The sequence below is a fragment of the Tenrec ecaudatus genome, chromosome 18, assembly GCF_050624435.1.
Source record: "Tenrec ecaudatus isolate mTenEca1 chromosome 18, mTenEca1.hap1, whole genome shotgun sequence".
NCBI classification, from domain to species: Eukaryota; Metazoa; Chordata; class Mammalia; order Afrosoricida; family Tenrecidae; genus Tenrec; species Tenrec ecaudatus.
Window position 1 is genome coordinate 608,113 of NC_134547.1, and position 70,659 is coordinate 678,771.

A 70,659-nucleotide genomic window follows, 5' to 3' on the forward strand; every position below is an offset into this window, starting at 1 on the left:
AGCTGGTGTTTTGAACTGTTGACCTTGTGACTAGCAGCCCAATGAGTAACCACCAGGGCTTGGCAGTCATGATACTTTCAATATTCTTCACCAGCAACATAATTTGGTTTAGACCACTGCAATAAAGCAAACATGGCAATAAAGTGAATCACCCCAACTTTGGCTTCCCAGTCCTTAAAAAATTATGTTTACACTCTTCAGTGGTCTGTTATACTGTGGTTCTCGTGAGTGCACTAGCGTGAACGTGACTGAAACGCTGTAGGAGAGGCCAGTGTGACACACAGACATGAGGGCAGCACATGCTGCTTAAAAAGTGGCCCCTTGGACCCGCTCAAACCAGTTGAAAAGTGGCCCCTTGGACCCGCTCAACCCAGTTGCCACCAACCCTCAATTTGTAAAAGGAACTATCTATGAAGGTTAATAAATCCAAGTGCAATAAAATGATACAAGTATGTCTGTGATTCCAAAACACTTTTGTCTCATCGCAAAAAGAGAAACCCTATAGCAATTGGTTGTCACTCCCCATCCCCTCTACCCCCTGCCAAATCCTGGCAACCACTGAACTATACAAGTAAGCTGTGTTCAACATCACAACAGATTCTGTGACATTTTTCCAGAGCAGGAAGCAAAATTTCACAGCTGCACGCTGTTCTCTGAACTCGACCACCCCACAAGCAAAACTGTTTTCAAGCAAAACTGTTTTCACAAAAAAATTCACTGTGACTAGAGAGAACCTTCCCAGGGGACACCACTGGGTGCATAAACTAGCAGGGAGTTGCTCAATGCTCTCCTAGCAAGGCGGGTGGGGTGGATTACAATGAGGTGGAGCTTTATTTCCTTTTGGCGGGGTAGGGTACCCACTTGTATCTACACAATGAAATACCCAGCATAATGATGAAGCACTCGTAAGTGTCAGTCTGGGTTGAGTAGAGAAATTCATAGACATTCATGTGTGTGAGAAGAGCTTTCTTTTTTAAAATTTATTTTATTTGTCTCATTGTGCAACCCGCTTCAGTGCCTTAAGCTCACCGGGTAAAGCCAGGCTATGGTTCAGGGTGACAGTTTGCTTTGGCATGGGACACTGAGAGAGGCCCATGGGATAGGATGAAAAAGAGCTTTCTATCAAAGAGTAGTTGTGTATTAAGAAAAATCCCAACCTAGTCCAGATCAAGTCCGTAAGTCTGCTATTAGCCCATATGTCTGATATAGTCTATAAATTCCTCTTCAGACTCACACCACACACGCAATGTTTCTGAAAGCAGGAAGATCCCAGGCCAGTGGGTGGAAAGTCTTGTGGATCCAGTGATGGTGGAAGCATCTCAGCATTGGCATGGGTCTCCACGTGGCTTCTCCAGCTCCAGGGCTTGCCAGCAGGAAGATGAAGCAGAGAGAGTGTATCTGTCCTGCCTTCAGGGAGGAAGACAGGAGTTTCCAGAATCCTCCAGAGAAGGCCATGCTCACACAGAGGCATCATTGGCTATGACCTGATTGACAGGCTAGACTCCACCCCTTCACTCAAGTTGACAGGAGACTATGTAACTGCCACACCATACATGCTACATCATAGATAAACTTTAACTAAAAACTAAGTGGAGGGAACCAGCCACAGACCTTGTGTGAGTCCATCCATCTGTAATGACAGAGCAGACAAATCTATGGAGACAAAAGTTGTATCCCCTACGTACTTATCCATTCATCAGCTGTGCTTCGCTGTCCAAGTTCTGGCATGGATGCCATTTTCATTTCTCTTCAGGATAGACCCAGAAGTGCAAGTGTGTTTAGCCTTCTGAGGAACTGGGCAATGTATGGGGACTTGAAAAATGAGAACGCCAAGACTCAAGGCTTACAGGTTTCTCACTGTGTGAGAAAGAAGACACAGGTAACCAAGTCAACTCAACCAGGTGGGTCTTCTCCACCTGAGCCCTCTCTGCATGGTGGCTTCCTGCCCACGGTGTGTGTTGGAGTCACGCCTTACCATGTCACTCCACAGACTGCCGCCCTGAACTGCCAGGGCCAGGGTTATGTTGGGGAGCAGGGGGACCCTCAGGAGGCAGTTCTCTTGGCTCTGGGTAGCACCAGGATGTGGCTGTGAGGAGGGGCAGGGTCATCTGTCTTCCCCCTTCCCAGGTGTGCTAGTCAGGGTTGACTAGAGAAACAAATCCAGGGAGACAGTCATATGGGTGTAAGAGAGAACTTTATATTCAAGAGTAATTGTATATTAGGAAAACATCCCACCCCAGCCCAGTCCAGATCAAGTCCATAAGTCCAATATTAGCCCATATGTCCAATACCAATCCATAAATTCCTCTTCAGACTCACGCAACACATGAAGTGATGCTGAATGCAGGAAGCTCACAGGTCAGTGGGTAGAAAGTCTTGTGGATCCAGGGTGGTGGAAGCATCTCAGGGCTGGCGTGGGTCTCCACGTGGCTCCTCCAGCTCCAAGGCTCTGGCTCCATCAGTGTAATTCCATATGTCTTCTCAATAGGAATGTCTCACAAGGAGTGAGAGTAACTATCTCCATAGCACTTCCAAATGAGGTCATCAAGCGACGGCTTGATTGGCAGACTAAACTCCACTCCTTCACTCAAGTTGGCACCAGATAATGTAACTACCACATTAGGGCACTAGCCTATGGGGGTCAGTTGTAGGGTCAGTTTTGCCTCAGATCACTCCTCCTCTCGTCTGGCAATAACTAACGTAGTCATTTCTCCCCTGCTTTTCCAGATCAGCAACCAGGACCCCGAATCAGCCAGACTGTGCAGCAGGGAGCAGCCCTGGGCCCCAGGAGAGGCCCCTCTGGGAGGACAGGGCAGGGCCACCCCTCGCAGGAGGAAAGTGTATATGGAGGGCAGTGTTATAAATGGATGAGTTCAACCACACCACTATATGAATAATTAAAGTCTTTATTAAGCAGCTGGCCTGAGACTAGGGTAGCACTTAGAAACCTCTTGTTTCAGAACCAAGAAATTCCAAAATTCGTATAGTTCAAAATAGGGGGCTGGCTCCAGAGGAGGGATGTTCTAGCCCTTACATTTTCATCAGATTGGCCGGGTAACGGGGTTGAGGGGAACAGTACTGCTGCAGGAGCTAATTCAAGGTCTTACAGAACAGTGTACATTTTTGCTAACTGGGCCAGCAGGGCTTTGAGATGTCTCCGAAGAGGGGAGGGAAGAGGAGAAAGGGACTAGTTGCTAGCAGGGGTTAAAGACACTTTGAAACAAGATGGCGTTCCTCCTGTGAAGCTCAGTCACTACAGCAGCGATGACAACCCTATGACTCACTCTGAAGCTGGACTGCTGGTGTGGACCTGTTGGCTCTGCCTCTTCTTAGGACTCTATCTGCCCCCTTTCCCCTGCACCCTGGGGACAGCCCCTGTTGTCCGGCTGGAGTCAGGGCCTGCAGCCTGAAACCCTCCCTGACGAGGCCTGCGGAGCTCCCTGGCAGGGACAGGCCTCCTATAAGTGACCACTGCGGCGGCCAGAGGTTATCTGGTGTCGGCCAGTTGGGGTGCTCACAGGGCAACAGGCTGGGCACCCAGGTTGTCCCCAGGCCCCTGCAGTGGAGTCCCTCTGGGGCAGCCCCAGGCCTGCAGACCACCTGGGCCAGGAGGGGCCAGGACAGTCCCGAGGCTGTGCGCTATACAGTGACTTTATACAGTTATCATTAGTATCAGTAATGATGTAATTACTGCCCCCTCCCTTACCCTCAGGGAATCACTGCTCCCCTTATGATTTCTGATGGCTTTATCTATCTTGGATTTCATGCATCAAACGATCTGAATTATACAAATGAACATACGCAAGTCTATGGAGACAGTTTAAAATAATGCAGTCCAGCCTATTATTAAGTGCCTAATGTGGGCCAGACTGGCCCTGGGCTCTCTCCCGTATCCTCTGATGCTCAAGGTGCTGTGGAGATGAGTGTCAGCCCATACCCCAGGTGTGCCAGGTGGCCCAGCCAGGTTCACACCAGGTTTCCCCTTCAGCAAATGTTTGGTCCAGTTGCAAACACCTCTACAACCTAGTGGCTTCTAGTAACTGGAGAAACACTTCAAGTCCTCACTGTACGCGGGGCAGGAATTCGGGAAGCGCTGAACTGGGTTGCTACAGTTCACTGTGTCCCATAGGCTGTGGTCAAGCTCTAGCCAGGTGGCCAGGACAGCGGTCCTTTGAAGCTGTGGCTGGAGCTGGAGGGGCCACTTCCAAGACGGCTGGCTCGCACCCTCCTTCCACAGATGCACCTTGTCTCCTCGTGTGAGTTTATATGGTAAAGAGTTTGTAGCAAGCCTATCTCTGGGTGCCAGGTTTCTTCTAATGGCATGTGCCCCTTCATGCCTCTGTGTCACACTTTGGTCACTTTCGCGGCACCTCTGACCTGCCCACGTGCTGTTGCTCGTACGACAGGCCACAGTAGCATGTGAGCACGGCTTCCACATGTATGGGGAAACCAAGAACCCAGTGTGACGTGCTGCATTCAGATGCGTCACTCTGCTGCGGTGATCTGGATCCAAGCTCTTCCCATCTCCTACGCACAGGCATGCCTGAATTGGGGTGTTCAACCCATGCCAGGTGTAGCACCAGCCAGCCTGACGTGTGCGGTGACTGTACAGGAAGGTGTTGGCAAACAGCTTGTCCTTCATCAAGCCCTTCCAGAGGGACCAGGAAGTGGCTCTGCAGGGGCAGAGACGGCTGTCAGACTTCCATGGGGAGCAGGGCCCCTTTCTGGCCGCAGAGTCTGCCTTGACGAAAGACTGTCGGATTGGCTGACCATGGCTGGTTATAAATTAGCTCAGAACGTAGTGGCTTGAAGCAACCATAAACCCCGTTGATCCCTCCCAGTTGTGTGTGTGTTAAAGAACAGCTTTATTGGCAGATCTATCATAGTGTATATCATTCAACAATAATCATACTTAGAAGAGCTGGAGAGTCATCACCACAGTCAATCTTCATCCCACAGTTCTTCTTTTAATTTTTCATTTTATGATTATTTTTCTCCCGTCGCAGTTCTTGTGGGTGAGGAATTCAGGAGCCACTCGGCCGAGAGGTTGTACTCCTCCAGGACTGGCATGAGGTTGTACCGGAGACGGGGTCGGGCAGGGTCACCTGCACTTGTTAACAGAGGCCAAATTGGTCAACACCCACTGGGTAGTCGGAACGAGCCGCCGCAGGCAACGTTCGTGTGCTTTTTGACAGGTCAGGGCGTTCTGCCTCACTCTCAGAGTTTTGTGACGACAGAGGCGATAGAGGCGAAGACTAGCTCCAAATCTACACGCTCGCTCGGTAACTCACAAGGGGGAGCCCTCGACTCCCCTTTGCCATTTCAACTCTTGCACAATTTCCCCTGACGCTGCCCTGACTCATGCAGTCTCCACTGGGCTGGGTCTCCAGGGAAGAACGCAGGAGGCAGCCCTCGGACGACACTCCTCACGGCCTTTGCCTCCTGATAATTGCATCCTTGTGACTCCTGCCCCTCGGATGCCGGCTGGACTGGGTGAGTGCTTTGCTTCAGTGGAGGAGGAGAATGCGATGGAGGTGATGGATGTCCGTCTGTGAGGAAGCATCTAATCTCAGAAAGGGAGAGAACTGACAGCAGCCTCAGCTCTAAGCCGATTCCCATGAGGTCAGACACCTCCACATGCCAACCATGTTTTGTGTGGAACCAATCTTGACGCTAGTCATTCCTCCCACAACACTCTCTACTACTCTGCCGGGTTCAAAAATTCACAGCCGTGGCCACACAGGGTGCTTAGACCACACTCACTAGTGTGGGACTAACCAGAGAAGTCATAAGTTTACAGTCTCGAAGACCCAGAGGGGCAGATCTGCCCCGTCCTGTAGGGTCCCTCTGAGCGGAAGAGACCCAAGATCATCGGACTTCCTCTCTCTCAAACACTCACCGCCATTGGGTCAGTGCTGACTCATAGCGACCCGGGGGTTTCTGAGGCTGTAACTCTCAATGGGTGTGGGAACCTAGTCTTTCTCCTGAGGAGCTGCTAGTGGGTTCAAACGGCCAACCATGCTCATCAACACGTAACCACGACACTACCAGGGCTCCTGGGCTTCCTCTGATGACGAGTCCATTCTCAAAAAAGGTACAGGCACAAGTTGCTAAGCTCTGCTCCCATAGTAGCACAGCGACAACACCAGAAAATGGACGGTCGGCAACTCTGAAAGCACCAGCTGCAAGGAAAAGCCGTGCAAACCTTGCTGGACAAAACCATTCGGTTCCAAGTGTCCTGGCACTTGGGTCTGACCAGCGAGCAGAAGGCTCAAAACGAAAATTACCCGGGACCTCTAGCCCTGGGAGGATGCTGACACCCAAAATCTTGCATAAGAAAAGCGTCTTCTGGTTTCAACAAACAAAGCAATTGAAAGCAAAACTCACTGCCATCTGGTCCATACTGACTCACAGCAACAACTGCCCGTGAGTGTTTCGAGACTGTATCTGCTGACGGGAGTAGAAAGCTTGTCTTTCTTCCACAGGGCTGCTGGTGGTTTCCAACTGCCGACCTGTGAATTGAAGTCAAATGTGTAACCACTATGCCCTACCCCCCACCCCCCGTAACTAAGGAATAGTTATATTTTTAAAACCACATTTCTGCTGAAATACTGCACATTTTATAGACAATTGTTTGGTGTCAGGCCTTCTGACAGTGTCCCCCCCCCCACGCCGTGTGGGCTGCAAGGCCCGCCCCGCCCCACCCCGCCCTTGATGGCACTGGTTCTGAGCCAGACACAGGGCCAGCTTGCTGAGCTGCGGGGGTCAGGGTTCCCTGGGATGCAGGCTGAGGCCAGCAACAGTGTGCAGGGCCAACAGCGACAGCTGGCCAGAGGATGTGGCATGTCAGGACCTGTGGGCTTCAGCAGGCATGGGGGTCTCAACCTCAAAGAAAAAAATAAAAAACAAAAGACTGAGACGGAAGTCACTTTGAGCTGAGATGACGCTGGATGGGAGCTCCCTCCCCTCCCTGCCTGCCCCATCCCCACCCCCCATGCTCCAAGTTGCACAAGAACTTCCCTTCCTGGAAGGGCAGAGGTCTGGTTCTGGGGGAAGGAAGCAGTCCAAAGGGCTGTGTTGGGGTGGCCCTGCCATGTCAGCTCTCAGCTGTTTTCACCCACCCCATCCTCCCTGTTCTGCCTCCATGCTCCCCCACACTGTGGCAGTCCAGAGTCTTTTTATTTTATTTGGGTTTGGTGGGGGTGGGGGAAGGTGGCTGTGGTGATGGCAGTCATGGTGATGGGGTGGTAGTGGTCAGTCATGGTGATGGTGGTGATGGGGGGGTGGTAGTGGTTAGTCATGGTGATGGGGGGTGGGAGTGGTCAGTCATGGTGATAGCGGTGATGGGGGGTGGTAGTGGTCAGTGATGATAGTGGTGGTGGTGTGTGGAGTAGGGTAGATGGGTGATGAGATGGAGGTGATATGGCAAGTGGGGGTGATGGGCTGGTGGTAGTGGTCAGTCATGGTGATGGTGGTGGGGGTGGGGTAGGGTAGATGGGTGATGAGGCAGAGGTGACAGGGTGAGTGGGGGTGATAGGGGTGGTAGTAGTCAGTGATGGTGATGGTGGTGGCATGGAGTTAAAAGTTAGGGTAGTTGGTGGGAGTGAGAGTGGAGGGAGGGAGGGGGTGGGAGTGGATAGAAGTCTATTTTACAAAGATAAATACTTGGAACCCTGCCACCTCCTCATGGATCCAGTATCTCGCCCACGTGCCAGGCTGGCTCAGTCCACAGCAGGGAGCAATACTTAGGACCCTATCCTGGCACCACTGTTGTTCTCATGGGCCAGGACATAGGAAAGAGGATCCATGGGTACATAGGTGGTTCCCAGGGAAGCTGCCTGCATGGAGCAGAACTGGACCAGAGAGGGGCTCTGCAGGCCAGGGACTTTTGCAGCTCTAAATCCCAGGAATTGGCATTTGGGTGACAAGAAGAGACAGGCTAGAGAGAAAATGAACTTTGCTACAACATGCACTTACATGCCCAGAGGCAGGCCACACCCCCAATGAAATGCCCATTCAACTGACTTCCCATGAGATCTGGCTGTGGAATGTGATTACATTCTATTACATGATGTCAGCACCTACGGAAGCAGCAGTCAAGGAACCGAGCCCTTACTGCATTGGACCAATGGGCTGATAAAGACCTCTTTGGAGTGTTGAAAAACAAAGATGTTACCTTATGTGATAGGAGGTTTATTGTGCCAACCTGGCCAGTAGGAACATGTGGGCGGAGATTAATTAGGTCACAATTTGGTTGGAGGGTAAAGAGATAAATGGCTCTCTTGCTCCCTGGTGATTGGACTAGTGTGCTGCTGCTTTAACTAGTTCTCTGCCTCAACTTGTGTGCTATATACTTGCGGGCCAAGCCAACCCATGGAGCGTTGCCAGAGCTTGAGGCTCCTTGGAGACCTGCTTAGCCATGCTCTTAGATGCCAGCACAGCTGGACTTCTCCTTCCACACTGAGGACATGTTCTCAGAAGGACATCAAGCTTGGTAAAGAGAGGCTCAGCAGCAATAAGGCTGGTCCTCAAGGTCATATGCTGACCCCATGGCTCCTGCAACATGCTCAAGCACAGGGCTGGCTGTGAGGAGGGGGCGGGAGCGGGCAGGGTTTTGTGCTATTGTGGGTCAGGGTCCCCGTGAGTCAGCCTCTACTCAACAGTGCCTCATGACAACAAGGTTATGGAAGAGCAAAGCCCTCTACACGTCACACTACTGAGAAGGCACACCCTAACCAATTGGACACAGAACTACCACCCCCCAGCTCCCCGTCCCACTCAGTGGCAGTCCCCACATGGCCTCACTAGGCCCAGCATGAGGGGCCCCAGCATGTCTCAGCTCTCCCCCCACCAGCCCCACTCTGCCCCTGGCTCCTCCTCCACTCCCATTATGCTAGCCCTGTGCTGGCTGGCCGCTCCCCTCCGCTGACCTAATTCTCCCTTAAAAGCCTTGCCAACCCCTCCAGTTCCACGAGGTCCCTTTGCACCCAGTGCCCACTGCACCACTGGGGCCCATGCCCGTACACCAGCTACTCCCTGGCCTTCTCTGCTCCCCATCCAGCCTGGCCTCCAGGAGGGCCTGATCCAGGAAACATGTGCCGTGCACAGATGAAGACAGGGCGGGGAGGGTGCACTTGAAGAGGCGGCTCACGGGTCCTGTCCTAGCAGGAATCCCTGGTTGCACAGGGCTGAAGCGCTCGGCTGCTCCTGGAAAGGGCGCTGGTTTGAGCCAGTCAGCTGTAGCGCTGTGGGAGAAGGGACCCGCCATGTGCTGTGGTCAAGGTGACAGCCAGGGCACTGTGGGGGGCCGGGCTGAGGGCTCTGCCTACAGTGAGTGCCTTCTTTGGGGGTTCCTCCCCACTGTGGCTCAGCCAGGACTGAGGGCCGTGGGGTGCCCAGACTGAACTCAGTGACCACAGAGACCAGCTGGGAGGGCCTCTGGGCCCACAAGGGTCTTGACTTTGGGGGTCGGTATGACCAAACTTGGGTCTGAAGTGGTCGGGGTGGGGGGGCCTGCTGGTCCCCAACAACATCCACTGCCTTTGATGAGGGCTCTTCTGCTCACCTGCCCACGGCCATCATCCTGGCCCTATGATCCCTGTCATCTACTGCCCAGGCCACTGCAGGAGCCAGCCTGCCCACTAGGGTAATCCAGGGGTCTAGAGATGGGGAGATAACCCAGACAGCACACCTTCCAAGGGGCCTGGTGGTAGCACAGGTAAGCCCTCAGGTACTAACAGCCCCCCGGGGTCTCCACAGGGAAAGACCGCTGACCTGCTCCCCGTAGAGCTTACAGCTAAGTGTGGGAGAGGCACACAGGGAACCATCTCTGGATGTCCCTCCATTTGTGGAGGGCTGGTCACACAAACAGAGAGCATTGGGGAGACGCCCACAGACCATCAAGAGGAGAAACCTGACTGGAGCAGTTACAACTTTGTCGCTTGATTCCCATCGGATGCACATTGGGCCCAACTGGGTTTTCAACACTTTCTGTGTTGTTTTCTTCCCTTCTTTTTCATATTGGGGTTTAGCTCGATGTAGTTTGTTATTGGGGGTTGCCCTCTTGAATTTTTGTTACATGGTTCTTTCTTTCTTTATCGGTAGATGAACCCCAGGATTGATGAACCTATAGAGACAGCAAGTAGAACAAGGGTTCTTGGGGGCACAGTGGGGAAAGTGGGGGTGGGGTGTCAAAGGAGCTGATCTCAAGGAGCTCAAGAAGAAAGAGACGGTTTGGAAACGGGCTGTGGTAGCAGTTGGACGAGACTGCGTGCTGTGGCTGCACTATGGAATGACATGATAGCTGTATTACCTTCCAATCAAAAGGCTTCAGGAACAAAGAAAAAAAGATCACAGCCAAGTAAACAGGGTAGTTCTGCCTTGTCATGGGGTGGCTTTGAGGAGGCAACTCGAGGGCACATGCCATGCATCAGCTATGTGTCAGCCTGGGTGCGCCGAGATCCCCAGAACTGCGTGGAGGTCTCCACATCATGAGGTGTTGGAAATATTGGCCTTGAGGCACAGTGGTTCGGTTCGGGATTGATTTGTCCCTTCTGTTCCTGAGGCAGGATTAGGGTGTGCGAATGAGGGTTAGGTTAGGTTTGCTCAGGATCAGTGCGGGATGTATGACCTTGGCTTGAGCCACGCCATTTCTCCTACAACAGATCAAAGGGGAGAGAAGGCAGCTGAGAGAGGGGCCTGGTGACCATCCAGAAAGACAAGCTGGGAGCCAGCAGGACTTTGGAAGGGGAAGACTGGCGCTGAAGCACAGGGAGCTCTTCAAGGAACAGCAAGACCACAGATGTCAACAAGAGACCACGACCTTCCTTCCCCAGGGCTGATAGAGAGAAGGCCTTCCACCATAGCTGGTGTCCTCAGTTCTAACAGGGAGAGAAGGCCATGCACCCTGACGTCTCATTTCCAGCCTCGGAAACTGTAAGAGAGGAAATGCCTGCTTTTTGGAGTCACCGACTTGTGGCATTTGTGTTACAGGAACAGCACACTGCAAAACAACCTCGTTAATTCGTGTTGTGACTGTGAATCCCAAGGTGGCTCAGGTTGCTCTCCCCAGGGATACCCTTTGCCCTCCCCCGAGTCACCTCGGGGCTTCCTGGAAGCGCAAACAAGCTGCAGGTCAATGCTCCGCACACCCGCCCCAACACCCTTCTACTATATAACCCAGGTGCTCCTTCCAGATACTCCCGGGCCTTGCATGGAGACTGGGCATCATGTCTGTGCTGCTGGCCTCCCTGCTGATTTGGGGTGAGGCACATCTCAGCCAGGGCCCCTCTGCGGGAGGGCACGGGAAGGGAGTAGCAGAGTCCTCACGGGTGTTGTCTCCACAGGCCTTGCCCTGAGTCCGGCCACCATGGCAGCCATCTGTGAGTACTAGAGGTGGGGGCTGGGAGCCCTTGGTCCTGGCTGCACCCCCACGCTGACCCTGGCCTCCCCATGCAGTTATTGATACCCGACCCACGCTGTGGATGGAGGCTGAGTCCCTGCTGGAGCCCTGGGCCAACGTGACCCTGACATGCCGGGCCTACACCGGCAGCCTGGGCTTCCAGTTCTTCAAGGATGGGGTCGCCCAGGAGCCCGTGGATGTGTTGGCCTTGGAGTACCGCTTTGTCCTAGGAGCAGTGACCAGTGAAACCCGGGGACTCTACAGGTGCCGGACGAGCATGGGCGACAGGTGGACAGAGCTGAGCCAGCTGGTGGAGGTGTCTGGGGCAGGTAAGCAGAGGCCCTGACGGGTGACCAAGAGGCAGGGACCTGGGAAGGAACCTGCAGGGACCTCTCTTTCCCCACCCCTAGCCCTCCCTCTCTGGCCTTCCATCGACCTCCTCTTTGAGCTGAGTGGACCTGGCTATGCCAAGAGTTGGCTCCCCATGTGTAAGAAGGGGTGATATTCTTCTGACCCCAGAGATTGTGAGGCGCCAATACGCAGAGCCCACTGGCGGCGTAAAGCAGGCCTGGCCCACAGTAGGGGCCTTACGCAAGCAGGCCTCAGATATGCTATGCAAATGAGAGCGGCAACAGTGGGAGAGCAGGCGCCGCGCAGGTTTGGGCAGTTTCTCAGCGCACAGAAAAGCAGTGACGCGGTGCGCACACTAGATCTGATGCCCGTGGGCTGCACTCAGTCACCCGATGAGATGAGGAGGTTGCACATAGTGTGTGACTGACCCAGAGACACAGAGACAGCATATATTGTTGGGAAAAGAGTGCCCTTGAGACTGGTTTACGGAACCCTGGCTGGCAGGTGGTTACATGCTGGGCTGCTAACCTAAGGTCAGCAGTTCGAAACCACCAGCCCCTCCGTGGGAGAAAGCGGAGGCTTTCTGCTCCCGCACAGTTACAGGGGCAGTTCTACTCTGTCCTAGAGGATTGCCATGAGTCTGCATTGACTCGGTCTCAGTGAATGTGTTTGCTTTTGGTGACAGACTTGCTTGTCTGCTGCACACCTTCAATTTGTGAGAGTGCAATAAAGGAAAGCACCACAGATGGCGGGAGGCTCTGCCTGCTTTCTGCTCCTCTTTCAGCCGGCCCCTGTCTCCCTTCTCCCTATGACTGTCCCCCACTGCCCTAGTTTCCTGACCTGCTTTTCCCCCAACAGTTTCACTGGCCTATGATGTACATATCAGACAGTCCACTAGTTCAACCTCATCATGAAGAGCTGGGTAATCATCACCACAATCGTTTTTGGAACATTTTCTTCATTCTTGTCCTCATCGTTATTAGCTCCCCATTCCTCCGCCCCAACTTTCTCTGCCGTACCACCAAGAAACCATTAACCTAGTTACTGTTTTAATAGATTTGTCCACCCTGGATTTCATACGCAGAAAAATATAATACAAACAAACCCAGCAACAAAAACAAAGTAACACAGGTTAAAACCTCCATTGAAAAGAAAGTAGATCACCAGCCTGTGTGATCACAAGGTGTTGATGGGATGAGGCATCAGGCATCAAAGAACAAAAAAATCATAATCATTGTGAACGAGGGTGAGTGCAGAGTGGGGACCCAAAGCCCATCTGTAGGCAACTGGACATCTTCTTACAGAAGGGTCAAGGTGAGGAGACGAGCCAGTCAGGGTGCAGTGTAGCAACGATGAAACATACAACTTTTTTCTAGTTCCTAAATGCTTCCTCCCCACCCCACTATCATGAACCCAATTCTACCTTACAAATCCCGCTAGACCAGAGGATGTACACTGGTACAGATAGGAACTGGGAACACAGGAAATCCAGGACAGATGAACCCCTCAGGACCAGTGGTGAGAGTGGCAATACTGGGAGGGTAGAAGGAAGGTGGGGTAGAAAGGGGGAACTGATTACAAGGATCTACATATAACTCCCACCCTGGGGGATGGACAACAGATAAGTGGGTGAAGGTCTCGTCAGACAGTGTAAGACATGAAAAAATACAATAGTAATTTATAAATTATCAAGGGTTCATAAGGTAGGGGAGGTGGGGAAGGAGGGGAAAATGAGGAGCTAGTACCAAGGGCTCAAGTAGAAAGCAAATGTTTTGAAAATGAAGAAGACAACAAATGTACAAATGTGGTTGACATAGTGGACTGATGGATGGATTGTGATAAGAGTTGTACGAGCCCCCAATAAAATGATTTAAAACAAAAAAAGAAAAGAAAGTAGAGAATATTCAAAACTAGAACAAACTTAAAATGGCTCAAAACGAAGATCAAAAGCTAGGACACTAAATTTTAACTGCATCTGCAACAATCCACTGTTCAAAGCATTCTGCATGCTACCAAGACTGTTCACATTCCTGACCTGGTTTTCTTGAGAGGAGGACCCAAGTCCAGTCTGAAAACTCTCCTTACCCCATTCTCCAGACTCCCTGCCCCGACCCTCTCTCTCAGCGAAGCCAGTGTCCTGGATCACACCGCATCTGAACACCACCTTGGTGTGCAGTGGGGGACTACAGGGTGTGACCTTCCTCCTGAAGCGGGAGGGCGATGATGAGTTCCTGGAGGTGGCCGAGGCCCCAAAGGACGTGAAGGCCACATTTTTGGTCCACCGTGCTGGCAACTACAGCTGTAGCTACAGAACACATGCTTCAGGCCATCCCTCGGAGTCCAGCGCCACCGTGAGCATTGAAGGGCTGGGTAAGTGCAAGGACTGCTCTTGAGGGCTTCCTGGGGCAGAGACTCTGGGAGGGTGAGGCTGCTCTCTGCCATGCACGCTGAATACCCCTCCCAGGATACCTGTACAGTGGCCTGGCCTTGATAGTTGCATGGGAGTTGGCCAGGGAGGGCAAGGTATGGAGGCTGGGCGCACAGCAGTATCCTGGGGGGATGTGTCATTCCCACCTACCTTGCAGAGGTGCCACCCCCACCAACACTCAGCATCCAGAATGAGAACGCAGCTGTCCTGTTTCTGGGCACCAAAAAGGACTTGCTTTGTGTGGCGCCCCTGAGCGGCGTGCAATTCCAACTTTGGCGGGGAGATGTCCAAATGCTGGTAGGCATGCACAGCACTACCCCCGGTCAAGTGTACTTCAGTTCGGACACAATGGCCAGCGGCCTCTACACCTGCCGGTATAGCCTGTACAACTCTGACAGGGAATGGTCCAGGGACAGCGCGCCTGTGGAGCTGCTGCTGAGTGATGGTGAGCCAGTGAGGAGCGGGGGACAGGGTGTAGCCCAGAGGTCAGGGAGCTTGGTCCTGGTGGGCTGGGGTGGTGGATAGGAGTGGGGGCCTACAGGCAGCAGGGCTTAGATCCATCCACACTCATCTGCCAGCCTCATCCCGCAGCCCCCCCCTCACTGTTCCACAATGGGGTGGTAACCACAGTAACCACGAGGGCACATCACAAGGAAATGGGCAAATGGGAAGTCCTGGCCCAGGCTACACAGGTGTGCCTCCAGATCCCAGGCAGCACAGGTGGGCGCTGAGACCCGCCTGTAGGTGTTGTTAACACCAGGTGGCCATTAGGGCAGCTCCCGGCCAACTTGTTTCCTCGACTTCATGCCTGAGTGTGATCACCTTCGGTGAGCTCAGCCTGAGCGCTGGGAGGCCCGGGTGGCCCAAGTGCCCCCCACCCAATGCCTTGGCAGCGGGGAGCGGATGTTGGGACAGCATCCTTCACATTCACTGGAGTGACACACCAAGATGGAAGCTTGGGGCCAGGAGCCATGCTCAGACAGATCTCAAGCCCTCATGTGTTTTTAAGGACATGTTGAGGGTGTGAATGTGTGTGTGTGACTGTGAGTGTGTGAATGTGTGTGTGAGAGCCAAGAAGGGCCAGTTGGACTCTGGGTTGGGGTGGAGCTGTTAGCAGTGTGCAGGGACCAGGGCCCCTGGTTACCTGGACACCACCAGACTCAGCCTGGGGAGTGCATCTGGGGGTACTGGAGGGTGCATGGTGGGGGTTAGGGAAAGTGCAGGGTAGGGACTAGGGGAGGTACAGGGTGGGATTAAGGGAGGTGCAGGGTTCAGGACCCAGCACCCTCCTCTGCAGGTTCGCTGCCCCCACCTGAGCTGCAGGCGGAACCCTCTGCCACCCCGGAGCCCGGGGCGCTCACGAGGTTGCGGTGCAGGGGTCCGCGGGCCGGCCTGCGCTTCGCGCTGGAGCAGGAGTCTGCGGCGCGGGTACACCAGTGGCACGGCCTGCGGAGTCCCGAAGGAGCCGAGGCCCTCTGGGAGCTGCAGGACGTGTCGGCGCTGGACTCGGGCAACTACAGCTGTGTCTACTTGGACCCAGCGACGCCCCTCACAGGCTCGGCACGCAGCGCGGCTCTGGAGCTGCGGGTGGACGGTGAGCTCGCTTTCCCCCTGAGTGACAGGGAGGGGCTGGGAGCGCCCCTCTCCCTCCCCTCCCCGGGGTCCAGAGGGAGAGACTGGGGCGCCCCTCTTCTCCGGAGTCGGAGGGCGTGGCGCTTGGCTCTGTCCTTGGGGAACGCCTCGTTCTGGGAGTTTCCCCAGGGCTCTGAACCTTCCTGCCAGCGTTCCCGCCTTCCATGCCTCAGTTTCCCTGAGGCAAACACAGGCCCCATTGGACATCCCTATTGGACTATGAGGGAGCCCTGGTGGTGTAACGGTTACTCGTTGGGCTGCCATCTGCACGGTTAGAAACCACCAGCCTTTGGCGAAGGGTCAAGACTGGGCTGTCTACTGCCGTCAATGGGTCCAGTCTGGGAAACCCACGAGTCTGAGGGCAGCGCGTTTGGTGTTAGTGGACTAGGACCCCTCAGGCAGAGCGCTTTGTCTCCATTCCCTCTGGGCCAGCAACGCCTCAGACAGGAGGGGGGGTGGGGCAGAGGGGTGGGGGGTGGGGTCAGTCCCAGGTCGGCTGACACACCTTTGCTGGGTTGGCCCCTTCCCTCCATCATTTGATTTTATTACCTCAAGTGTCCGAAGCCTTGAGTCCCTGATGGGGGTGTCCCCAAGAAGTGTCTGAGCAGACTGCAGGCCACTGGCTGGGGTGGACACTGGCTGGACACAGATGGTTAGAGAACAGCATAGGCACCGGGGAGGTGACATCTCCGCTCAGAGTCCATGAGGGGTGGTGCCGGGCTTGTCTGCCTGGGGGAGGCTTTCATGCCGACCCCCTGGCTGATGGAAGTGATCCACCCAACTGAGGAGGCTGCTCCATCTGCTAGGTCCCCCTCCAAGGCCGAGGCTCCAGCCCCTGTGGCAGGGGGAGGTGACGCCAGGCCGGGACGCGGTCCTACGCTGTGTGGGCCCCGTGTCCAATTTGCGATTTGACCTGGTACGTGAGGGTGAGGAGGTGGAGGCTGTGCACATGGCTAGAGGGGAGCTTGTGCTGAACAACGTGGGGCCGCAGCATGCTGGCAACTACCGCTGCCGCTACCGTGTGGGGTGGCCCAAACCCTTGGTTTCTGGGCTCAGCGACCCCGTGGAACTCCGAGTGGCAGGTGAGAGCTCCCTTGGGTCTGGGTCTGGGGGGACCCACTCCCAGAAGTGCCCATGCCCTGTGTGTGTGTGTGTGTGTGTGCGTGTGCGTGTGTGTGCGTGTAGAGGGGTGGGTTACCAATTTGAAGGCAGGGGATCAGAGGCCCAGGAGCGGTAGGTAGTGTTTGGTCCTTGGAGGCCTAGGGTGAGGGTAGGGGGGTGGCAGTGGGGCAGCTGAAGGACCACAGAAAGCTCTGCCCTGAGAGGTAGGCACAGAATCCCCCACCAGACTTTCCCCAGAGAAGTAGGCACAGAATACCCCTCAAGTTGCCCCTGAGCTCACCCTAACCCTTATTTTCCTTTTGTCATATTTGTCAAAAAGGAAGTTGACCCTGCAGCGGACCTGCCACCAGCCACTGTGACCTCTGGGAAACACTCTGGTCTGGCTTCTATCCTTCCTGCTGCAGCTGGACTCGGGGACCCCTCTCCCCCTTTGCTCCCTAGAATTAATAAAGGAGGAACTCCTTGGTTTGAACTTGACTTTGGCTAATGGGTCCAAAGCAGGCCCGGGGAGGGACTCCCAGGGCTGGGGGCTGAGACTTGGGATTGAAGCTTGGATTCTGAAGGGCTAGCAGATGGGCCCAGGGGCTAGACTCTGGGCCCCAAGGGTGGGCAGGATGGAGGCTGGATCCAGGCCCTCCTGGCTCCTCTGCCCTGGTCCCCTACTGGCCATGACTCACTGGACACCAGTCTGCCCCTGCCCAGCAGGTGTGTGCAAGCCTTCCCTACAGTTGGGGTAGCTCCAGGTTCGAGACCCACCTCCACCCTAGTTGGCTGTATCTGTTCCTGCTGGGACAAAAACAAACAGAAAACCAACATGCCATTGCCTTCGAGTCCATTCTGAATCAACTTGCAATGACTCTACAGGCAGAGTAGAACTTAACCATCTACCAAGGCCGAGCACCACATCTTTCTCCCCAGAGGGAGGCGCTGGAAGGTTCCAACTGACCTTTTGGTGCCACCCGGAGGCCATTCAGAGGCTTTGTGGGCCCATCCAGCTGCTCCTGCAGCTTCCCAGTGCATTATGGACCATGTCCTGAGCCCGACCTGGCTGTGAGCGGGGGCCAGGCCCCTCCTCTATCCGAGCCCCTCCTGCCTCCCTAAGTTTCAGGGTTCCATTTCATCCAGGAGGAGGAATAGTGATATCAGAAGGGTAGGAAGAAGGGGGTGGGGGAGGAGAGGGAGGGAGAACTGATCGAACATAATGATGGACACACAACCACATACCCTCCTTCCAGGATAAGAACAACAGAAACCATGGGGAAAGGAGACAGCGGTCGGTGTGAGATATAAAAGCAATATAATTTATAATCTATCAAGGGGTCACGAGGGTGCAGGGGGAGGGGTAAAAAGAGGAGCGGATACCAAGGGCTCAATAGAAAGTAATTTTCTAGAAATGAATGATGGCAACATATGTACAAATATGCCTGATATAATCGATGCATGGATTGTGATAAGAGTTGTAAGAGCCCCCAATAAAATGATCTTTTAATAAATAAAAAAATTCAGGCTTATGGAGAAAATGACATTGGAGATATAGAAAATCTCCATGTACCCCTTTCCTGGTATCCCTGTTTATATTATTATTTTTTTAAGTTTGGTGGTTCCAAACCAGAAAATTCACTGCCATCAAGTCAATTTACTGCCCTTACAAGATAGGGAAGAACCACTCCTGGGAGTTCCCAAGACTGACTATTTCCGGGAGTAGAAAACCTCATCTTTCTTGTGTAGAACAGCTAGTGGTCTTTGAACTGCTGATCTTGCAGTTAGTAGTCTTACACGTACCCCACAATGCTAGCAGGGCTCAGTGGTGATTCCACTGAACCACCACTGATTTGGGATCAATTGGCATGACAGAGTTCAGTGACAATGTCTGCACCTACTGTGGTGTGTAGCAATTAGGGGTATTCTGAGCAGCATCAAAGGTATAACTATTGGTCTCCCTCCATCCAAAGCCAAAAAGGAAAATCAAAGATTCAGGGAACAGTTAGTCCACAGCACTAAGGGATCACACAAACCTCAACCTCTATGACCCTGAGACGGGCTAGCACTGATAACCCCTCTGTAAGACCTCACTATAGAGGGTCGTGGATAGTGTGGGAGAAATGGGAAACACACACAAAATCACAAAGACCAGGACTTTTATAGAGACTGGTGGTCTATAGTCACCCTTCAAACCTGGCACTGAACTCATCCCTGTGGCCAAACTTCCGGCCAAACAATAGGTCTGTGAGGGAGGCACACACTCTCTAGAACAATCAACCACACAATATGGAAAGGGCCGGATTTGCACGGAGATAAACGGCAGGACAGATGGGCGAATGGAAATGGTAAACAGAAGTAGGGAGAGTGGGACTGAAGTCAAAGTCTTGAATCAAAATGAGAATGAATTGTTGAATTGAAAACCCATTTGCTCGTAAACGTCCCCTCCAATGCCAATAGGAGTTAAAAATACAACAGAACTATTTCATTCATATTATTATTTTACTTTTTCTTGTCATTTGGGTGAAAGCATAAAGAGCACATTAGTTTTCCATTCAACACTTCACGGAGATTTTGTTTCGTGGCATTAGTTTCAGCACCCTTAATGAAGAGGCGCTCTGCCCACATCCCTGATTTCCCTTCCATCTGTCTGTCTCTCCTGCCCCTTCCTGTCTCTGAGCTGTTTCTGGGTAAATCCTTGTATAGTGATTCTCTTTAGTAGTTACATTACTTAACTCTTCTTCAGTATGTTTGATAGGTCATATTTTTTTCCAGAATATTTATCTGAAATTTTGAGGTGACTGGCATAAATACACTCACATGACTGCATCTGTCTTACCTGTCGTTGTATACCCTTTCAGTCCTGGCATTTGTGTCTTCTTGTGTAATTGCTGATCCAACATGATGGTTTGGGTTTTATTCTTTCCTCAGCCCTTCCTTGTACATTGCTGAACAACTCTGCAGGTGTAGTGGGTTACACATTGACCTGCTAAACACAAGGCCAGTGATTTGAATCCACCAGCTGCTCCCGGGAGAAAGATAAGGCTGTCTACTCCTGTATAGATTTTCAGTCTCAGAACCAAAGGGCAATTCTACCCTGTCCTATAGGGTCGCAATTGACTTGATGGGATTGACGATTCTACTTTCTTAAATTTTCTCTAATTAAGTTAAAACTTTGCCTAATCAATTTTTAAAAATGATTTCTTATTTCCACTACTGAATTTAAAACTAAAAGTCCCTCGAAGCTCTTCTCTAGAATTACCTCGTTTGTTATAAAGATTTTAATTATTGCTTTCATCTAGATATTTCCCAAACTCCGTATAAAAATCATGAAAAATTGCCATTTTATATCTGACCTATTAACCTACCAGTGTTTTATTGTTTCTTTTGTGGTTTATGCCTAACTTTATTGCCTTGGGTCAGGACACTGATTCGTTAACATAAATCAGGAATTGTTTTTTGAATCATTTTATTGGGGGCTCGTACAACTCTTATCACAACCCATACACACATACATTGTGCCTAGCACATTTGTTGCCATCATTTTCAAAACGTTTTCTGAAGTCAACTTGAGCCCTTGATAATTTATAAATTATTATTATTTTGTTATATCTTACACTTTCCAACATCCCCTTCACCCACTTTTCTGTTGTCCATCCCCAGGGAGGGAGTTATGTGTTGATCCTTGTGATTGTTTTCCCCTTCCTACCCCTTACCCTCCTGGTATCACTACTCTCACTATTGGTCCTGCGGGGTTTATCTGTCCTGGGTTCCCTGGGTTCCTAGTTCCTATCTGTACCAGTGTACATCCTCTGGTCTAGCCAGATTTGTGAGGTAGAATTGGGGTCATGATAGTGGGGGCGGGTAGGCATTAAAGAACTAGAGGAAAGTTGTATGCTTCATCTTTGCTATACTGCACCCTGACTGGCTCATCTCCTTCCCACAACCCTTCTGTAAGGGGATGTTCAGTTGTCTACAGATGGGCTTTGGGTCCCCAATCTGAAGTCCCCCTCCTTCACAATATTATTTGTTGTTCTTTGATGCCTGATATTGATCCCTTCAACACCTCGTGATCACACAGGCTGGTGTGCTTCTTCAATGTGGGCTTTGTTGTTTCTCAGCTAGATGGCCACTTGTTTATCTTGGGAATTGTTTAATCTCAAAAAAAAAAAAGACTGCTCTGTAGTTGCCATGTGCAGGACTCGGCACATACCTGTTGAGCTAAGCTTATGAATTTGTGCTAAAAAAAAATCCTCAGTATCTTTCCTGGTGTCTGACCTTCTTTATATGTCATCCTAAGAGTTGCCATGTTCAACTACACTTTGTAGTTTCATCAGTTATTTGTCCCTGAATAGCTATGGAATGATGTGTCCAGTTTTGAAATATTAAACCTTCCTGGTATGTTGTTCCTCTAACCTATGGTCACTATGTGCAAATGCTTAGGCATTCGACTACTAACTGTAAGGCTGGCAGTTCAAATCCATCCAGAGACACCTCATAAGAAACGCCTGATGATCTACTTCTAAGTAATCACAGCCACTGAAACCCCGAAGCAGTGGGTCTACGATGCCACGCGTGGAATCGCCATGAATCAGAACTGGCTAAGTATTGGCCTTTGGGCCTACTGGCCATCAGCTAAGCTTCCCTAATAATGCTTTTTGGAGCTTCAAGTCTATTTTGCCTGAAATTATAGAGCTCCATGATCTGTCTTCAGGCTCGTTGCCTGCCTTGGGTCTTTCCAGCCCCTTTACTTTAGACCAGCGGTTCTCAACCTGGGGGTTGAGATCCCTTTGAAGGTCGAACGACCCTTTCACAGGGGTCGCCCAATTCATAACAGCAGCAAATGACAGTGATGAAGTAGCAACGAAAAGAATGTTATGGTTGGGGGGTCACCGCAACAGGAGGAACTGTATGAAAGGGTCGGGGCATGAGGAAGGTTGAGAACCGCTGCCCTATAACTCCAACCTCACTGGAGTGGAGAGAAGCCCTATCAGCGTGAGGTCTGTCCAAAGGCTGTTGCTCAGAGCTCCTCGTTGCCACCCAATCAGCAGCCTGCTGCGGGATTCTGAGACTGTAACTGTTTACAGGAGTAGAAAGCCAGGTCTGGGTCCCGAGGAACTGGTGGTGGTTTCAAACTGCTGACCATGCGGATCGAAGCCCAATGCATACCCACTACACCACCAGGGCTCCCTTTGAGAGGGTCAGGGATGCCCAATTGTAAGAGGCAGTTAGGGAGAACAAAGACACAAAGTTGGAAACTACTAAGCCCTTGTCGCCAGGGAGCTCTGGAGAGGGCAGACTCAATGTAGTACCATTTTATTGAGGCCACAACATCCCAGGGGCCTCTGACTTTGGGGGGCTGGGAAATTCAGACTGCTTGTGCTCTGTAGGGCCATAGCCTGAAGAAGGGAGAGAGTCATGTGAACCTGTGTAAGAATGACGTGGCTCGGAGGGTATGACAGCTTCGTGGGAGGCACCAGGTACTGTACGTGCATTCCGCAGACATGGGTCAGGGCCCATTACAGCTTGTGTGCATGGGTACCAAGAGTAAGACGCCCTCACACTTGGCGTGCAGTCTCCACGGGAAACACACACGGCGAGCTGTACAGGAATGAATGCATGCAACACGGAAGACCTTGTGGGACAGATAGGCAGCACAGGGTGCCCTGGTAGCAGAAAGGGTGAGGCTGACTCTGCTTGGGGGATCCAGGGAAGATTCCCCTGGGGAAAACATTCACAGCATTGTGGGGGAGGAGAATTGTTGCCAGGCGGCTAGGAGGAGACAAGGAGGTTTCCAAGCACAGACACAAGGCACATAGGTTAGGCTAAAATATGGCTGCTTCTCAGGACCCACAAGCAGTTCATGGGACTGTTGTGTGGATGGCGGTGCCGTGGGAGGAGATGAGGGCGAGGAGCACAGAGGTTGGGTCACGGGGCTTTGTGAAGGCCAAGTAAGGGAGCCTGAAGTTTATCCTGTAGGGCAGCACTTTCCAATGCCTTTTACACCACGGCACACTCAGAAAAACAGCACTATTCGTCTGGCACACATGAGGGGAGCCAGAAAGGTTTCTCGAGGCCAAAGTGACCTATACCTTGGTGGCCCCGTAAGCGGTTCCAGGAGTTTTGCGGTGGTAGGTGACACAGTGCAGAACTGAGTGAGACCCAGTCAGATTTGTTTTGTAGAAAGAGCTCCCTGGGACAGTGGCCCAGAAAACAGCAGCAGGGGTCAGGGGGGGGAGGGGGGGAGGAGGAGGAGATCCCCTGCTGTAATCCAGGTAAGAAGTGATGAGGGCTGAGATAAGCGGGTAATGGTGGAAGAGAAGATGAATCACATGAATTAGGTAAGCCCTACAGAGCTGGGGGCTGGTGGGATAAGGGTGGAGAGGGGAAGAGAGTGTGATGATGGAGAAGTGTCAAGCAGGAACATCAATGAAGATGGGGGACAGGAGAGAGACTGAGCGGTGGGGAAGGTACTGTGGACCAGACAGCCTCACAAGTAGAGTTAGACAGGTACTAGGGAAACAGTTGGCTCCAGCCCCAGTTTGGCGGCTATCTGGCTCTGTGTCTGAGGGCAAGTCCTACCCTCTTTGGGGCCTCTTTCCCCACTTGGAAGACAGGAACCCTTAAAACTGCCTCCCTCACAGGGCTGCTGGGTGTTATCAGACTCTTGTCATGTGCTAGACTCCAATTGAGGTGTGCTGATTCAAGAACCTGATTGCATCCTCAAAAATCACCTTCAGAAAGGACTATGGCAGTGGCATTTCAGATGGAGAAACTGAGGCGTACACACACAGATGAGTAATTTGGGTAACATGTGCCTGCTAACACAGTTGGCCAGAGGCTATACCCCAGAGAATCTTCTCCTGGCCTCTGGTGCCCCCTCCTGGTCACCACCAGCCTTAAGTCTCCCGCTGGGCCCTCTCCAGGTGGCTTACATCACCTTTACCTGGAGAATTTGGTCTCTGTCTTTGGTTCCTGAGAGGAAAACTTTAAAACCATGGCTTTCCCCATGTGGCTGAGGTGCCTCTGTGGACTGAGAGGCATCCAGACCACACCTGACTTTACTCTAATGAGATGACGTTGGTGTGAGAGTGGGCCTGGCCACCAATGGGGTCTAGTATTAACTTACCCGAGGGGAAGTGGGAATGCAATCAAATCATGACTTTGTGAGGAGGCCCCATACATGTTTTATACAGAAGCTGGCACATGGGAAGACAGTGCCACCCTTTTGGGGACACGGGAGCCCAGGTTGGAACTCAGACCCCACCCTAGGTGTCTCTTCCCTGGTATCGTTTTTCTGAGAATAAAATGGTCATTGTTAAGGACAGCATTTTCCCTGAGTGCTGTGAGTTCCCGTGAATTCTCCAACTCCAGGGAGCAGTGGGAGCCAGCAAGTCAAAAGGAGAAGGGGACTGGGAGCCCCTTACCTTTTGCACATATTAGGTCAGAAGGGAGAGGGGCTAGAAACCCCCAAACTTGAAACCAGCAGGTTAGAGGTGAGCAAGTCTGAGAGGCCCAAGTGTGTGGCTGGCATCCGGAAGAGGCCCCAAGGATGGGACCAGCTGCTGTTCTGTTCACTTTGGATCCCAGACTCCAGCCCTGGGACGGCTATCAAATGTACCTCAGGGGAACTGATTCCATCAAGTGAGTGACTGGGGGTGGCACACAGAATCCTCTGATACCTGCTGCGAGCTTGCACAAACACATACACACATCACCACCACCACCACCACCCCCCGGAAACAGAGGCAAATGCCTCCTTGGGCCTACAGGGAAGCGGCTGGAGGGCACATGAGGTAGTTAGTTTATTGTGCCACCCTGGCTGATAAAAACACATGTGGGGTTAATTGAAAGGCGGAGGGATAAATGGCTCAGTGAGCCTCACCTTTCTAGTCCTCGGGTCTCTTGCTTTCTGATGGTCAGACCAGGGTGCAGCTGCCTCAGCCAGTTCTCTGCTTTAGCTTGCAAGACTCACTTCCTGCAAGACATCCCCAAGGAGAAGCCGCATGGACCTACCCCAATGCAGCCCTGGGTACTGGAGCACCTGTGTGGAGACCCCTGCCAGTGCTGAGATGTTTACACATTCACTGACTCGGCTTTCCTCCTGCAGTCGGCATCATTGCGTCGGTTTTGTGAGATGGAGGAGAACTTTGTGGATTGGTATTGGACATATGGGTCAATGTTGGACTTGTGGGCTTGGGAGCACTGGGTTGGGATGTTTTCTTGATGCACACTTAAACTTTTTATAACACTCTCTTACACATGAGTGTCTGTGGATTTGTTTCTTTAAAGTACCCAGACTCACACAGCACAGGAGGATGAATAAGTCCTGGGAGACCTGCTCTCTGCCTTTTCCCATTCAACAGCCAGAGGAGAGTCCTATGGCCTGAGGGACAATCCCGTCCTGGGACTAAGGAGGGGAGGTACCACTTTTGAGCCGGGCATTTGAATCCTGGCCACTCCAACTGCTGGCGGTATGAGGCTGAGCGAGTCTCCTCTCTGCACCTCAGTTTCTGTACTTGCAAAGTGGACCTGGGTCCTCCTTCACAGGGCTACTCTGAGGGCTACCATGGTACCCCCTCCTTCAGCCTACCAGTCCCTTCGTGGAGGCAGCTGGAGAACAAAGGGCTCTCTGCTCCTGGGCCCGTGGCTACGAGGAGCGGCAGCAGAGCCTCAACTCCACAGTGTGGGCTATCTCCAGGAACAGTTAAGAGGGGAAAGTCCAGGGGACCGGAAGCTTCTGCCAGCCTGCCATCCAGCTGTTAAAGTCGAGCTGGATGTAGCCTGCAGCATGGGGAGGGGCAGGATCGTGGGGCACAATGCTGGCAGGAGCAAACACCCACTTACCTAGGAACTGGGGTGCCCTGCTGCTGTCCAGCTCCCTGCTGTGGACTGAGGCTTCAAGATGAGGGTTCGGGTTGAGCCTCTGCTCATGGCCCAGCTTTGGTGAGGGTGTTCCCTGCCTATTACCCATGGAACTGTGTCTCCTACCAATGCGCACGGTAGCTTTTAACCCTTTTCCCTCCACTAATGCTAGCGATGAAGAAATTGAAGATTGTTACCAACGTCTGCAGTCTGAAATGGAGCAAACACACACTCAAGAAGCACTGGTCATTGCTAAGGATGAGAATTCGAAAGTTGGAAACAAAGAAAGACCAGTAAGTGGGAAAGAAGGTATTGGCGATAGAAACGAAGCCAGAGATCGCAGGAAGGAATTCTGCAAGGCGAACAACTTATTCATCACCAACACCTTTTTCAACAACCTAAGTGGCGACTACACATGTGGGCTTCACTGGATGGAACACACAGAGATCAAGTCGACTGCATCTGTGGAGAGAGATGACCAAGCAGCTCAGGAGCATCAGAACAAGGCTGGGGACCGACTGCAGAACAGACCATCAATTGTTCATATGCCAGTTCAAGTTCAAGCCGAAGAAAAGAAAAACAGCCCCTTGGTAGCCAAAGTGCAACCTTGAGTCTATCCCACCTTGAATTTAGGGGCCACTTCAAGAACTGGTTGGCTGCACATTCACAGTAATGACTGAAGACAAGTTGTGAGATGACATCAGGGACATCACACAGGAAGAGACCAAAGGGTCAGTAAAGACAGGAAAGGAAGAAAAGATCCAAACTGCACGAGAAGAGACTATCAAACTTGCTCCTGAATGCAGAATAACTAAAGGGAAAGGAAGACATTGACATACAGAGTGTTTCAAAAGGCAGCTGAGACAAGACAATGTGAGTTATTAAACTCGCTGTGCAAAGATCTGGAATTAGAAAACCCAAGGGGAAGAATACACCGCACATTTCTCAGGCTGAAAGAATGGAAGAACACCATTCAGGACCTGCATCGCACTGCTGAATGACTGCACGGGTGAAAGACTGAGGAACCATAAAAAGAAGATGAAGGGAACCCACAGACTCACTGTGCCAAAAGGAACAGACAGCTGTTCAACCACTTCCGAAGGCAGCGTATGAACAAGAATCGATGGTGTTATCAACGGGAGAAGTCCAAGTTGTCCTGGAGGTACCGACAGAAAAAGACAAGGCTCGGAGAATAGCAATGGAGCTGTTTCTGCACAGGGATGAGAAGCTGCAAGCACTCTCTCATCAATGCCCAGAAGGTAAGCCACCGAGCCAACTGAACAGAAGAAATCCATGCTGTGCCTATTCCAGAGAAAGGTGACTGGCAGCATATGGACAGTTTTAAAGACAAAAGTAAACATTTGCAGCAGATAGTTTTAAAATGGCATAGGAGTACACTGACAGGGAACTTTCAGAAACTCAAGCCAGATTCAAAAGAGGACGTAGAACAAGGGATGTCATTGCTGATATCAGATGATCTTGGCTGGAGGCAGAGAATACCAAAAAAAAAAGTTTACCAGGGTTTTATGGAGAGGAGCCTCGGGGCACAGTGGGTCATGTGTTGGGCTACTAACCACAAGGTTGGCAGTTCCGACCCGTCAGTCACTCCTCAGGAGAAAGATTCTGCTTCCTAGTCCCACAATGGTTCACAGCCTTGGCAACCCACGGGCAGTTCTGCTCTGTCCTCTATTAGTCAGAAGCAACTTGATGGCAGTGGGTTCAGCGTTTTACTGACTATACAAAGGCCTGGACTCTTAGGATCATAGGAATTGTGGATAACATTGCCAAGAATGGGAATTCTAGAACACTTCCTTGTGCTCATGCAAAACCTTAGCCAAACCAAGAGGCAAGCAATCGAACAGAACAAGGGGATACAGCGTGGTCTGAAATTTTAAAAAAGGTGTGTGTTGAGGTTGTATCCATTCACCATACTTATTCCATTTGCATGCTGAGCCAAAGCTCTAAGAAACTGGACTATATAAAGAAGAATGGGCATCAGGGTTGAGAAGGATTCATGAACAACCTGCAATAGGTAGATAGGTAGCTGACACAACTTTGCTGGCTGAAGCCAGGAAGAGTTAAAGCACTTACTGTGGAAGATCAAAGACTACACCCTTCAGTATGGCTTCTACTTCAACTTACAGAAAATACAAATCCTCACAAATGGACCAACAAACAACATCATAATAAATGGATCAGAGGTTGAAGTTGTCAAAGATTTCATTTTACTTGGATCCACAATCAATGGCCATGGAAGCAGCAATCAAGAAATCAAAACCTGACGTAGTGTATTGGGTAAATTGGCAGCAAAAGACCTCCTTCAAGATGAATAATGTAGGTATTTTCAATCACCTCATATGCCTGTGAACGTTGGAGAATGAATGAGGGAGACTAAAGAATTGATGCATTTGAATTATGGCGTTGATAAAGAAAGCTGAACATATCACAAACTTCCAGAAGAACGAGCCAATCTGTCAAGCAGGGAGTTACAGTCAGAATGCTCCTTAGAAGCAAGCATGGCGAGACTTTGTGTTACGTACTTTGGACATGTTAGTAGAAGTCTCCGGTCTCTGGAGAACGACGTCATGATTGGTACAGTAGAAGGTCAGTGAAAAAGAGGAAGACTTTCAATGAGATAGATAGACTGGCACAGTAGCTCAAACATGGCAAGACTGTGAGGGTGGCACAGGATCAGACAGTGTTTCATGCTGTCATACATACACAGGGCACTAGGAACCAGAGCCAACTCAGAGGCACCTCCCACCCTATCTATGGCGCTAATCCCATATAGGCATTGGCTGTCCTTTACACTAATGAGGCAATGTTAGCGAATGGTGTGTATTACACCAATCTCTCTGGAGGTAGAAGAGAATAGATTAAGCAAGGAGAGATAGGGAAAGAGAGACGCCGGGCCACTGAAGATCACCAAGCAGCCAGGGATAGTAGAAGCTGAAAAGAGACAAGGACCTTCTCCCAGAGTAGACAGAGAGAGAATGCCTTCTTCTAGAAGCAGTGGTTCTCAATCTTCCAAATGCCGCAACCCCAACCCTTTAATACAGTTCCTCATGTTGTGGGGACCCCCCATCATAAAATTATTTCCCTTGCTACTTCAGAACTATAATTTTGCTACTGTTATGAGTCAGGCGACTCCTGTGAAAGGGTCGTTTGCCTCCCAAAGGGGTCCCGACCCACAGGTTGAGAACTGCTACTCTAGAGCCTATGCCTCGACTCCGGAAGTCTCCCCTTCTAAACTGTGAACAAACAAAGCCACCACTCGCAGTGTCTCTATCATCGCAGCCCTGGGTAATTAGGAGCCCTTCTGAGATAGGGTCTTGGGAGTCAGGCAGCAGGTGGACGGGGCAGTGAAGGCGGGGGCCTCATTCTGATGGGGCTGTGGACTTGGTAGGAAAATCAGGCAATGGCTAGTAGACGCTCAGCCCTCAGCACTACCACCCACAGGGCCAGTTACCTGCACCTGCGCCTGTCATCGCCCCCTACCTGTATCCACCCGGCTACTCTTCTCCCTGTGCCTGTTGGCTCCTCCACCAGGGGGCACTGTTAGGGCGCAGAGTCAGTGCCAAGGGGAGAAATGCCAAGCAGAAGTCCACATGACTTTGGGTGGCCCAGTCGCTGTGGAAAACAGTCTAGAAGTTTCTTCAGTTTACATTTAGAGTTATCGTTGTTAGCTGGCTTTCAGACAGCTGGATTCATGGAGAAGTCACACATTAGAGAACAGGACTGTTTCCAAGAGGGGCTTTTTGGCCTTTGATTATGGAGGCAGTTTGCCAGGCTGGATGGATGGGCTCAAACCATTAATCTTCTAATTTGACAGCTGATTTCAAAACACTGCCCCGCCCAGACTCCTAGGGTTACCATATGACTCAGCAATTTCACTCCTATGTATTTATTACTGGAGAGAACCAAGAACATTTACGTACAGATATTCACAGCGGCATTGTTGTGACATCCCCAAAGTAGGAACAACCCAAAAGGCCAGGAATTGGTGGATAAATGAAATGGGAAGGGATAGATAAGCCAAATGAGTTATAAAGGATAAAGTACGGATGCAGGCATACTTCGGAGATATGGTGGGACTGGTCCCAGACCACTGCGATAAAGTGAATATTGCAATGAAGCAAGTCATACAACAAGATGGCACTTGCTTGACTCGGAGTTGACACGAACCTTCCATTTGTTAAAAAACAAAACAATCTTTGCAAAGTGTAATAAAGTAAAGCACAATAAAACAAGGTATTCCTGTACCTGTTACAACGTGGATATACATTGAAAACCTTATGCTGAGTCCGAGAAACCAGATACAAATGATCAGACATTGTGTTACGTGTTCAACTGTGTCCCCCCCAAAAAGATATGAGGTCCTACCTCCTGTCCCTGTGAATGTCACCCTGTTTGGAAACAGGGGTTTTCTTTTATGAGATCAAATTAGAGTAGGATGGGCCCTCAACCCACATACTTGTGAATGGTGCCTTATAAAAAGTGCCAAAGAGCTCCAGACACACAGGCCAATGCCATGTGAGGATCCCTCTAATCTACAAGTCAAGGAATTGCAAGAGCAAAAAGAAACAAGGAATGGCCTCCCCACTGGGAAGGCTTCCTGAGCCCACCTCCCATCTGTCCCCTCCAGGGCTCCCCGAGGCCTATGAGACTTAAGGGGTGCTGCCTTTGTCAGAGTCCCTCTCTCCTGCCAGTCAGGGCGGCACCAGAGCCGGGGCCAGCAGTGCGCATGCAGTGTGCTGGCTGAAGGGAGAGACACATGTCCACCAAAGGGCCCACATCGCACATTAAGGCTTGTGCTGGCCTGTTCCAGGTGGGGAGGATGCCTCCTTACCTGATATTTCACTGTCAGGGCCTCCATGCCTGCCCACCCGTCGCCAAAGTTCCCCACCAGGAGCAGATCCGAGTCCTCAGTGAACAGCACTGGAAAGGAGAGAGAAGCCATGAATGAGACCTGGGGTTCCCATTCCAAGAAGCCTTGAGGGGCACCTGGCCTGGCTGTCCAGAAAGATCTGTTTTTCAGAGAGCTGGCCAAATTGTTCTATCAGCTACATTTACCACATGCTTAGTATGCCGACCAGGCATGATCTTTTTTTGCATCTCTCAATGGCTTCAAGGTAGTAATCCCCAGAAGGTAAGAAGGTCCACAGCTCAAGGGAGGTTCTCCAGTATGGCATTCAGCTCCAGCTTTCCACCAGCTCCTGTCAGGCTCGGCCAGCATCACGTTGGAAGTAGTCTTCACTCCCTAATCTGGGTCCTCAGACCGTCCCACCCAATAGCTCTGACGTGATTCTCCTTGAGCCGCATGGCCCCTAGGCGAGGTTTAGAGAAGCCTTCAGGGGATACCTGGTATTTCTGCCTTCCTCCCTGCCCATTCAACACACAGCCGCATCTCTGGCATCAACAGCCTGCTTTCCTCAGGAGAATTCCCCTTTGCTTGCTATCAACCCCTGGCATCCAGCTGGCCAAGGTTAAGGCACGTGACCCAGGCTCAGCCTCGGCTCTCTCAACTTCTTCTTCCCTGAGAGTGTCTAGGTTGCTAGCACACATTGGGCAGAACTGGGCCATCTTTGCTCACTCCGGCTACCATCCCACCTCAGTGACAGAATATACTTAAGAATAGAGTTACTGAAAGAAGGCCCAGTGGGTGTGAGGGGCGATGCTGGGAGAGTGGAGGGTGAGTGGGTTGGAAAGGGGGAACTGATTACAAGGATCCACATGTGACCTCTTCCCTGGGAGAGGGACAGCAGAGAAGGGGGGGAGGGGAGACTCCGGATAGGGCAAGATATGACAAAATAACGATGTATAAATTACCAAGGGCACATGAGGGAGGGGGGAGAGAGGAGGAGGGGGAAAAAAAAGAGGACCTGATGCAAAGGGCTTAAGTGGAAAGCAAATGCTTTGAGAATGATTGGGGCAGGGAATGTATGGATGTGCTTTATACAATTGATGTATGTATATGTATGGGTTGTGATAAGAGTTCTATGAGTCCCTAATAAAATGTAAAAAAAGAAAAGAGGAGAAAAAAATGATTAGGGAAAAGAATGTACAGATGTGCTTTATACAATTGATGTATGTATATGTATAGACTGTGATTAAGAGTTGTATGAGCCCCTAATAAATTGTTAAAAAAAAATAAACCATAATGCTAATGCTCCAAAAAAAAAAAAAAGAAGGCCCAGTGGATAGAAACACAAGGACAGTGAAGTGTTGTGATGGTAGCAACTAAGTGGCTAGATCAAGCTGTACCTGAAACCTTTGTCCTCCTTGCTTAGGCCAGTTTACCTGGTTTTCTGGTAACTTGCAATCAAGAGACTAGGCTGGCACAGCTGTGAGTGTTTGGGAGATGGGAGAGATCCAAGAATGGATGTGTGGCCAATCCCAGAAGAGAATCTACACTCCCATATCCCAGTCTGGGCTCTGCCCAGCAAGCTTTTAACATCATTTCTTCTCACCTCTCTTGTTGAGCACCTGGGTCAGATCCTCCACCAGTCTGGCAGCCTCTTCACTGCTCTCTGGATACTGGGCCCCCACCCAGGCCTGGATCTCTGCAGGGAGCATGCTCAGGAATTGCTCCAGTACCAACAGCTCAAGCATCTGCTACTTGGAGTGTGTCTTGGGCTGCAGCCACTGGCGGCACAGCTCATGCAGTTGGGCCAGGGCCTCTTTGGGGCCTGCTGCCTCCTGGTATTGGAACTGCTGGAAATGCAGGCGTGCAGCCTCTGGATGAGCAGTGAGATCATGGAGACTGGATTCAGGCCCCTGGGAGAAATATACTTCATCATCTTCCACCTTCACTTGGAGGAAGCGCTCCTGTTCCCAGGGTGTCAGGCTCAGGGGGGTCCTGGGGGCAGCCATTGGGAGCAGCACTCAGGTTGTCAGGAATCTTGGAAGTAGGACTGCAGGGAGACCAAAGGTATGTCACTATGTGGAATCTGAGGTCCTGCCGCACCAGGACCTAATCTACTTTCTCTATGGATTTATGCTTTCTTTCTTTTTTTTTTGATTTATATTTTCTGGAAGTTTGTCAGAACTTGTAACTAGAATCAATGTAAGCAGTGGTGGGATTCAAATAATCTAACAACTGGTTCACTGCCCTAATGGCCATTTTAGGTATCAAAAAATGATACACTGAGAAGTAATTTATTATTTCATAGTTAATAATTAGATAAGAGTAATAAAAGAGGCAGACAAACTAGATTATGTTGTACAAATTTTAAAATGTTCATGAAAAAATGTTTAAAAACACCTGACCAAAACAAACCCCAAACTGTTGATATTCCCTAATTGCATCTGGATTGGCATCCTCACTTGCAATATTCTTCACTTGTACACAGCATCATTGGCTGTGTAATCTCTACTTAACCATTTTTTTCACAATAGAAGTAGGATCCCATTCATTTAGAGGTAAGCCAATTAGACAATAGTTTATGTGTCTGATAGATTAGAAACAGGTGACTTCTCTTCTCTGGACATACGATGTTCATCTTTGGAAACCCCTTTCTGCGTTACTGAACTCACAGCAGTTGTTCTGACAATATTTTCAGCTCTGACCAATTTCAGGAATTGAATAATCCACTGATAATCTTATAGGAATTTTGGGGGTCACACAAAACTGATACTTTTTCTCTTTATGGTATGTTTGCTTACTGAAGTAACAAATGCAAGGGAATAAAACTATTATTTCATCAAAAGTATAAATTTTATTAATTTTTTATACCTCTAGACAGAATGAAATTACTACAGGTACTCAGAATATACTGCAGCACAGAAGAATGTTAAAAAAAAAAAAGAATAAGGAATGTAAATTTGTGATTTCCACATCATTTTAACAACCAGTTTTCCAAACTCAACAAAAAATCAGTTTAATAGAACTGGGGCAAACCAGCTAAATGCTACCACTGTGAATATAAGCCAAAAGGTATTGCCACAAAATCGTAGAAGTCTGTATTAAACAAAAATATCAAAATGTGAAGCTACTGTTTTTCAACATATTCTCTATCTGAAGGTGTATTAAACAAAAATATCAAAATGTGAAGCTATTGTTTTTCAACATATTCTCTATCTGAAGGTGTATTAAACAAAAATATCAAAATGTGAAGCTATTGTTTTTCAACATATTCTCTATCTGAAGGTGGTGCTTCTATGTCTAACTCTCTTCTGAAGAATTTTGCACTCTACAATCTACACCTCGTCAAAACAGTAGTTTTAGCATTCTCAATATATGAAAGCAAGTCAAATCATATTTTTCAAGATTTCGGAACAATGAGAAGTGTGAAGAGGCAAGATCAGGGCTGTACAGAAGATGGGGTAAGGTTTTCCAAAGAAGTTATCATGGTTACAGTTGGTACTACCGTGAAGAATGAGCAAGTTGTAATGGGAAAAAGTTCCTTGGCATAACTTTCCTGGCCTTTTCCTCACCAATGCAATATTCAGTTTTCTTAAAACGTTTTCCTAATGAGCCTTGTTGATTGTCTTGTTTCCTTTGAGAGAAATTCTTCAAGATTACCTCTTTCAAGTCTTCAGAAACAGCCCCCAAGTCTTCAGAAACAGCCCCCCTGACCTTCTTCTTTAGCATTGAATAATATTTATTTTTTTAAATCATTTTATTGGGGGCTCGTACAACTCTTATCACAATCCATCCATTGTGTCAAGCACATTTGTACATTTGTTGCCATCATCATTCTCAACACATTTGCTTTCTACTTGAGCCCTTGGTATCAGCTCATTTTTAACCGCCTTCTTTTTAAAAAAAGTTTCCATGGCCTTCTGAGCCGACTTCTCTGCCTTGAATTTAACAGGCCCAGCGAATCCCCTTGGAACCTACTGTTTTGCTTGGACTTGTTTTGGAAGATACTCTACTGAGACAAGCCTGTTACTGAGACAACTTGCTGCAGCAATCCCCTGCTCACTGGGTCATGTTTAAACACATGTTGTTTGGAATAAACCCACGCATGTATTAACTAGAACCCTGACAGCAATACTCTGACTTATTCTTGTATGGTGTATGGCAAAATGGCAGAGATGGCTTCCATGCCCACTTTTGCCCCTTTCATACTCCTGGAGCTCCTGTTCAGGGCAAACCCCTGATGGGCATCTCTAAGACACACCTCATCTGCCTGTTCACTGCTCGCTGGCGGGCCCAGGCTACAGCTATACAACCAACGAGGAAGGCGGGGCTTTCATTCCGGCCCTCCCTTGGACACGGGCTGATCACGGTACCTACTCCAGAGGGCTGCCCGCCAGGTTACCTCAGATGACCTGAGACGGGCATCCATGCGAACGTCCCCTCTGATGGCTCACCGTCCTCCTGCCACACTCTAGTGCACGAAGGGAAGGTGCTGGCCGATGGACGCAGCCAGGTGGCCCTCAGTCGCACAATTTCTGTTCCAGACACGCAAACGACAATTGCTCTCACCGACTCCAAAGCCCACTCAAATCTTGGTCGTCCCCCGCAAAGGGTCGCCAGTCACACAGTCACAGGTACCCACATGATCTTCAACACCGAGTCTGTCCCTCACGCCCCCAAATCTCTCCAGCCACACACAATTTCCGTGTCACCCCTAACCACACCGTCGATTCCCTACGAGCAGACGGTGACCTGCCACGGGCGTTCGGAATCGCTTCCTCGGCGGCATCTCGGTCATACCTGGAGGCACACACAGCCACAGACCCACCCGGTCACGCCAAGCTCCCGCCCGCGACACATCTCCCCGCGGCACACGCCTCCTGTGAGGCAGCCCCTGCAGCCGTCCGTCAACGTCACCGCCCAGCTGTCCCTCAGAAGCACACCCCCAAAGGTGCCGGACGCGCGCACGACCGGCCCATTGGCCCCACGCTACGTCACACACCTCGCACCCAAACCCACCCGTCCGTCAGTCCGTGCACGCGCGGGCGGTGGTCGGCGCCTCGCTCGGCAGCCGGTCTTGCTTGCCCCACTTCAGTGTCCTCTCAGCTCGTTCGGCCCCTCGCCCTCTTGCCAGGGTCCCCACAACCACTCGGACCCTACCTACCTCGCGGGCGCGGCGGGCGGGCACTTCCGGAAGCAGCGACGGTGGCGCCCCCTAGTGACCGGAACGCCCGCCCTCCAGGACTACAACTCCCAGCATGCCCCGCACCATCCTTCCCCACCACCCCCTAACCCCTACCGGCCACGGACTGCTTCACGGGCTCCAGCAGCCCCAGAGACTCGGGGAGTTATAGTTCCCGCGGGCGCGCGGGCTCAGCCTTTGTGAGTGGTGCTGGCGGGCGCGGAGGCTCCGGCGGTGCGGGCCGCGAGGGGTGCGTGAGCGAGTGAGGGGTCGTGAGGTGGTGGAGGCGCCTGGGGGTGGCGTGGGGGATGAGGGTCCTGACGTGGCCAGTGTGAGAGATAAGGGTGCCCCTGGGAGCGGGGGCGCTGCAGGCGGGGTTCAGGGCCTGAGGTGAGGGGCGTGTGTGCTCAGGGTTGACGTGAGGGGAGGGGTGGGGGGAGGAGGTGAGGGTGCGTGTGTGAGGGGCAGTGAGCTAGTGTGCAAGGTGTGTGTACCTGGGTGAGAGGTTTGAGGGAGTGTGGTTAGGAGGTGGGGGTGCCATTATGAGAAGTAGGGGGGTGGTGTGTGTGTGTGTGTGTGTGTGTGTGTGTGAGAGAGAGAGAGAGAGAGAGAGAGCGCGCGCGCGCGAGCGAGCGCGGGAACGACCTGGGGAGGCAGTGAAGGATACTCGAGTAATTGAATATTATTTGTTAATTCTTTAGTTATTAATTTACTTATTTCTTATGTTTCTCATTTACTTTCATTATTATTTAAAACGGATCTTTTATTTTTCTCAATGTCTTACAAGCGATTCCAATTTTTCTTATTTATTTTTTAGTTATTTCCTTAAGTTTTTTTTTCTTTATTGTAAATTAGGGGAAAGAGCAGGTCATCCGTTTTACATTCAACACCTCATGTTGAGCCTCCCATGGTCTTGTCCTGTTCCCATCATTTTATTAGTTATTTATTTTCATGTATTTATTGTTTATTTTCATTTTATTTGTAATTCATTATATACATTTTAGTGAGTTATTTTTTAATTGATTAAATTATTTTGAGATATGATCACATGCCCTATAGTGCACCCATGTAACATGCTGTTTTTAATATATTCCCATAGTTGTGCAGCCATCACCACAATCACTTTCAGAGTATGTTTTCCTTCACAAGGAATGAACCTGATTTATAACTTCCATGAGTTAGGACATTATCGATCCCCTCGGGTGATAGGGCTCAGCTGATGAAGTTGCAAACCCCAAAGCCCTTGGGTGGAATTATACTTGGTAGTGTGAGGAGAAAGCAAGAACAAGGTTTTGCCGGGATAGGCGGCACCGGGGAGGGTGACAGAAGTCAGAGAGGGTGGAAGCTTTGGTAAGAAGTTTGCCCAACATCATTCTGTGGGGAGGTAATAGAGCTGGGATTTGAGACTTGTATCCCAGATGTTCCCAGGAAAGAGGACATAGAGAGGGCACCAAATCCCGGGAACTGCAGCATCCAAGGGGATGGTAAGGGCTGGCCCAGAAGAGGTCAGATTCTGACCGTGGTGGGGAAGAGACAGATATTAGCATGAATTTGAGGACATTGCGGGTCGGCTCTTCATTTGGGGAACTCGCTTGAGGGGGAGAGAGGGCAACAGCTGAAGGGGACTGGGTGTGAGGAAGAGTGAGGGAAAGAGCCCTGGCTGACAGGGATTGACGAGTATGGAGCAACACGGAAGGTTGATGGCTCACTTCAGTGACTTCTCTGAGATGGTGAGTCTGGTTAGGGTTGGGAGGCCGAACCCCGTCTGTGGCCAGGGTGTTTTCAGTGCACAACCGAGAAGGATTTGTCAAATAAATACAGTGACATCTCAGTTGTCAAACTCAATTCATTCCAAATCCATGTTCAAACACCAAAAAGTTCCAGAACTGAACATATTTTTCCCATAAGAAAGAATGGAGAACCAAATAAGTGGTTCTGAGGGCCCCAAAGTACACATACGGAAACGTGACATATCGACATGGGGTGAGTGCATGCTGCTGGGAAGATGGCTTCCTGTAGGGTCCCCACAAACCTGCAACTTGCTCAAAATGCAACCGCTGCGAAGCACAATAAAGCGAAGTTCAGTAAGACAAGGCACAGGTGGCTGCATTTCTTATTTGTGTAAATAGGATTATACAATGTGTAGTCTTTCGTCACTGACTTTTGGGGACACAATGCCACAGTCACAAGGACTCTGGAGCCCATGAGATACAGCCATCAGGCCTCCGAGGTACCACATCTTATGAATCCGATGGGGTGTTCTCCACCTCTGCCACACGCCTGTGGCGGCTCTCCAAGGCTGCTACCTGAACCTTGCTAAATGGGCACAGTGATCAAATAGTGGGGTGGGGAGCCTGGAAGAAAGTCCTGAAGTGCCTTCCTTCCTGAGGGGTGGTCAGGCGGAAGGTCCAGGTAGAAAGAGCTCTGCAAGGTTGAGCCATGGCCCCTCTGCCCATCCTTTCCTCTAGGGCAGAGATGTGACAAAGGCCCCTGCCTGTGAGGAGGCAACATGTGGAGGAGCAACGAGAGGAGCATTCTACCAGGGACTGACCTCTGGCCGCATTGTTAGACCAACAGCTTTGCAGGAGCTTGGCTGGCCAAGCGCCAGAGCCCAGTAGGTAAAGGGGTCTTTGGAATGAGGAAACCCCAAAGACATCTGTGTGGCAGGCTGACAGAATGGTTCATGGGAGCAGAGTCCCACAGGATACATTCACCCCATACAGCCAGAGACCCTTTATGGTCTCTTCCCAGTTACCACTGACTCTCAGTCCTCTCACACCAAACTCTGGTGGGCTAGAGCTGTCTCCACCCGCACCCCATCCCCATCCCCATCCCCATCAACTGCTGATCAAGGGAGCCAGGGGCACCAGCTGCAAGGGCAGAGGCTGGACCTTGAGTTGAGAGTTCTCTTCCCTCCACTCCTTGAGGAAGTGTCCCTGGTGGGCTGTCCCAGTGACCTGGGAATGCAGGCCTGCACACACACACACACACACACACACACATCCATTCTCAAATGCACCCACTTGTACTCAGTCACAGAACAGTGAGTTATGAGTTGGGCTACTAACTGCAAGGCTAGCAGTTTGCAGTCACCAGCTGCTCTGCAGGAGACAGATGAGGCTCTATTCCCATGAAGAGTTGGCCTGACAACTGTGCAGGGGCAATTCTATCCTGTCACCATCAGTTAGAATCAACTCTAAGGCTGTGAGTTTTGAGTTTTTAAATACTCAGCTGCATTCTCATTCCTGCACTGCTGAGCAGATTGAGGAGCTCGTGACCACAGGTGATTGAGGGCATAGAGAGGGAAACAGGTGGATCTGGTGGGAGATGTGGGTGGCATAAAGCAGGGCCTGGGTGATCCAGCTGGGTTGCAGGCTCCTGGTGACTTTGGGGCCAATGTGGCCCCCCAAATGTTGCCTTCATAGTCACAAGTCATGTCCCTATTTGGCCATGCTGGGCAGCTTTCTTCACTGGAACCAGATTGGGGTACCATGTGCCAGTCCCAGACATCCACCCCTGATCAGACACCCACCCACCCATCCTGAGTTTCAGTGCCATGCTGTGGGGTCCAGGAAGAGTTCTGGAGTCATGGACAGAACCAGAAGACCCTCCCTTTCTCATCCCACTGTGCTGGGGGCCGTGACCAAAGACCTGATCGCTGGGACATCATCTGGGAGGGCTCAGAGTTTCTTAGTAACACAGAGGCTTCAAACACACAACTCTTTTGTTAAAGTTCTGGAGGCCAGAAGGCTGACTCAGGTCCTACCTGATGAAAATCAAGGTGTGGGCAGGTCTGTAAGCCTCCTGAAAGCTCCCGGGAAGCAGGTTTAGCTTCTAGAGGCCACTTGCCTTCCTTGGTTTTTGTCCATTTCCCCCATCTTCAAAGCTCAGCCTTTCAACTCAAGCTTCCAATGTCACTTTGCTGTCTTTCCCCCTAGAGAACACTCTGTCTGCTTTCCCTGTCTGAGGCTTCTGTGACGACATTTACCGCACATCGGGATAGTCTCATGATCTGTAACTTAATCACATCTGCAAAGCCTCTTAGCACATATAAGTGCCAGAGGTTGGCCGTGCATCTCGTTGTCATCACCACTGTTGGGTATCATGAAGTCAGTCACAAACCACAGTGACCCCGTGTAAGCAGAATGAAGCCTGTCCGATCCATCCTGACACTCATGCCGTTGTCATTGCAGCCACTGTGTCAATCCATCTCATCAAGGGTCTTCCTCTTCTTTACTGACTCTATAGTTTGCCAGGAGCGATGTCTTTTTCTAGGCACGGCCTCTCCTGACGGCATGTCCGAAGTACGTGAGATGAAGGCGTGCTGCCCTCACTTCTGCAGGCTGCGCCTCTTCCAGTTCACATTTCTCCAGATTTCCAGTGTCTGCGGTGTAGTCGACAGCCTTCCCCAACATCATGATGCAGAGGTATCGATTCCCTGTCTTCCTTATTGTCCAGCTCTGCATGTACATTAGGCTCGCGTCAGGGATACCTTATGCCTCAAAGGGACATCTTTGCATTTTAACACTTTGCAGTAGCATCTCTTTGGGGGCCACTATTCAGACTCCCATGGAGGGGAAGTGTCAGTCCCAGGGAAGGAGGGGGTATTTCCAGTCGGAGAGGGGGAGGAGGCAGATGCCTGAGGACAGGCCAGCAGAAATGGGGCCCAAGTATCTGGACGTCAGACACAGGGCCCACCTGCAGTCTCAGCTGGGGTCTGCGCCATCTCCAGCAGCACGCCTGGGTGCTCACAGTGAGTCTACACCGAGTCCCTGTGAGTCGGAACTAACTCAGTGGTACCCAATAGCAACAAACAGGCTTGCCACTATTTTCTCTTGGATGATCCATGTCAAGATTTACAGTCTCAGAACTCTTTGGGTCGCGATGAGTCGGAATCAGCTCGATGGCAGTGGGTTTGGTTTTATTTATTCAAGAGACTCTCGCTTCTCTCGCCAGTGGGGAAGAGAGGACACTTGTTTTAAACAACCCACCTGTGACCCTGGAAACGAATGCACAGGGGTTCAAAACACGGCAGGTGTGTCAAATACTTCAAGAGATGAATCTGTTGGCTTCCAAGTGGGTTGTGACTCCTGGGGCCCCATGTGTCACAGGAGAACCGTACCCTAGGAATATGTCAGGGTGGGTGCAGACTGCCGACCTGTGGGCTAGCAGCAAGTCACTGAATTGCGTGCACCATCACAGGCTGCTGTAAAGTGCTTACAAAGTGCAGACTAAAGTATCACATTAGAGCAGCAGCCTCGGTGGACTTTTAGGAAGTCTTCACAGGGAAGCTGGGAACAATGACATTGTCCATCTTACCTCTTAAAAATAAAACCAACCCATGCCGTCACGTAGACTCTGACTTATAGCAACGGCAATAGAGTGGTTGTAAGGCAGTAACCCGGGAGTAGACAGCCCACCTTGTTCCAGCAGAGCCACAGGTGGGTTTGAACTGCTGACTTGGTAGTTTGCAGTCCAATGCTTACCCACAGCGCCACCAAGGGTCCCTTGTTCCTCTTATAAAGAGATGGACCTTGTGACACATTTAAACATATTAAATGTATAAAACTAACTTTAAAAACATAAATAGTTTAGACTTAAAAAAAGAAAGAAAGAAACCTTTTTGTGGGAGAGGAAAAAAAACATAATTGGCAGATAATTGAAAGAGCATTTTTTAAAGATAGCTTCTTTTCAAAAGTTTAAGTTTTTTAAAAAATATTATTTTATTGGGGGCTCTTAAAGCTTTTATAACAATCAATACACCAATTATATCAAGATTATTTGAACATATGTTGCCATCATCATTTTCTAAACATTAACTTTCTATTTGAGCCCAACTTTTTGTTGCCGGCAAAAGCAAGTGCTGCTGAAGTGCACGCACACCTGCAGACCTCTCCTGCCACCTGGTGGGCATCCGTACGAACTGCATGATGGAGTAGCACGATGGAGAGGGGCTATTTCCACCTGGTGCACAAGAGGACTGACGAACTGCTGAAAGGCTTCGAGAACTCAGTGTAAGGCTTCTCACCGCTGTGGACCTTCAGGGGCAGGGCCAGGTAGGAGCTCTGGCTGAAGGTGCGCCCACACTCGCCACACACAGGGCTTCTCCCCTGGGTGCAGCTGTTGGTGCTTTGCCCGGGAGCTGCTCTGGCTGAACGCTGGCCACACTCCAGCACTTGTGTGGCTTCTCGCCTATGTGGCAGCACTGGTCTTTGGCCAGCGATGAGCTGAGGCTGAACGTCTTGTGGCACGCGTGGCACTCATAGGGCCTCTCCCCATTGCGGGCCCTGCCGTGGATGAGGCTTTGCCACACTGGCCGCAGCGAAGGGCCTCTCCCCCGTGTGGGCTCGCCAGTGTGGTACTTCTGGCTGAAGATGCGCTCCCACTCCCTGCCCATGTGAACCCAGCTTCCGTGACCCTGCGGCCAGAACTAGATGGCGCCTGGCTACCCCTGTAGACCATTCGGAACGGGATTACAATAAGAAGCCCTGGCGAGCACAGGGAAAAACCATGGAACAAAACTCAAATCAATGAAGGCCAGGCTTACTGGTTTGATAGAGGCTGGTGGAACCCCTAAGATGGTCGCCCTTCAGTTCTGGAACTGAATTCATCCCCCACACTTACCTTTCAGCCAGGCCTAGAGAGTGAACAGCAATGTCAGGGAGAGACCACTGGAGCGCAGGCAGCCGTGGGCCATCACAAGGGGGAAGAAGGGTGAATGCAAGTGGTAGACAGAGGGAGGGACCGAGGGAGGGGCGTGCGGACGTTGTGGGGGTTGCACTCAGTGTCGCAAAGCAAAATGTGTATGGATTGTTGAAGGGAAATCAATTTGTTCTATAAACTTCCACCTAATCACAATAAAACAGTAAATAAAACACCCCCCAAAATGGAAGCAACCCAAGTGCCTGTCTGTGGATGAACGAATAAAGAACACGTGGTCCACCCGCACACAGGCTATTATTCACCATGAAAAGCATGAAGTGTTAATCCTTGCTACCATGGAAACGAGTGAAGTATTGTGTGCATGCTACAAAGCTTGAAGCTGGGTGACGGAAACCCTGGACAAGGGGCCACTGTGGTAGTTACATGATCCATCAACTGAGTGAAGGTCAAGTTGTGGAGTCTAGCCTGTCAATCAGGTCACAGCCAATGATGTCTCTGTGTGGGCATGGCCTTCTCCCAAGGATTCTGGGAACTCCTGTCTTCCTCCCTGGAGGTTGGACACACTCTCTGTGAGACATTCCTGTTGACAAGCCAGATGGAACTATGCTGATAGCAGCCAAAGCCTTGGAGCTGGAGGAGCCACGTGGAGACCCACACCAGCCCTGAGATCCTTCCACCACCACTGGATCCACAGACTTTCCACCCATTGGCCTGTGATCTTCCTGTATTCAGCGTCATTGCATGTGAAGAAGAATTTATAGACTGGTATTGGACATATGGGACATATGGGTTAATATAAGACTTATGTACTTGATCTGGACTGGGATATTTTATTAATATACAGTTACTCTTTGATATAACGCTCTCTTACACATATGTGAGAGTCTCTGGATTTGTTTCTCTAGTCTACCCGGACTAACACAGCTGCGTACTGTAGAATTCCACTGATGTGAAATGTACAAAACACAAATCCATAGAGACCTGTGTGTTAGTGTTTGCCAGGGGCTGGGGATGAGGGAATGGGAGGAATAGCTAATGAGTATGGGAGCCATTTTATCATTCCAAATGGATGAAACATTGCCCTGGTCCCATCTACAAAAAGCAAAACCCTGTTGGTGTCCAGTAAGTTACAGCTCATGGCAGCTTCGGTACTGCCACAAAGCTGACCTTCATGGGGCCTTTCCATCTGTAAATGATCGACAGACCTCTTCCCTATGCCTCCAGGGAGACGGGAACTCCCTATCTCCCCATTAGCAGTCAAGCACCCACAGGAACTTCTGAGTCCTCTGCGCCATTGTAGTGAGGTGCCCCAGGTTGGTGCTGACTCTGTTCTGTGTTCTTCACCCAATAGCCGACTCTCATTGCATGGTGCTGCGTCATCCTCACCAGCCTTCCTACATGTGAGTCCATCGTGGCAGCCATGTCCTTCTGTCTTGCTTTCTGCGAGCCCTCCACTTTACTGAGCATGGTGTCTTACAAAGAATAAAAATGGTCTAAGATACATGGACTCCCTCTCACTCACCTGGACAGGTGCCTCTCAGCACCTCCCTCTAAACAATTCAGGGGTCTTTCCGCTGCTTCAGCTTGGAGATCAAGTCTGGTTTGGGATGAAGAAGTCCTGCTGAGGGGAGGATAGGGGAAAACATTGTGGATGTGTTTCTGTAAGTGAGGCAGGTACTGTGGGACAGGACATGGCAAGTGAAGTGCCCATCAGTGAGTAAAGGCCTCTCCTTGGTGACCTGGTCTCTGAGTACAGAGAGTGTGTGGCAACCACACACGTTGTGTGGGTGACCGAGGAGGCGGCAGGGGCCGGGCACACTCAGGGTGACATGTGGAGATGGGGCTAGGGGAGGCTTCACCCAGGGACACCAAGTTGTACGGTTCCTTAGCTTCATGAGGAGCCACTGTCAGGCCCTGATGTCTCCACTGCTCCTGGGCAAAGTCCACAGCCACGACCCGGCTTCTGAAACCTCACAGGGACATCTGCTCTGCCATGGGTCTTGTCCAACCAGGCTGGGCTCTCGGGGTTGAGGTGATGTGAACATTCTGGAAAACACCCCGTTGTCATGGCGGGAGGCCCCTGGTGGCAAAACGAGTTTGCGCTCAGCTGGAACTCCCCGATCAATGCTGCAGAAGACCTTGTGATCTGCTTCTGTTCAGACGACTGAACAGGGAAGAGATGGAGACTGTCAGGCACTGTGTCAGTCACGGTTGACTAGAGAAACAAATCCAGGGAGACACGCATATGTGTACAGGCAAGAGCTTTATTTAGAAGTTAATTGTATATTGAGAAAACATCCCAGCCCAGGCCAGGTCAGTCCATAATCCAATATTAGCCCATATGTCCGATACCAATCAATAAAGTCCTCTTCAGACTCATGTAATACGTGCAATGATGCTGAATGCAGGAAGATCACAGGACAGAGGGTGGAAAGTCTTATGGATCCAGTGGCAGTAGAAGCACCTCAACACTGGCATGGGTCTCCACGTGGCTCCTCCAGCTCCAGGGCTCTAGCATAGCTCCATGTGTCTTGTCAACAGGAGTGTCTCTCAGGGAGTGTCAGTGTCCTGTCTCCAGCGAGCTATTTATCTCCTTAATGCCTCCAAATGAGGTCATCAAGCTGCTACCTAATTGGCAGGCTAAACTCCACCCCTTCACTCTTCACAGTTTCAAATTGACAACAGATGTTGTAACTACCACAGGCATCCTTCAAGCCTGGAACCGAACCTCCACCATAGCAAAACCTTCAGGCAAACCACAGACAGACCGATAAGATGACCAATAGCACCCAGGATGCACACAGTGCTTAGAACAATCAACCGTTCTAGGGGAGATGCTCGGGCAGGAACAGAAAGACCTGGATGGCGATGGAAGTGGGGAGCGTGCGAACACACTGTGGGCATCGCCATCAACGGCACCAGTCAAGACGAGCACGGATGGTTGAGTGGAAAACCGATTTGCTCTGGACATTCACCTGACTCACAACAAAAGTACAGAACAAACCCGGCAGAGCCTTCTACGCGGCAACACATGGGGTGGCCGTGAGTTGGGATGGACTCAGCAGTAACCAGCAGCAGTGTCACGGGGAGGGGCACACTCACTTTGGGGGCCCACAGCAACAATAACGTGCTGGCCCAGGAGTCCTACTCCATGCTGATGCCTCCTGACTGGGTGCTGGGCTCTGTAGCCCCCACAGGGACACCTGGGTGCTACCTGCACCAGCCCCAACCTGAGCGTCCAGCCCAGCCTTCCTCATTGCACAGTGGCACCCCCCCACCATCCCCACCCCCAAGGCCCTAAAAAGGTACTGTCTGGTGGCCATGTTACTGATTTCAGAATCCCATCTCCCACTCCCAATAAAATAATTAATGATAAAAATAAAAGAGTGAAGGAAAAAAAGGGATCCCATCTTCAACTTAACCGTCTAAAACTCTCACCCCTTCTCTACACCAAGAGAAGGGAGGCAGGGTGCTTTCCTCCTCAGTCACTGCCAGCACTGGCCTGTGGGCCAGGCCCAGCTCAGTCCTTTTCACTGACAAGGCTGATAAACACTGTGGCCACAAAGAATGCCCGCAGCCCAAAGTGGCTCAGGGAGCCCTGCGCAGAGGTTCCCTGGTCGGTGATGCTGTTCCAGCTCGTGCCACATCTCTAAGCCCTACCCAAAGGTGCCCCAATGGCACAGTGGTCAGGGGCACGAGCGGGCTCACTGAAAGGCTGGTAGTTTGAATTCCCAAGTTGCTCCACGGGAGAAAGACGAGACAGGCGGTGTGCTTTTGTCAAGATGTCAGCCTCGAAATCCCTGCAGGGTTTCCTATGGGTGACTACGAGTTGGAATCAACTCAACGGCCGTGGTTTGGGTTTTGGCAAATCCACCTGGGCCCCGAGGAGACAGAGGGGCCAGAGTCCAGAGGATTCCACCCTGGACATGCACCGTAGACAAACATCCCAGAACCAGGGGGGAGGGAGAAGCCGGCTGAGCACACTGCCATCTCAGAAAACTCACGTGGAAGGCCTCAGCCAGGAACACAGTGTCCTAGCTCTCACGCTTGCCCTCCCCCCATGTTTGCCTGGCTCAGCCTGAGCCAGCAGAGCTGGAGAAGGAGAGAGGGGAATTAGGAGGCCAGGGCTGCCCCAGCCCCGGAGACCTCAGGCTGCAAAGCCCCTCGCTGGATCCGGCTGACTCAGGGCCTCATCTCACACCCACTCCCCAGACAGCTGTGAGCCTTCTCCCAGGCACCCGGCCCTCCCAGAGGTGGATCTTCTTTTTAGGGAAGCAGGCTTGCAAGCGCTTTCAAGGCACAGCACGGCCCCACTTTTGCTTTTTGTTAGTTCATTTCCACTCACCAAATCAATCCTACATAACATTTTCTGGGTGGCCTCAGAAGTCCAGGACGGAATCACCTGAGTTCACAGGAGGCATGCCTCCTCTAGGTAGAGAGAAGAGAATCAGAGGCGCATGGAAACAATCCAAAGGACGAGTGGACCGTGTGAATGCCAGCTTCGTGACCCTGAGGCCAGAGGGACGGGCTGGGGCCCAGCTCGCAGCTGACCGCTCCGAAAGGGGTCACAATGGGAACTCCTGAGTCGCAAACACCGGAACAACGTCGCTAACCATACACATGTATGAACTGCTAGGTACACTTTCGTCCAAGTCGCAATTACAAAAACAAAACAGAAACACCACCCTGCCTCCCTCGAGGTGTGCGGATTTGAACCTGCACCGTGGCTGTCCCGGATATTGCCTTCTAAGGAAGCCCTTCCCAAATGCCTCCATCGTAACTGTTAGGTTTCTGGGGTGGTTTACTTGGGAATTCACGTGGCCGAAGCACTTTTGTCAATCCAAATAACTTTTATGAGGGAAAGGGAACGTTGCAGGTATGACAGTCTCACAAAGTACACGCTATTTCTGGAAAGTGGACAAGGCCGCGCGGGACCGAGAGGGAGCTCGAGACTGAAGACGGCCACTTCAGGAGGGCACGAAGAACCACGTGCAAAGAATACAGTAGCTCAGACCACATAGGAGCAAGAAGTCCCCAGAGGCCTGCATTCTGGAGGGGGCATGGTTGAGGGTCTGGCCAACCTTATTGGCTGAGTGTAGGCACACCTGTGTGATGCCATGTCGCTGGTGCCTAGTCTGTACGCCAAGGTGGACTTCCCACCTGGCCCTAGTGACTTGGGTCTGCACGTGGTCAGTTCTGGATTTTCCTGTAGGTGTCTAACGAGTGTGCCGGATTTCTTTCCAACCCCTCTATTGTGGCATGGACAGCTGATTTTCATTTAACATGGGCATTTGGGGAGACAACTCCTCCAGCCCCCCTGGCCCAATCTGACTGCTTTTCACCACCGTGGGGCTGCCAGCTCTCTGATCTCCCAGCCTGCCCCTGGCTCCTACCTGTTTGGTGACATGAACTGCAACCTCCACAATCTTAACAGTGCTGAGCTTCCTGTTCCCTTTGTCCTTTCCTGTCCCTTCCTGCTTCTGAGCGTTATCCCCGGCAAATGCTGCCCCTTCAACCTGATGTGTTTGATTGTTCCAACAAGCGCCTCCCTGGTGTTATGGACTTATCGATCTTTTGGCGAAAAGTCAGCCCATGTGATCCACAAAAATGTCAAGACTGAAATCTCTAGCGGGACCGCGGGTTGGGTTGAACCCTGTAAGACAAGCACTAACCTACAAAGCTGAGAGCAGTTGCTACCAGCATCCATCTCCTGACCCTTTAGAGCAGTGGTTCTCAACCTTCCTCACGCCGTGGCCCTTTAATACAGTTCCTCATGTTGTGCGGACCCCCCCAACCATAAAATTATTTTCATTGCTACTTTATAACTCATTTTGCTACTGTTATGAATCTGCTGACCCCTGTAAAAGGGTCATTCAACCCCCAAAGGGGTCTCGGCGTCCGGGTTGAGAACCGCTGCCTTAGAGCGTGTATGTCGTCCATTCCGCTGATAGACTGAGCAGTGAGTGGGTCTGATGTGGGTGGACACGTTGCTTTCTTGTATTTTGCCGTCTCACCCTTCGCAGAAGTTGTTTTCCACAGATGGAAGGTCGGTGGCAGCACTGTGTCAAACCAGGCTATGGGGCCATTTTTCAGGGTCTGGGTCACATTCTGGCAATTCTCACAGAGCGTCCCAAATTGGTGTTGCCCAGGTGACTACGATCCATATAAAGATAACATCTGTACGCACCGCGAAACCAAGACAATTGTGTGACCTTGGAAAACTGTGCTATTTGCCTTGTGGTGATCGGAAAGTGAACCAGGAGTATCTCAGGGACAGGTCTGTATGACTGTGCGTTCACATGCACTCTCTCTCTCACACACACTCTTTTCACAAATGGAAATATATTCTGCATAGTTTTGCAATTTGCTCTCTTCGCACTTTCCCACCGAGTGGTTGGTGCACGCTGCGGAACCCGTGTGGCACCATCGTGTAAGCAGGGGTTCAAACCCTCTGGTTGCTCAGTGGGAGAAAAACGAGGCATCTGCCCCCTAAAGCTTTATCGCCTCAGAAATTATATATGGTCACCCGGCATGGGACTCCACTGGATGGTGGTGGGCTTGGTTGCTTTGGTGTATGGTTCACAGCACCAGGAAGCAAGTGCAGGGGGCTATCAGACAGGAGCAGGAGCTGATCAGGGCTGGACAGTAACAGCTGATCTGCACGCTAACGCAAGTGTCCTTTTGGAGAGAGAGTTGCCTGTAGTGCTGACTTTTGGCAAGGGCTCCGTGGGAGCAGGAGCTAAGTGCTTGTCTGCTAACCGCGAGGTCTGCAGGTTGAGCCAACGAGGGACTCAAGGGAGGAGGTGGCAGTTGGCATCCACAGAGACCAGTGCGTTGGAACTACTCCACAGCACACAAGACGGCTGACAGGCCGATCGACGATGTTGCACCCTGGTAAAATGCAGTCCATTTAAGTCCTTGTTGTAGTGGGTGCTGCGAGACCTCAAACATTGCAACTCAGAGCAGAACCACCCGAAGGTCAGAATGCTTGCTTTCCCTCAGAAGACAGACAGGAGGAAACCAATAGGCACCACGGCCATTGCTTTAATGGCTTCAAAGCGTAGCCCTTAATACGCGCTGCTCATAAGGGACCAAACTGACAACAGCAACGGGGAAGAGCAGATCGGAGGTTGAGGGGCAGCAAGTTCATGTGCAAGCGAGAGGACCCACTCAGAAAAGGAGGGGAAATTCATAAATGGCACTGAATTGCCCACGTAGAAACTGCTGGTGTGTGCCGTGTGCACATTCTGAAGAACAGTGAGAGTTTCATCTTCACTGCCACGCACTTGCTTGCTGTAAACACCAGCCAAAAAGCGTCACCACAGATGCTTATGTGCAACAGGTTAGATCCCGTATACAGTGACCCGCTAGGGCAGGCAGAGCTGCTCTGGTGGGTTTCTGAGGCTGGAACTCTTAGCAGAGCAGAGCCCCGTCTTTCTCCCCTAGAGTGGCAGGCAGTTTGGATGCAGTTACCAATCCAGTGCGTAACCGCTTTGCTCTCATCCACAGGGGTGGTTCTTGTTAGAGCAGTACATCCTTTTTTATTGCCCTCATCACTCTCAGAACATCCGCTCTCCACTTATGCCCCTGGCATCAGCTCCCCATCCCTCCCTGCTCCCTCATGAACCCTAGATAACTGATAAATTATTGTTTTGTCATATCTTGCACCGTCTGATGCCTCCCCACACCCATCTTTCTGTTGTCCACCCCTCAGGGAGAAGGCCACATGTAAAACCCTGTAATTGGTTCCCCCTTTCCACCCCACCCTCCCGGTATCGCCACTCTCACCACTGGTCCTGAAGGAGTCATCCACCCTCGATTCCCTGTGTTCCCAGTTCCTATCTGTACCAGTGTACATCATCTGATCTATCCAGATTTGTAAGGCAGAATTGAGATCATGATAGTGGGGGGAGAAAGCACTTAGGAACTAGAGGAAAGTTGTATGTTTCATCATTGCTACACTGCACCGACTGACTCGTCTCCTCCCCATGACCCTTCCGTAAGTGGATGCCCAATTGCCTACAGATGGGCTTTGGGTCTCCACTCTGCACTCCCCCTCATTCACAGTGATAACTTTTTGTTCTGATGATGCCTGATACCTAATCCCCTCGACACCTGGTGATCGTACAGGCTGGTGTGCTTCTTCCATGTGGGCTTTGCTGCTTCTGAGCCAGACGGCCGCTCGTTCACCAGAGCAGCACATCTTAATGGCCACATTTTACTGCAAGGGCACAGTGAGGAAACAGAACAGACCATCAGTGCCTCTTTCTCGAAACTTTCCAGGCTCCACAGTGGCTCCTGCACAATCAGGGCCAGTGTCAACAGCTAAAAGAGGTACATGTCTTCGTGCAGTTATGGAACTAGTCTTGTACCCCCGTGGGCTCACATGATTATGCAGTGTTTTTTTAAAAAAAAAACAATTTTTAGGGGACCCCTGGTGGCACAGTGGGTTATAGGCAACTGAACTCAAGGTCAGCAGTTCAAACCCACCAGCTGCTCCAAGACTGAAGGGTGAGAAGAGGCAAATTGCTCTTATAAAAACTTGTGATTAAAAAGATAATAATTTTTAAAAACTTGTGATTTCCGGTCTCTGAAACCCCATGGGGACAATTCTGCTCTGTCCTACAGGTTGCTGTGAGTCTGAATCGGCTCAGTGGCAATGGTTTCTGGTTTTCCTTTTAGGAGCACACACTGAAGTATGCAGGGTGGGACGGCAAGCGGGTGTCCCGGGGAAAATACATTACCCGCGTTTCCCAATGTCCACAATGAAATGCTAAAAACTTAGACCAACGGTTGGATTTTTTTTCTTCCTATCAGTGTGAACGTCGCACCCTGGTGAGATCACTAAGGAGGAAGCCATGTGCTATTGAAATGGATAGCAGTGGTGATAGTTCAACTCTCCCTAAAGGGACTGAACGGTTAAATCCTAGGATGCCAAGGGAGGGGGGGTGAGTCCCAGGCTAACCAGCTAATGATACCCATCCCTTAAACTTGAACTGATGTGACTGTTAGTATGGCCCTGACCAATCAATCGACCAAGTTGAGAAAATGCCTGGTGTTGGGTGGGACTGGATAAATTTCTGTTGTGGGGCTATCCTGGACATTCAGCAGCATCCTAAGCCTCAATTAACTAGATGTTAGGGACACCCTTCAGTGTGACAAGGTCCCCAGACAGTGCCAGCTAGCTTTCCCCTGGGGGCACAAACAGCCTCCCACCCCCACCCCCAGTGAGAATTTCTGCTTTATAGCAACACTGGACATCCTAAGTAGTGGGTTTCAACAGGTGCTGTACCACCCCAGGGAATGTGGTGGGATTGTGGGGCTGTCTCTGTCACATGACTTGGGGAGGGGTGTGGCTGACAGTACAAGAGTCAAGCATGCTTCCATTACTGTGAAGTTACAGATGGAACTCCAATGGGCCACATGGGTAAAACCACCTATCTGTAAAGGTGAACTGGGCTGAGAACCTAACACAAGTGCACACACACAAACGAATTCCTGCACACTTAGATTTACATGGAATCTTCCAGAAAGGCAACAGCATTTTTGTTTAAAATGTTGTCATCATTTGGGAAAGTCACACCCTGTACAGGAAGGGCCCTCATGCTATTTTGGTGGCCAACATCACACCGTTATCAGTGCTGAAGCCCAGGTTTTGGATGTAATTGGGCCTACACATTTATGCGTCAAGATTCCACGCCAACTCAGTATACAACACTCTATTATAAATTATTTTCACTTTAATGCTCCTGTACAAAATAGGGTCATAAACAGATTTCTTCTTGACATTATGCACGGGCGCCGGTTATGTTAACCTGCGAGCTCATTTTGGGCTAGTCAAGGGAATGTTACAAGATACCTGGTTAAAGGGGGAGTTGCGTTTGATAAAGGTCCATGGGTGGTGCAAACGGTCTGCTCTGGGCTAAAGGTCGGCAGATCAAACCTGCTGCCCAACAGACTGCAAAAGAGCAGGGTTGGTGATCTGCTTTCATACAGACCACAGCCTTGGAAACCCCATAGATTGCTGTTCTACTCTGTAACACACTGGCTGTGACAGAATGGCAATGGGCTTGCTTTGGGGCTTGGGGACCACTGAGCTTGAGTATCTGGGAGATATCATTTATTCAGAAAATGGAAGGCCACTGCTACTACTTTCTCTCCTCCCCGCCCCCTGGTTCCTCTTCTCATGGATGTTGTTCCGGGAACTTACCACCTGTCTGTGCTTGGTTCAGAACTTCTCTGGAGGGTCTGGCCTACCTCCGTGGACTCTCTCATGTCAAAGAGCACAGAGGCACCCACAGCTGGCTCTTCCACCCCAATCATGTGCACAGGGTTTTTCTCTTGCACAATCTCATGGATGTCAAATAAGGCAAGGGCCCTGCTGGCAGGCTGGCCTGCCTCTGTCCCAGCCCCTGGGCTCTCTCCTGAATGTGGGTACTGGTGTCGGGTCAGGTGTGAGCTCCGGCTGCTGGTGGACCCCCGGCTACTGGCAGCCCCCCGCCGCCGGTTCCGTCCTCGGGGCTCCTCTCTGTTGTGAGTTACCTGATGCCGGATGAGATGTGAACTTTGAGTAAAACATTTCCCACACTGACTACATTTAAAGGGCCTATCGTCCCGTGTAGCTTGACTCAGGGGTAGGCTGCAGCCTTCTGACCATTCCTGCTTCGCCAGAGCAACGGTCTGCTCAAAGATCAGGCGCTGCCGGCATTCGTATGGTTTCTCCCCCACGTGCTTCCTCTGGTGCTGGGCCAGGGAGGAGCTGTGCCGGAAGCCTTTCCCACAGTGGCTGCACTCATAGGGCCGCTCCTCCGTGTGAGTTCTCAGGTGCAGGAAGAGGCAGGTGGTCCTTGAGAAGGCTTTCCCACACACACTGCAAGCGTAGGGCTTCTCCCCAGTGTGCGTTCTCTTGTGCCGGCCGAGGGAGGAGTTCTGGTTGAAGGCCCGCCCACAGTACTGGCACTCATAGGGCTTCTCTCCCGTGTGAATCCTCCGGTGCACGGTGAGGTGGGTGCTGTGGCAGAAAGATTTCCCACACTCGGCACACTTATAGGGCTTGTCCCCTGTGTGGATTCGCTCATGCTGAACGAGAGAGGAGTTCTGGCTGAAGGCTTTCCCACACTCCTTGCACATATAAGGTCTCTCTCCTGTATGGATCCTCTTGTGGACTGTGAGGTGCGCGTTGTGGTTAAAAGACTTGCCACAATCAGTGCACTTGTAGGGTTTATCCTGACTCTGAACTTTTCCCAGTTGCATAACTGCAACACCCTGACTAAAGTCACTGTGCTCAAAGGGCTGTTTCCCAGCGGAGTCAGTCTGCTCGCTCATTAAGCTTGGATTATGCTCTAGGTTCTGAACCGGTGAGGCGTGCGAACTAAGAGATTTACCCTGAGGAATCTCCTGGAATGGATCTAGGCTAGAACTCAGGACACAGATTTCCCCAAGTCTGAGACTTTCACTGCTTCTGTCTTGACTCGGAGCTTCTTTGGGGTTGTCCTGGTCCTTTTTCAGCCCCTGTGCCTGGCTGTCACCAGCCTGTTTCTCCCCCAGTGCGCTGTGCCAGAGGGCACCCCTTGGCAATCCTTTCTTTACTGGGACATGGGGTAGCTTGTCCTCAGCAAGGCCTTGATCCATGCGTGATCCTTGGCCTTCAGTTCTCATCCTCCAGACTGGAAGGAAACCAGAGAGCTCTGAAAAGTTGAGGAGGAAAACAAACAAACAAACAAGAAACAAACAAGCAAGAACATGGGACCAGGACCATAACACCCCAGACTGCTCTTACATGGGCACCAGATGATCCTGCCTAAAATATCGCTTCACTCATTCAACAAAGATTTACTGAGCACTTGCTGTGGGCCAGGTACTGGGAAACTGTGGTAGTTATGTAACATGATGTCAACTTGTGAAGGGGTGGAGTCTAGCCTGTCCATCAGGGCAGATGGATGACCTCATTTGGAGGCGCCATGGACATAAATAGTTCACGGGAGGCCAGATACACACAGACACTCTCCGCTTTGTCTTCCTGGTGACAAGTCTCAAGGAGCCATGTGGAGACCCCTGCCAGCACTGAGATGCTTTCACTGCCACTGGATCCACAAGACTTTCCACCCACAGGCCTGCGATCTTCCTGCATTTGGCATCATTGCATGTGTTACATGAGTCTGAAGAGGAATTTATAGATTGCTATCGGACATATGGGCTAATATCGGACTTATGGTTTTGATCTGGACTGGGCTGGGATGTTTTCTTAATATACAATTACTCTTTGATATAAAGCTTTTCTTATACATATTGACTGTCTATGAATTTTGTTCCTCTAGTCAACCCAAAATAACATAGAAACTATGCCCAGCTTTGTATGATCCTCAAGCGGCAAAAGTTTTTGACAACTTTAAAGGGACCAGAAAGGCCTCATGTGTTATCAGAGGCATTGGGTGGACGGGCGGCTGTAAGTACTGCTCACTGAGCACCATGCCCCATCCCTCCCTCTTCTTCCAGAATGTGGTCAGGGTACCAAAGCCCCAGGCTGACAAGGGGTCACTGCCGAACCAAGTCAGTGATGGCAATCTGGATCCCTCCCGTTTCCCTAGCAGCGGTGTCCAGGGGTGGGGGGTACAAATGAGCTTAAAAGAGAATGGAATTTTTCCATTAACTTTCTCAAGCCCCCTCATATGCAATCCATCTCCGAACAAGGAGACCAAAGTGGTACTAGTCATCGGGTACTAGCATTCCTGTCTCTCCCTCTTGCCTGGAGCACAGATAGGACTCCTGAAAGGAGGGCAGAACCAGAGCCACCAGTCCCAGCTAGCATCACTGAGCCAGCGCCAGAAGGGTTTCTTCATTTGTGAGAGAGGGCCCTCCTTCTTCTCTGAGGTGCTCCAAACCTATTTCCTGGCATCTGCAGCCGGGCACATAATGTTTGTTGGTAAAACAAAAGTGTAAAGCACATGTTTTAAAAACTGCACGTGCAGTTTACATCAAGGACAGCAGATGATCCCGTGGGCATGCTGGAGGGAGCACGAGACAAGGATCGACCTGCAGTGAAAGATGGAGTGGAGGACGAGGAGGAGAAGGAGGAAGAGGACAGCCACAGGGGATGAGCCCTCAGAGGGAGGAGGGCGTGAGGTGTGGGGGGAGTACTCCTGAGACAGGGCTCTGTAGTCACATGGTGGCTAGACACTCTCATCCTTGGAAAGGCCAATTGCCAGGCTGGCTCTGGCCTGGGACCTCCAATTTCAGGAGGCTCCACCATTCCCAGAACTAACAGCATGGTTGATGCTGAGCATTCACCGGAAAAGCGTACTGACGAGACCAGCCCAGGTAGGCCGTGCTCCCTCCCCAAGTATGGAGTCTCAAGTGAGCTTCACCAGAAGATGGCACTCCCCATGTGCCACCACGGGAGTAAAGGATGTCCCATGTTCCTCTACTTAGCGGAGGGCTCACCAAGGCTCACCTGTCTTCCCTGAACATGCCCCACACACCTGTCCCCTCCACAGGCTTTGCTTTGTGTCTGGCTATAATATATCCTAGCTGTGCCTACGATGAGGTGCTCTGTCTGCCCTGTGAATCTCATGGTCTTGGGGACCTGACATGTCACCTCTTCTCAGGCAGTGTCTCCAGTCCCTTCCTGGGTGGCTCTCACCTGATGGGGTCTCACCTGGAGAATAGGCTTGGACAAGTCCTCTCTCTGCCATCCAAAGCTCGGTCCCTTGCTCCAGCTGAGAGATGACTTCTGGTTTAGGAAGATCAGGTCCTGGAAGAGGAGGTGGGGTGGGGGCAAGCACAGGTCAGGAGGGTCTGCTCTGGAGAGAATGAGCCAGCCCAGACTCCTGACCATCAGGAAATGGGGTGGCTGTGGGGGCGGCAATGCCACAAGGCCAAGGGTGCATCAAGACAGAACAGGGTGGATTCTCCCGGAAACCACTGACCATAAGGAAGGAGTATGTGGAAACCCTGACCCCAGACTGGGCCAGAGCTCCCACGACTGACAACCTGCGTCAACCCCAGCCTTACCTACATCAACCAGGTGCCCAAAGGTCTCCAGCATCACCTCCCGATAGAGGGTCCTCTGCGCAGGGCCCAGCTGCCCCCACTCCTCCTGAGTGAAGTCCACTGCTATGTCCCGAAAGGTCACTGGCTCCTGAAATGCCACACAGGGTCACATCAGCAGCATGTCCACACAAGCCATTTCAGGAGGAAGAGGATTAGGGAAGGAGAGGACGGGCAGGGTTGGGCCTGAGGGAGGCGAGCCAGGTGAAGGTGAGCACCCAGTGGGCTTCTATGTGTAAGGAGTGGCCTTTCCATAAGGGCATGGGGAGCACAAGTCAGTCCACACTGACCCGCAGGCAACCACAGATGGACAGAGGAGTCCAGCTGAAACGGGCCTCGGTTATTGCGAAAGGAATAGCAGCAAATTTGGGGGAGCATGTTATACAGCAAGAGCTAGCGGAAACCTCAGTCACCCTCAGATTCAAAACAAGGCTCAGCAACCTCTGAAAAGAGGACCAGAAACTCAATATGTGTTTCAAGGGCCAGGCAGGCTGACAAGCGACCCAAGTGGCACAGTAGGGCCCACACGTGCAATTACTCTGAGTGGTGGGGTGGGAGAGGGTGGGCGCTTCAGTCTACAGGAGAGTTGGGACTCAAATGACTGGCACAACCTTGTAGAATTAGAGGCCCGTGTGGTCAGAACTACTGATCTTTGGAAAGAAGCTGAAAATTTTTCATATGAAAACTTGATTTTTATAAGTTGATGCCATTAAAACACGCCTCATAAACAAAACCCATGGACGTGGCCAAGGTTGACAGCAAGACCTTCCTGTCACTTCTTCCCTGGGTGCCGTGGAGTAGTTCTGCTTCCCAGTTTCCTTCCTCCTCTACAAGGAACCATTTCCCTTGGGGCTGTGGAGGGAACTATCCCACAAGACAGTTGGAAGGTCACATGATCAAGAATAGAGTTGGAACCCTGCCTCACACCAAATACAAAAAATTCAAGTGGAAAAAAAGCCTAACTGCCCAAACTATCAAGCTGTCTGAAGAAAACTCTCAGAAGACTTCGAGACCTTGGATTGGCTTCTCAAGTGTAAGACATAAAATTCAAACAACAAAGGCAGATGCGTTAGACAGCATCAAAACGAAACGAGTCTATGTTTTAAAAGGGAGCGCCAGCATGTAAGATGTTCCTACCATTGCACACACAGTGTTCTCTTTCACAGAACATATCACCAACACTAAGCTTTCTACTTTGTGCATTAACGCTGCACCATCTGGCAGTAAGAACACCAAGGTGTGAAATGAGAGTAATGCTTGACACAATTGATGTATGGCTTATTATAAGAGCCCCCAATAAAATGACTTATTAATTAAAACAAAAGAAATGCTAGTAATGCTGGTTGTGATGGTTAAATTTAGGCACTAACTTCGCTGGGCGATCATTCTCAGTGGCTCAGCAGTCCTGTAGTGATGTACTCAGGCAATGATGTAATTGAGGCAGTCACCTTCCATTTTCACATCATGTCTATTTTCAGAACCTAACCATGTTGATAAGGGGGGGGGGGTGGATATACCCATAAAAGCCAACAGCCGGAGAGAGACGAAAGCACGAAGACGTGGTCTTGTTCATCAAGCGGAATGATATATAAGCAAGGGGGACTAAATAGCTTACAAAGACCAACATTTTGGATGAATCTCACCAACCTAAGATGAGCGAAAGAAATCAAACTTACAACCTGGAAGAGTTCACGTTTGCAAGGTTTAGAACAGGCAAACCAGTCCACAGTGGGTGTTTGAAGTCCGCCTGCAGCTAGCTCTGAGAAGGAGGGAGTTGGTGTTTGGGAGGGAGGGGCCATGGACATCAGGCCCCTTGGCTTGTGAGCCACTGGGGCTGGTAACCATCAGAAATACGAGGCAGTAACTTTTATAGTAAAACCTGCAAAGGTCAGGAGCTTTGTAAAGTGGAAACCTGTCAGAAAAAAAAGTTCCCGTCATTTCCACTAAAGTGAGTGATGGAAAAGTAGTAAGGCTGCACCTGGTCAAAGGTGAGAACTCTGCAACATCCAGAAACACACGGTGGCAGCGGCTGTTAGACGCCATCGAGCTGGCTCCAACTCACAGTGGCTCTGTGTCAGCAGCATGGGACGCTGGCATCCTGGGCCTGAAGCATCCTCACAACTGATCTATGTCTGAGCCGATGGTTGCAATCTACCTGAACTTTTTCAGTGCCCCTCTACTTTACCAAGCACGATGTCCTTCTCTAGGGACTGGTTTCTCCTGATGACGTGTCCACAGCGTGTGAGGACGAGTCATTACCTCTTCTCGAAGGAGCCTTCTGACAGATTTGTTTGTTCTTTTGGCAGTCCATGGTATTTTCAGTATTCTTTGTCAGCACTAAAATTCAAAGGCACCTATTCCTCTTTGTTCCGTCACATGCATTTGAGGCCATTGAAAATATCATGGCTTACACCTTAGTCCTCAAAGTAACATTTCTTGCTTTTCAACACTTTAAATCTTGTGCAGCAGATTCACCCAATGCAAACCCATGACTACTGCTTCCACGAACACTGACTGTGGATCTGAGCAAGGCAGAATCCTTGACAACATCGATCTTTTTCTCCCTTTACCATGATGTCACCAAGGTAGTTGTGGAATGCCAGCTCTCAGGGTTTCACTGTATTTTTGGCCCAGTAATTTGTGGGTATTACATTGGGCAAATCTTTTGCAAAAGACCTCTTTAAAGTGTTAAAAAACAACAATGTCAATCAGCACTGAAGCACAAATGACCCACCCAGGCCATATTTCCAATCATGCCTTATATGCATATGAAAGACGAGCCATGAAGACAGGAGACCTAAAGCTTATAAATCATAGTATATTGAACAAGTCTGTCTCGGGAGAAGTACACTCTGAATGCTCCATAGAAGCATGGAGGATGAACTTGTCTCGAGTTCTTTGGACACGTTATTACGAGAGGAAGCCGTCCCTGTAGAACAAGGGGCATCATGAAAAGGGGGCTGGCCCTCCCCTCGATGAGAGGGATTGAGACAGTGGCTGTAACTGTGGGTCAAACAGCACCAATTGTGAGGATGCTGCAGGACCACGCAGTGCTTCCTTCTGCTGCACCGGAGTTGTCCTTAACAAGGTGACCCCAATACCCTCATCCCTCCAACACACACACACACACACACACACACACACGAGCAAAATCAAGTGTGAGTGTGTTTCATGCCAATCTGAGAACGAAAGGCCATCCAAGATGACCAGTAATTGCACTCTGTGAACCAATTCTGAAATCACTTAAGTTAAATGGTCCTAGACCAGCAAACGGAACAGGCAGGGCGGCAGGTCAGTGGGAAGCTGAGGCGCTTTAGGACGCACCCACAGTGGTCCCACTGCACCAGCCTCGCGGGTTGGGCGGCTGGGGTCTGCAACTCTGCGCAGGGTTGGGCCCCAGCTTAAGGGAGGGGCTGCGTGGTGGCGGCTCCCCTGGGGTGTTTGCTGGGCTCGGAGACGCGTTAGGATCTGCCATCTCGGAAATGGGTTAGCTCTGTGCTGTCGCGCTGTCTCCCCGGTCGATGACGGCTTCCGGGGGCGAGTGCGGGCTTGGTTGGGTGCGGGGGACTGGAGGATCCCTCCCCAGGAGGCCTCGGAAACCACCTCCCCACCCCATTGGAGGGCGGAGGCGCGTGCGCATTCGGGGGGCTAACTAACGGCCCCTCAGCAGCTAGATTAGTCCTCGTCCCATTAGCTGCGCCTCCGTTTCCCCTTCGGGTGAGGGGGTTGGCGGCCGTGTCCTGGCTGCGGCGAGCTCCGTGGGTTAAGGGGTTCGTGTCCGCGGGGGGCGCCTGGACTGGGACCAGATGCCGTCGTTGTTGTTATTGCTATTATCGTTACCTGAAGACGGGCCGCTGGCAACACCACGGCCATCGCCACCGCCGCCGCGTCTTCCTCGGCGTCCATCCTGGACGGACAAGCTAGGGGCAGGCGTCCGACGCGACCCCAAACCCGAGAGCCGCCTCCGCCACAGGGCCCACCCAACTCGACCAGCCCTGGACAATGGCGGCCGTGCCGCCGACGTTGTGACTACAACGCCCAGAAGGCAGCGCGGCGTGCCGTGGCGCTCGACCAATAGGAATCTCCGTCCGCCGGGCCGCTAACCAATGGGGCGTTGTGACCGCCCGCGACTCCGGGCTGGGTCACCCGGGGGTTTAGTCCTCGAGAGGGACCGGAGGATGCGACCTCCCACCCCAGCGGCCCAGGGAGGAGGGGAGCCTGTCGGGGTGCGCGCAGTTCGGGCCGCCGAGGGGCCGCTCCGAAGGCGCTGCAGCCCCACCGCCCGCCGCGCGGCCCGAGCTCCCTAACTGCGCGTCCGGGGAGCGTGCACCGGAGGCCCGGGCTTTTCACGTTTAACTCCATGCAAATGCATACTGCCCATGCATCCGAATTATGTACTTTAACATTTTAAAGTTTTGTTAATAGGCTATTTGGGGGGTAGTGACTGGAAGTGTACAGACACGGGCACACACCCACTGATTGTCCTTTCTTTACCCTTTCAAGACTGACTTATTTTCTACTTGGATTTTTTTCTTGTTGAAAATATATATTTTTCAGCAATTAAAGGCATTTTGAATGAAATAAAATAATTTTGAATATGGATTTTGATAAAATCATTGGGCACATAAGTCCCGCAGGGTTTGTGGTACTGAGGTGGGTGGGATGAGGCCCAGTTATGGATATATAGATGCAAACAATTATACAGCCCCGACCCCCACATGACAAGATGCGCTGCAAGATTCCCTCACACCTGTAATGTTGGGTCAGGCACCGGTCTGAGGAGGAATAGCCTGCCTGCCCCATCCGAGGATCAGGGAGGGGCCACAAATCAATGACCCATCTGCCTCTGCGCCAAAGCACCGCCCTGCCTCAGAATTTTAAGGTACGGGACCCATCTAGAGCCCCTGAAGCAGAGAATCATCTCCCCTTCCTCTTTATTTGCCCACCTGCGGTTTCTACTCCCTCCCTTTATTGCTTTACCCTCCCCCCCTGACAAGCTTAAAACTCGCTATCACTGATTAAGTGGACTTCTGGGGTCCCCCCCCTTGTGGGGGTTTAGCCTGGGAGTTCTGGGCTCCTGTCTCTTTCTTTCCCTTTTTCTTTTCTCCTCTCCCTCTCCAGCACATCGAATTCTCTGATTCCCTCCTGGAGGCGCAGAATAAATTTCCCCTTTTTCTTCTCTCTGGCCTGGCTTCAGTTCATCTTTGTGACGAACTTAAAAGCACCCAGACACAGAAAATGTAGGTGGGTACTGTGTGTCTCTCTGGTCACAAAAGAGTTGATCTGGGATGTATCAGAGAGGGATAGACAAAAATTTATGTGATTGTTTACACAGCATTTTATTTATTTATTTATTTAAAACGTTTTATTAGGGGCTCATACAACTCTTACCACAATCCATACATATACATACATCAATTGTATAAAGACATCTGTACAGTCTTTGCCCTAATCATTTTCTTTTCTTTCCTTTTCTTTTTTTACATTTTATAAGGGACTCATACAACTCTTATCACAATCCATACATATACATACATCAATTGTATAAAGCACATCCATACATTCCCTGCCCCAATCATTCTTAAAGCATTTGCTCTCCACTTAAGCCCTTTGCATCAAGTCCTCTTTTTTTTCCCCTCCCTCCCCTCTCCCCCCTCTCTCATATGCCCTTGGTAATTTATACCTCGTTATTTTGTCATATCTTGCCCTATCCGGAGTCTCCCTTCCCCCACCTCTTCTCTGCCGTCCCTCTCCCAGGGAAGAGGTCACATGTGGATCCTTGTAATCAGTTCCCCCTTTCCAACCCACTCACCCTACACTCTCCCAGCATCGCCCCTCACACCCTTGGTCCTGAAGGTATCATCCACCCTGGATTCCCTGTGCCTCTAGCCCTCATATGTACCAGTGTACAACCTCTGCCCTATCCAGCCCTGCAAGGTAGAATTCGGATCATGGTAGTTAGGGGGAGGAAGCATCCAGGATCTGGGGGAAAGCTGTGTTCTTCATCGGTACTACCTCGCACCCTGACTGACCCATCTCCTCTCCTAAACCCCTCTGTGAGGGGATCTCCAGTGGCCGACACTTGGGCCCTGGGTCTCCACTCTGCACTTCCCGCTTCATTCAATATGGTATACATATATATATATACACACACATACATATATTCTTTTTTTTTTTGCATGATGCCTTATACCTGGTCCCTTGGGCACCTCGTGATCACACTGGCTGGTGTGCTTCTTCCATGTGGGCTTTTTTGCTTCTGAGCTAGATGGCTGCTTGTTCACCTTTACACAGCATTTTAAAGGTGCAAATGATGAGACCACCGGGATTGGAAAACCAGGTTTCACCATGCTCTGAACCTCCACTTTCTCTGCCTTGCCCTCCCCTCCTGCTCAGAATTGTTACAGCATCTCACCTCCAGCCCCGTGTAGTGACTTCAAGTTGGGCTGCCATCTCGTGTTTGGCAGTTTGAAACCAAACAGCAGCTCCATTTCCCTGGTGAAAGATTTGGCTTTTTACTCCGGTAAACAGTTATGTCTCAGAAAACCACATGGAGTCAGTATGAGTCAAGATTAACTTGATGGGGGTGAGTTTGGTTTGGACCTGTGGCCACACCCAGGACCCAACCCACCTGGATCAGCAAGTACCAGGAGAAGGATCAGGTATCAGGTGTCTTCACTTACCTGAGCAGGTGGCAGCAACTATTGATCAGACTACATCTAACTTCTACCTGGAACCCAACAAAATCCCCAGTCAGGGCCTCCATCTCAAAGCAGCCTGTTGGTGCAGTAGTAAAGTAGCTAGGCTGCAAATGGAAAGGTCAACAGTCCAGATATTCTGCTTCCATAAAAATTACAGTTTCAGAAATAGTATGGGCAGGCTCCACCCTGCCACATGGTAGATGAGACGCAAAGGTTTGGTTTTGTACCTAACTGCTTGGTAGGTCTCCGGGGATCTAGTGCCTTCCCCGCAGGTGTGCTCACTTTGGACCCAACTCTCCTCCTAGTTCTCATGGTCCTGCTTTATGACCACGGATGTCTCCTTCTTTTAATTCCTCTCCTACAGGCACAGCTCAGAGATAAGACGGGTTCCATTCCAGGCTCCCACCCAAGTAAAGCCAGTATCTCCACAAAGCGAGCCACACACTTTTTGTTTGTTTCCCAGTGCAGACACAAGTTATGTTTACACTGCACTGTAGTCTATTACATATGCAATTGCTTATGAAAAGGTATGAAATACTGTAAGAATTACCAAAATGTGACACCGTGAATGCAATGAGACATGCCGTTGGAAAAGGGCACCCATGGGTGTGATTCGCAGTGTTGCCATGAGGCGGGGTGTGTTGTTAGGTGCTGTCAAGGTGGTCCCGACTCTAGGGATCCGGCCCACAAACAAGAGGACAAAGTCACCGCCCAGTTCTGTGGCGTCCTCACAATGGTTCTTCTGTTGGAATACACTCTTACAGCCAACAGGTCCATCCATCTGGTTGAGGGGCTCCCTCCTTTTTCTTCCAAGAGCCATTTGGATAGTTATAACATATTTTTGAAGGCCACACTGGTCAAACATTTAATTAACATACCCCTAATGTGATGGCTGGAGAGGCTTGGGGGGTGTCGTGGTAAGAGCTGGGCTGCGATCTGCATGGTCAGCAGTTCAAACCCACCTGCAGCTCCCTGGGAGGAAGACGGGGCTTTCCCCTCCCATAAACAGTTACAGTCCTGGAAGCCTACAAGCCGCTGCTGTGGTTCAGCGTTGAGCCAATGGCAGTGAGTGTGGTTGGTTCTGGAATGTGATGTCTGGCACTGCTATTCCTGGTGAGGTGTGCGCTGTTAGCTGGTGGTGATGAATTCAAGGGCCTTGTAAGGCCTGAGGACTGGACATTCCCCACCCCTGCCATGCATTTGGCCTTTGTGTGTGTGTGTCGGGGGTGGGGTGGGTGGGGGGCAGAAACACAGTACCTGCCAAACACAATCGGTAGGTCGGTACTTGTTCATTAGTCTCCTTGATTATAAGGGCTTATTGCCGCAGTCCTCAAAGGGTGGTCCAGGATTTCTAGGAATCCCCCAGACTCTTTCAAGGGGCTACTTGTGGGAAACAGAGAGGACTGGGAAGAGGGTGTATGCGGACAATATTTTTATTCTCATATTTTAAAAAGCCTGCGGGCCAGGATTCTGGATGGGAGGCGGCCTTCACACATGTGGGCTAGAGATGAGTCCCAATCACATTCTCAGAACCACAATAACTAGATCTTCTCAGAACAGCGCTGCTTTAAGCTACTCGTACAAACACAGGGCAGATTGCTGTCTAGGCAACAGCTTTAGCTAAGCAAGCAGTCATCCCCTTCCCTGCCCCCAGCCCTGCTGCTAGGTTACTCTGCCAATGAACTCAGGGACCTCTAGGGTGAAGGGGACAGCCCACTTTGTTACCTATGTGGTTACCTGTCACTAGGGGAGCTTGCATGCCTGGAGAGTATACAAGCTGATGTTGAGAATGCATTCTCTCGCTCTCTCTCTCTCTGCGCAGTCATGTCCCTGGTGAGCAGCCCACAACATTTTTTTAATTCTTAATTTCTTCCCTTCAATCACACAACATTCCCTTAGGACCCATCTGGATGTGAGGCTGGATCTCACAATTACTGAGTTCAAAATTAAGTTTATAATACAGACGTTAAAAAGAATGTTTTGCTTTTGTTGCTGTTGAGAATATAACAGCAAAACACACATGATTCAACAGGCTTCCAAGTATAAAAGTCAGTGGCACTGATTCCTTTCTTCAATGGTTGGGACTCATTCTCACCCTCTTTTCCTGAGTTGTCTGCTCCCCTTAACAGAGACTCACTGCTTCTAAGATTCCTGTCTCTGAGGGGCTGTTGTCAGTTTGATCCCACACAGACAGATTTCAAAATACCAGAATGTTCAAGACAAATTATTCTTTACAAGTTACTAACCTGTTTGGTTTTAAGAACACTTCAGGGGGAAATAATGAATTTCTATTTTCACTTGAATTCTCTTGAGGGCAGTACTTTCCAGGGACTATTGGACATAAATGGCGCTCTGGTGGCATAGTGGGTATACGTTGGGCTGCTAACCACAAGGTCAGCAGCTCTCTGAGGAATGGAAGATTTTACAGCCTAGTACTCCGTCAATGCAAGAATACTTTGTTCTATTAAACTGGCATTCTATGAAGTTCACCTTCCCGACACAATCTCTGAAGACAAAGCGGCTGAAAAGGCAAATGTGAAGAAAGCTGATGGTGCCCAGCTATCAAAAGATATAGCATCTGGGGTCTAAAGACTTGCAGGTAAACAAGTAGCCAACTAGCTCAGAAGCATCAAAACCCACATGGAAGAAGCACAACAGCCTGTGTGATCACGAGGTGCCGAAGAGATCAGTTATCAGGCATCACCAGAACAAAAAACTCTTATCATTGTGAATGAGGGGGGGAGTGCAGAGTGGAGACCCAAAGCCCATTTGTAGGCCACTGGACAGCCCCTTACAGAAGGGTCTCGGGGAGGAGACGAGTCAGTCAGGGTGCGATGTAGCAACGATGAAACATACAACTTTCCTCTAGTTCCTAAATGCTTCTTCCGCCCCCACTCTCATGACCCCAATTCTACCTTACAAATCTGGCTAGACCAGAGGATGTACACTGGTACAGATAGGAACTGGAAACACAGGGAATGCAAGGCAGATGATCCCTTCAGGACCAGTGGTGTGAGTGGTGATACTGGGAGGGTGGGTTGGAAAGGGGGAACCGGTTACAAGGATCTACATATAACCTCCTCCCTGGGTGATGGACAACAGAAAAGTGGGTAAAGGGAGATGTTGGACAGTGCAAGATATGATAAAATAATAATTTATAAATTACCAAGGGTTCATGAGGAAGGGGGAGTAAGGAGGGAGGGAGGAAAATGAGCTGATGCCAGGGGTTTAAGTGGAGAGCAAATATTTTTAGAATAATGAGGGCAATGAATGTACAAATGTGTGTTACACAATTGATGCATGTATGGATTGTGATGAGTTGTATGAGCCCCTAATAAAACGATTAAAAAAAGAAAAGATTTACAGCCTCAGAAACCCACAGGGGCAGCTCTCTGTCTTAGTGTCCTTGTAAAGCGGAATGGACTATAGCACATGTGTTGTAGCCGATAGGAAGGCACAGGGTGCTATGATGACATTAAAGTGTGTTGCCAAAATGTAAAACAATTCCACTCTTCTCTTTAGCATTATCCCATCCTAGTCACCAAAATAGAAACACATTTTATATTTTTAAAAAAGTAATGCTTCACCTTCCTGACACAAGCGCTGAAGACAAATGGGTGCATAAGCAAATGTGGTGAAGAAAGCTGACGGTGCCCGGCTATCAAAAGATATAGCATCTGGGGTCTTAAAGGCTTGAAGGTAAACAGGCGGCCATCTAGCTCAGAAGCAACAAAGCCCACATGGAAGTACAGCAGCTTGTGCGATCATGAGGTGTCGATGGGATCAGGGATCAGGCATCAAAGAACAAAAAAAATCATATCATTGTGAATGAGGGGGAATGTGGAGTAGAGACCCAAAGCCCATCTGTAGTCAACTGGACATCCCCTTACAGAAGGGTTGCGGGGAGGAGACAAGTCAGTTAGGGTGCAGTATAGCAACGATGAAACATACAACTTTCCTCTAGTTATTTAATGCTTCCTCCCTCCCAACTATTATCAGCTCAATTCTACCTTACAAATCCGACTAGGCTAGAGGATGTACACTGGTACAGATAAGAACTGGAAACACAGGGAATCCAGTACAGACAAATCCCTCAGGACCAATGATGAAAGTAGCCATACCAGGAGCTTAAGGGGAAAGTGGGGGAGGAAGGGGGAACCAATCAGAAGGATCTACATATAAACCCCTACTTGGGGGACAGACAAAAGAAAAGTGGATGAAGGGAGACCTCAGACAGTGGAAGACATGACAAAATAATAATTTATAAATTCTCAAGGGTTCTTGATGGAGGGGGTGCGGGGTGAGAGGGGAAAAAATAAGAAGCTGATACCAAGGGCTCAAGTAGAAAGAACATTTTTTTAGAATGATGATGGCAACAAATGTACAAATGTGCTTGACACAATGGATGTATGTATGGATTGTGATAAGAGTTGTGCAAGCCCCCAATAAAATTAATTTTAGAAAAAGAAAAAACATGAGATTAAGAATGAAGAAAATATTCTAAAACTGATTGTGGTGATGATTGTACAATTCTCCTTGATGTGATTGAACTATTGAATTGTATGATATGTGAATTATATGCCAATAAAACTGTTAATAATAATAGTAAAAGCAATGCTTAAATATTCTTAAAAGAACAAGTTCAATAGTCTTTAGTCACCTTTCATCCCCATGGCTCAATTTTCAGCTAAACCATAGACAGGCCTATAAGGGGATCCGTTGGCACTTTGGGATAAACCTTGGGCTGCTAACTGCAACATAGGCGGTTCAAATTCACCAGATGCTCCCAGGGAGAAAGATGGCAGTGTCTCCTAATCAAGATTTACACTGTCAGACCCCTGTGCAGGCTCACTCTGAGTCAGAATGGATCACAGAGAGTAGGTAGTTGTGGTGTAAGGCAGAAAACAACCCCAGGGAGATACATAAACCATAGATTCATGAACTAAATAAAAAGGGCAGCATTGATTTACCCAAGGACAAAGGTCAGAGAGGCTAGGGAAGGGGAGGAATGGAAATGGGAAGCACAGGGAAGAAATAGGGTAATGATGTTACACTGTGAGCATTGCAATCAGTAACATGAACTAAAATGTCTGAATTGCTGAATGGAAAACTGATCTGCTCTGTAAACAGCCCTTCATCCGATTCACAATAAAAGGTTAAGGGGTAAAAAGTTAATATAAATTAAAAAATATTAATTAAAACACACACAAAACAAACAAACCTAAATCACAATGCACTGTAAAATTTCTTTAAAACAATTTTTAAATAATCAGTTAACATTAAACACTTAAAAATGCATAGGTAAAAACAAAAATCTTCACTTTTTGTCAAATATTTTTTATTTTTAAAATTTATTTTTAAAAATCATTTTATTGGCGGCTCGTACAACTCTTATTACAATTCATACATACATCCACTGTGTCAGGCACATTTGTACATTTGTTGCCATCATCATTCTCAAAACATTTGCTTTCTGCTTGAGTCTGGTATCAGCTAATTTTCCCACTCCCTCCCCGCTCCCTCCTCGCTCATGACCCCTTGATAATTTATGAATTATTATTACATTGTCATATCTTACACTGTCCACGTCTCCCTTCACCCTTTTTCTGCTGTGCATCCCCCAGGGATGAGGTTTTATGTAGATCCTTATAATCAGTTTCCCCTTTCCACCCTATGCTCCCTCCATCCTCCTGATATCGCCACTCTCACCACTGGTCTTGAAGAGATCATAAGTCCTGGGTTCCCTGTGTTTCCGGTTCCTATCTGTATCAATGTACATCCTCTGATCTAGCCATTTGAAAGGTAGAATTGGGATCATGATAGTGCAGGGGGTTGGGTAGGGTGGGGGAAAGCATTTAGGAACTAGAGAAAAGTTGTATGTTTCATCGTTGCAACCCTGCGACCCTTCTGAAAGGGGATGTCTAATGGCCTATAGATGGGCTTTGGGTCTCTAATCCACACTCCCCCTCATTCACAATATGATTTTTTGTTATTTGATGCCTGATAACTGATCCCTTCAGCACCTCGTGATCACACAGCTGGTGTGCTTTTTCCATGTAGCCTCTGTTGCTTCTGCGATAGATGGCTGCCCGTTTACCTTGGCTGCCTCTTTACCTTGGTCGCCTGTTTACCTTCAAGCCTTTAAGATCCCAGACACTGTATCTTTTGATTGCCAGGCACCATCAGCTTTCTTCGCCACTATTGCTTATGCACCCATTTGTCTTCAGCGATCATAGTGGGAAGGTGAGCCCACAATGGCATGATTTTTTTGTTTTTTGATGTCTGATACCTCATCCCTTTGACACGTGACCACACAGGTTGGTGTGCTTCTTCCATGTGGGCTTTGTTGCTTCTGAGCTGGATGGCCGCTTGTTTACCTTCAAGTCTTTCAGACCCCAGACGTTATATCTTTTGATAGCTGGGCACCTTCAGCTTTCTTCACCCCATTTGCTTATGCACCCCCTTTGTCTTCAGCTATCGTGTAGGAAAGGTGAGCATCATGGAATGCACCTTTAATAGAACAAAGTATTCTTGCATTGAGGGAGTACTTGAGTGGAGGCCCAATGTCCATCTACTACCTTAATACTAAACCTATAGATCTATTTCCCCATCCTCATATGTAAATATATTTACATATGTACATGTCTTCATTTAGACCTTTATAAATGCCCTTTGCCTCCTAGCTCTTTCCTCTATTTCCTTTTACTTTCCTCTTGTCCCACTAGCATGCTCAGTCTTCATTTGGGTTTCAGTAATTCCTCTGTTACATTACCCTTGGTCATGCCCTCCTCACCACTGATTTGGATCACTTGTTGTTTCTTTGATCCTAGGTTTGTTAACACCACTTCCTTTCCCCCAACCTCCCCCCTCTACCATATCCCCCGGGAACCATTGGTCTCATTGTTTTCTCCTCCAGATTGTTCATCCAGCCTATCTTATTTAGACAGACCTACGGGGATATTAACATGCACAAAAACAAGATAGAGGAAAACCAAGCAACAAAAGAAGAGACAACAACAACAAAAGCCAATGACAAGTCACAACAACAACAACAAAGAAAAGCCTGTAGGTACTTCATGAACTGTTTGTTGGCCTTTAGGAGTGTTTTCTGGTCGAGTCTGATGGGGTGCCAAGTCGTGGCCACAAAGTCTAATTTTGGTAATCCCTGGGGACTTCGTTGCTCTGTTCCCCTTTCTGTTCGGTTGCAGGACCTTAGTGTTTTGCCTCGATGTGGTGGGCTATGGGTCAGTGAGAGATGTTGTGTTTCATACTGGGGCCGGCCATATGGTCTTCTCTGTGGATTGGCTGCTGTGAGCGGGAATATCGTCCTCAAGGCTTGGTGGACGAGGATATTTTACTTCATTCTAACCAAGTCAAAAGTACCTTCATTTATTTATTAAAACCATAACCCAAAGCAGTTGTAAA

The 70,659-nt window shown here is 50.2% G+C and overlaps 2 protein-coding genes and 1 long non-coding RNA gene across 5 annotated transcripts; 1 reads left to right on the forward strand and 2 right to left on the reverse strand.

Annotated features, from left to right (window-relative positions):
- Positions 1-1,673: 1,673 nt before the first annotated feature.
- LOC142431509 (uncharacterized) lies at positions 1,674-32,688 on the reverse strand. Of its 2 annotated transcripts, XR_012780839.1 has the most exons (4): positions 32,249-32,688; positions 30,628-30,716; positions 6,388-6,512; positions 1,675-5,549 (listed from the first exon to the last, which is right to left on the reverse strand). It is a non-coding gene; the product is annotated as an uncharacterized LOC142431509 (long non-coding RNA). The 2 variants fall into 2 exon arrangements; XR_012780838.1 differs by having other exon boundaries at positions 1,674-6,512.
- Positions 11,229-17,421, forward strand: A1BG (alpha-1-B glycoprotein). The gene is made up of 7 exons (XM_075537232.1): positions 11,229-11,262; positions 11,458-11,730; positions 13,850-14,122; positions 14,338-14,625; positions 15,478-15,774; positions 16,619-16,916; positions 17,376-17,421. The coding sequence occupies exons 1-7, from the start codon at positions 11,229-11,231 to the stop codon at positions 17,419-17,421; spliced, it is 1,509 nt and encodes a 502-aa protein (XP_075393347.1).
- A 19,492-nt stretch (positions 32,689-52,180) lies between the features above and the next one.
- On the reverse strand, positions 52,181-60,543 carry ZNF8 (zinc finger protein 8). 2 transcript variants are annotated; one of them, XM_075536470.1, is made up of 4 exons: positions 60,374-60,543; positions 56,498-56,624; positions 56,142-56,237; positions 52,181-54,174 (listed from the first exon to the last, which is right to left on the reverse strand). In XM_075536470.1, the coding sequence occupies exons 1-4, from the start codon at positions 60,437-60,439 to the stop codon at positions 52,694-52,696; spliced, it is 1,770 nt and encodes a 589-aa protein (XP_075392585.1). In that variant the 5' UTR covers positions 60,440-60,543; the 3' UTR covers positions 52,181-52,693. The 2 variants fall into 2 exon arrangements, with proteins under 2 accessions (XP_075392585.1, XP_075392586.1); XM_075536471.1 differs by having other exon boundaries at positions 52,183-54,153.
- Between the last annotated feature and the right edge of the window lie 10,116 nt (positions 60,544-70,659).

Bases quoted from the DNA above. Each gene is read 5' to 3' on its own strand.
- A1BG (XM_075537232.1), top strand. From the start codon at position 11,229: ATGTCTGTGCTGCTGGCCTCCCTGCTGATTTGGG. The intron at 14,123-14,337 runs GTAAGTGCAAGG...CCTACCTTGCAG, and splicing joins CGTGAGCATTGAAGGGCTGG to AGGTGCCACCCCCACCAACA. The intron at 14,626-15,477 runs GTGAGCCAGTGA...CCTCCTCTGCAG, and splicing joins GGAGCTGCTGCTGAGTGATG to GTTCGCTGCCCCCACCTGAG.
- ZNF8 (XM_075536470.1), bottom strand. From the start codon at position 60,439: ATGGACGCCGAGGAAGACGCGGCGGCGGTGGCGATGGCCGTGGTGTTG. The intron at 56,625-60,373 runs GTAACGATAATA...GTGGCATTTCAG, and splicing joins TGCCAGCGGCCCGTCTTCAG to GAGCCAGTGACCTTTCGGGA. The intron at 54,175-56,141 runs GTGAGACCCCAT...TCAACTTTTCAG, and splicing joins TGTCCAAGCCTATTCTCCAG to AGCTCTCTGGTTTCCTTCCA.